The sequence below is a fragment of the Peromyscus californicus genome, unplaced genomic scaffold (assembly GCF_007827085.1).
Source record: "Peromyscus californicus insignis strain IS unplaced genomic scaffold, ASM782708v3 Scaffold_5__1_contigs__length_169319896, whole genome shotgun sequence".
NCBI classification, from domain to species: domain Eukaryota; kingdom Metazoa; phylum Chordata; class Mammalia; order Rodentia; family Cricetidae; genus Peromyscus; species Peromyscus californicus.
Window position 1 is genome coordinate 81,079,655 of NW_026294573.1, and position 72,089 is coordinate 81,151,743.

A 72,089-nucleotide genomic window follows, 5' to 3' on the forward strand; every position below is an offset into this window, starting at 1 on the left:
GCCTGTGGTACCACCAAAGGTCACATGGATTCCTGGGGGCTAGGCCTCATCCTGTGGCTATGCTGTTCTCCAAAGACCATGCTGTCATTGGGGCCATGGTGTCATCTGGGCCAGGGATGCTGCCAAGGGCCATATCTGGGTCCATGGCCCAAATACAATCAACTATCAAAAGCAATGCCAATGCCAGGTGTGGGCTAGCATCTGGGGCCATGTTGATGTCTGAAAGCTTCATTGCCATGGGGTCCACACCAATCTGAGTGACCTGCACTGCCACTTGGGGCTGCTACCAAGGAGGATCATGTGTGGTCCATGGTACCACCAAAGGTCACATGGATACCCGGGTCTAGACTGCAACCTCTGGACAAATTGGTGTCTGAGGGCCATGCTGCCATCAGGGCCATGTTGATATGGGTAGCCTGCACAGCCACACAGGGGCATGGTGTTGTCTGGGCCTGGGTGTTTGCCATGGGTCATGCCTGGGTCTGTGGTCCAATAGCAGCCAGGGTCTGGGCTGATGTCCATGGATTATGTTACCACAGGGGGTCATAGGAACCATTCCTATTTAAATCTGAGGGCCGTGCTGAGCCATCCCTGCCCCTCATTGGTCCAGTGATAGCTGGTCCTGCCCCTCACTGGACACTGTAGTAGGAGAGCTGACTCCGCCCAGCAAAGCTGACCATCGCACTCAAGAGAAATGGTCCCACATCTCACCACAGGTGTGAGAGAGCTGGTCCCAATGGCATGGTCCTAGGGGAGTTGGCTTTACCCCTCGCCTGAGAGGGCAATCCCAGTGTCCTGGACCAACCAACTCAGTTATCGCCCAGACCCACATCCTGGGCCTTGGGTTGGTCCACTCTAACATCTGCTCCATCTATGACTTGCTGGAGTGCACAAAGGGACTGGTCCTGCAGTATTATAGCTCTGGGATCTCCATGACTTGGGGATGTGATATCTGAGAGGAGTTTCAATGAGAGTCCAGTGATTAGAGTGTGCTAGAGGCTTTGAATCAGACCAATGAAATATTTCAGGGGTGGGCTGATTTAACAAAAGTGTATACTAAGTGACACACTACAGCTCCCGATACCACTAGGATGAGTGAAGAGGTGTTGGAAATATGGAGGAGCTAGGTGGTTTTTTCGGTTGTTTTTTTTGTTTTTTTTTTTTGTTTGTTTTTTGTTTTTTGCTGTTTTGTTTTTTAATAAACTTTGGGAGGCATGCTGCAAGGGTGTGAAGTGGATACAGAGTGACTGGGAGGTGAGCAGGATTGGGGCACATAATGTGAAATTTCCAGAGTCAATAAAGAATTGTATAAGAAAAATTAAAATTAGAAGTAGTATATAATTTGTAGGATATCCTCATATGCATACAAATAAATACAATATAATAACAATATATTTTAAGGAATAGAAGAGTCAGTTTGTTCTGCACAGGTGCCTGGGCTTGCCTGAAAGTCAATTTGATTTGTGATCAAGAATAACATGATCTGTATTTCACTAAGTGAAGTATATGGTGATTTATAAAATTCTTTTCTAAGATGAAACATGACCATTCACTACTAAGAACTTCTAATACCACTTGTTGCTTATAAGACAAAGTCTAAACTTGAGGAATGGGTTTTGAGTTGTTTTGAAATTTATTAATAAACTTTGTTTTTAAAACTTTCGTATAAGTATAGAGTGCATTTTGCTCACTTTCTTTGAACTCGCTTCCCTCCCACAACTATGTGTCCCCCTGCTTCATCACAAATCTCTTCCCCATGTTCATTACAGGTATTTGTTTATTTGTTTTGTGTCCCATAGAGTGTAACCAGGACAAATTGTTGACCCTGAGTTTGGAACTATCCATTAGAGCTTGTGGGTTCACTAGCAGTTACACAACTGTATACTATGTCTCTCCCACTCCTGGAATCTGTTAGTTGTCAGTAGTTCAACAGTAAATGGTAGGGCTCCATGAGCCTCTTCCCCATCAATAGCTGACTGTTAGGGGAGCCTGCATTGTTTGAGTCCAATGCTTTTCAGAGTCTATTGGTGCCAAGGCTGGTCAATGCTTAGACAATGCCTTAAAAATGGAGTTACATAAACATAATACCTTAAAGAAGAGTAGAAATATATATACAGAATAAGAAAATTAATATTAAATTTGTATCCATAAACTAAAATCTATAGTAATTTAAAACATTTTAAATAACTTGCTCTTTAAAAGTAGATTAAGCTCTTCTAGTCTCTTTGGCCTCTGTGGCAGAAGCAAGATGACAAAAGGACTATTATCCTTTAGAAAGCATCGCAATAAGATGCACATGTTGTGCCACTACTGTGGCCCTAAGGCCTACTACCTTCAGAAGTTGACATGTGGTAAATGTGGCTACCCAGTCAAGTACAAGAGAAGGTATAACTGGAATGCCAAGGCTAAGAGACAAAACACTACCAGGATCGGGCAGATGAGGCACCTAAAAATTGTCTATCGAAGATTCAGACATGGATTCCATGAAGGGCCAACACCTAAACCCAAGAGGGCAGCTGTTGCAGCATCCAGTTCATCTTCAGGAATTTCAGTCAGTCATAAAATAAATATTCTGGTTTCAAAAGCAAGAAAAGAATTAGATTCAATAATGTGTCTTTTATCCTATCATATCTATACTATCCCCTTTTCTTCTTTAGATTGCCTTTATAATCAACCCCCTTTAAATAAAAATAAACATTTATAACAATTTGGAAATTTGAGTGTAGCTTCTCATACTACTTCCTGCTGGTTGTAGGTGCTGGTAATCTTATGGGTATCCTGAGAACATTAAAAAGGTCAAGTCTTGACTGGAGTAGTCTGTGATGCTGCACTGTCTGAGCCAGTTGCCTTGAAGCTCATTTTGGATGTTGGATCATCTGGAGACGTCTCAGGGGGTCTTCCTTGATCAAACCATATTAGCCTTAGAAGCAATCCATAGGTTCTCATCTTCCGTGAAAACAAAAGCAGAACCTCTTTTCCAAAGCAATGTATCCTTAGACATAAATTTTGAAATTAAGGTATCTTTAAAATATACATATTGATTTAATTCAGCAGCTTTTACAATCAAATGTCTCTCTGCAGATAAAAATCCCAAAGACGGCCGGGCGGTGGTGGTGCACGCCTTTAATCCCAGCACTCGGGAGGCAGAGCCAGGCGGATCTCTGTGAGTTCGAGGCCAGCCTGGGCTACCAAGTGAGTTCCAGGAAAAGGCGCAAAGCTACACAGAGAAACCCTGTCTCAAAAAACCAAAAAAAAAAAAAAAAAAAAAAAAAAAAATCCCAAAGACAATATAACCCAGACTCTCTGTGTAATTTCCATCTTTTCATGGCTTATTTTTTATATTACTTTTACTTTCTCTTTAAAGACTTTATTTTTTAAAACTTTCTATTTCTTTATATAACTGTCTATATTCATTTTCCTGTCTCTTCTAAGCCTACTTTTATTTTTACACACACAGTAAACCATTTAAAGAATATTTCATCTGAATCTGACTTCTTGTGAATCTATTGCTTTAAAATGCAGCATTATTAGGACTGAAATGGCAGCTTTGGCTGCTGGCTCCACCCATCTCAGCTTTCCAACAAGGCATTGGAAGTAACATTTACTGCCAGCTCTGGTGAAACCATGGTCTCCGCCAGCTCTTGGAGGCAGTGGTTCTATGCTTCCATCCAGCAGCATATAACCCCAAAACCTTTTCTTTCTTTTTTCTTTTTGTACTAGCAAAGCTAAATCCACCACACAATGTTCTGCATGGCTCTTAGACACTATTGTGTACACTGGCAGAAATCTGCCATACTGCACTCAAGCCCATACCCTGTGAGCTCACAATACTGTAGCTCAAGCTCATAGGCTGCAGCATCTCTACATCACAGCTTTCCTGAGAGACACAACTAGGAAGCTGCTCTTCGCTCCATTTTAGAACCCCTTTTTAAAAAGCTTTCTTAGGTTTTGGGTGGAAATTCTTGCCCCATGTCTGGGCGCCATTTGTAGTCAGATTTCCTGTGTCCTGGCCTGCTGGTCAAGACAAGCCTCTCCCAATCATGTCACCCAAGTAAACACACAGAGGCTTATATTAATTGTAACTGCATGGCCATGGCTCAAGCTTCATGCTAGGTGGCTCTTATATCTTAAATTAGCCCATAACCATTAATCTATGTATTGCCATGTGTTCTGTGACTTTACCTGTGTCCCATTACATGTTGCTCCTTGGGCGACTAGCTGGCATCTCTCCCCACCTTCTTCCTCTCTTTCTCTTTGAATTCCCCACCTGCCTGTAAGCTGCCTTGCCATAAGTCAAACGGCTTTATTTATCAACCATTCATAGCAACATATTTTCACAGCATACAGAAAGATATTCTCCCATCAGATCACCTTGTCAAACCACCCTGCTGTCAGGTAAGAAAACCAAGCTGGAGAAAAGGAAAGAGCATATCTGAGACTATAGCAGTGCAAGCATATAAAGCAAATGAACCTACTCCTTGTGATTCTTAGCTCAGGAAGAGGTTTGCATCACCTTTTGCTTTCAGGCCTATTCTGAAAGTGACTATCGTATTACATCTTAAGCCACACTGGTTAGTTATTACTTTTACAGCCTTAGCTAATGTTATGGAGAAATAATGTTCTTTTCTCCTACCTTTATTTTCACATCATATGACTGCAGCTAAGTCATGGTGTATGTTTTCCTTCATTTCTAAGATGGGTATTAAAAGAATAGCTTCCTAATATCTAAAGAGTTCATATATTATAAATGCAGAGAAAGTCCATTTTCGCCCACCTTTTTTCCTGCAGTAGCAATTTTGGAGCCATTTTGTGATGATTTGTAAATCTTTGTAACTCTAACAGGAGAATGGATAATTCTAAGAATGCATGTTTTGGAACAATGAGCCATTCTGTAATTGAATAAACCTGAAATAGAATGAATAAGAACATGTCTATAAAATGGTCTGAGCCCCCACAGGAACCAGTCATTCCATAAAGACAAGGTATGAGCACTATTCTCTATGAGAAGAAAATGGTCCATGTAGGACTTCATAAATAAAAGTAGGGCTTGTTTATTCTTTCCCTCTCTGCTCCCAGCTCCGTTTTGCCCTCATAGTATTTCACCTTGCATTCCATCTTGTTAGTAAAGGTAGGTAGGGAAATTCTGAAAAGAAATGAACAAAATGCACCATTTGTTCAGTAATTCAAGTATTTATCAAGTGCATGCTATATTTCTGTTATGTTAAGCCCTTTTCAGTCTTTGTTCTCAGGGTTCCATCTAAAACTTCTCTCTGGCTCTGAGAAGCTCTAGCCTCAAGTGGATATTTTTAGAACATCAAAGCTTTTCCTCTTTGTTATGATATCTCTGAGCCTACATAGGTACAGACATTTATCAGGTTATTTTGCAAACTCCTCAAGGATAAGAGCTGTTTTGTGATTTTATACCATTCTCGCAACCCCTCTAAAAACTTAGTTGATGAAAAATTATTATGATTTAGGGATAAAGGAAGGCTAGACATTGCATCTTTAATTGAACAAATTATTTACAAAGGTGCTTATAATTGATGGGTAGGTACCAAGGACACAGATGTGTTTGAAGCAAAGTTTTCTATCTTCAAAGAGGCATATAATTATGATATAAATAAATAAGGATATGTCATAATGATAGCTAGTGTAAGTTTTGTGTTTAAAAATAAATCAAGAAGAACAGATTTAAAATGACGATAGGTCATTTTATATAAATTGGTGACTGCTGTGGGGTGGTCTGTATGTAAAATGCTCTGATTGGTCAATAAATAAAACACTGATTGTCCAGTGACCAGGCAGGAAGTATAGGCGGGACTAACAGAGAGGAGAATTGAGAGAACAGGAAGGCAGAGGGAGACACTGCCAGCTGCCGCCATGAAAAGCAGCATGTGAAGACGCCGGTAAGCCACGAGCCACATGGCAAGGTATAGATTTATAGAAATGGATTAATTTAAGCTATAAGAACAGTTAGCAAGAAGCCTGGCATGGCCATACAGTTTGTAAGCAATATAAGTCTCTGTGTTTACTTGGTTGGGTCTGAGCGGCTGTGAGACTGGCGGTAGACAGAGATTTGTCCTGACTGTGGACAAGGCAGGAAAACTAGCTACAGGTGACGTCTGCAAAAGAACTGAGTGAAATAAGAAATAGTTGTTTGGATGACTTAGCTGTAATATGGATGGATGCCAAATGTGGGTGGTTCAGCTTACAAATTTTGGACTTTACTATTATAGTGCAAATGTAATATGCATTCACTATATATTTTGACTGATTCCCAGGCTTGTGATATGATGTGGTATGGTGTGATATATGACAGGTAATCTCATGCTACTGGACGTGACAGTGTCAACCTACAACAGCCACAGCTTTCTCAACTTCTAGTCATCCACACAGCCACACAAAGATAAGCAACTGATATTCCTTAATGTATTGCATTGCTTGCTTATAATGTTTGTAGTTAAACATATACAGTAAATGTATTTTCAATTTGGGATGGGCATTTTACAGGCAGAGAAAAACAAGCACAAAGATCTTGACACTTAGACACAGTTTAGAAGATCAAGGATGAAGATGAAGGCCAGTATATCTCAAGGACATGAGTAATGGCTAGAACAATGAAAAAAAAAACCAAGATAGATAAGGCAGGAGCTACCTTACATGGAGCATGCTGGTCAAGATAAGGAACAGAACTGTTCTTTAGGGTGAATTTGGTGGTACTTATTGTCTAAGATTGTCCCATATTCCCACCACTCTTCCTACAGCCAGTGTCCCTTCTTTCCAATCACTCCTGTCCTTTTGACTTTGACATCTCCATCCATTCTCATCTCATCTCATACAGAGCTGTTCTCAAGGCTTTACAAAGGCTGCCCAGCCTGCATGGTCTGTGGGTCTCTGTCATGTATTCCATATCATAATGAAAGAATTTGAACTAGATTTGAGAAGATTTTATATTATATATAGGTGTGTGTGTGTGTGTGTGTGTGTGTGTGTGTGTGTGTGTGTGTGTGTAGATACAGAGAGAGATCCTTAATTCTAATCAGTACATGTTAAAAAATATAAAATATTGTACATAACAAATTGTTAGCAAGTGTTTGTGGATGATTGAGTGAGTTAATAAAATAAGAAGTATTTGCCAGGCGTTACTATGTTCTTGATAATATATATATTATCAAGATATATCAAGATAATATGTATATATATATATATATATAATTGAAACACACATATATGAAAGACAAACATGTCAGTTTAGAATGACTTGTGAAGGCTTCACTGAGGATGTGACATTTGCAAAAGTCTGTAAAGATATGCACCATGAGATCAGATATTTTATTTTCTGTTGTATCTAGATGAGTGTTGTCACATGTAGGAATTCTTTTTGGAGTATCCTACTGAAGGAATGAAGGAGCATAATTATAGTGGCTAGGAGTCCAACAGGATGGACTGGAGTGGAGCCAGACTTCCTGTTACATAGACACCTGTGAGAGTTCAAGGAGCCCCACATAGCTCCAGATGTCACTGTTTTTCTCTGGACCATAGTTTCATTATCAGCAAACCATTAAGACCGGTATGGATCATGTCCAGGGGCCTCCCATTGTCTGTTATGTGCTATATCCTGCATTGCTTTAAGTCAGAAGTAGTCATCACCATGACTAATGTGTTCTAGGGAAGGAACATTTCTGTTTAGCAAGGGGCTGCAGGATAGAGTGGGTGTCTCTCTGTGTTCTTCTCTGCTATTGGAGCAGAGTGCACCACAGTTCTCAGAGATGGGCTCTAGCACATTCACCTGCCCACATAAAGCATGCCTGCCCAGCCCCCAGACACAAGGACTCAGGAATTTCTTGGCAGGGCATAGAACCTGAATCCTGAGCCTGCTCCAGGTGCTAGGTGGGAGGATATTGTCACTCAGAAATCAGTTTACGCAGTCACTGGAAAATTCCACTTTACCAGAGAGCTGATACCCCAAGGATCCAGAACAAGGCTTTTGCTTTTAAAAACTTTAACCAGAGCTCACTAAAGAGGGTTTTCAAAAGTCCTGCAGATGATGCATGGTGGAAAAATGCTTCATTTCATGGGAAATTCCTTACCAACCCTGCTTCTTTGCCAAGATTTCTTGGGAATTACACAAGATTCAAGATGTTCCCACACACAGTGGACTTTGTAACCAGTCGATTCTGGACTGCACTTCAAACTCAATTATATCCTCCAAACTTTTATATGACAATAGTTGATCATTATTTTCTCTCTCGAGCTGTTTTCTGCTCTAAAATGGACACCATATTCGCAGCCTTCCTTGGCTATTTTAAGATGAGTACATGAATACTGAGATATTGACTGTGTATTCTTTACTTCTATATACCTGGGTTTTGACTTGTTCCCTTTCCAGTAAGATGTGTGTGACTTGCACAAGTAGCATTATCATACAGGTCAGCTTTCCATGATGAAAGATGAGAATATCTTGAAAGATTATTGCAGGGGTTATTGATATGCTCTATGAGAAATTGCTTATACAGTGACAGGTTCTCAGTAGCCATGCAGCTAAAGCCAGTGCCTGCCTACACGCTGCACAAACAGGAGGGCATGAATGCATCAACAAGATATACTGTGTAATATAAGGTAGTTTTGCCTCTATTAGTCTGAATGTGCTCAGACCTTACTATAGACTTTATGCTTATAAGAAAAGAAGAAATTATTCTAGTCCAAAGGTACTCCCAACTCTTTCTAGCATTAGGAGAAGAAAATATAGTGTCTTATACTTAGCCCTAAGAAGAAGACTCACTGTTTTATACATCTATAGCTTTTGTCTCTGTCCAGAAGCAATAATAGTCTCACTCCATTCATTCAAACATGTCCTTAGATCACAAGTCCACATAGAAACACGAAGCTTTTTATGTTTTCCTCCAGGGTTTCTACAAAAGACCTCTGGGGTTCAGGTGAATGTGATAATTTCTTAGTTTTACCCCCTGCCAACTAGCATTTTCATACAGAATAAAGTTCAGCTGAAATAATGCAGTCAGAGATAATCCAATACAGCCTGCACTTTAGTTAACAACTGGCCACCAGATACTAAGATAAAAAGAATATGAAATATATACAACCCAAGAAAGGACTCTATTCTGCTTGTGCTGGTGTTTACTCCTGGGTGACATTAGGGTACCTTTTTAGTCTTCTAAGAAGTACTATAAGCTCAGTCTTTTGAACCTGCCAACTTTGTCAATGGGACTTGGGCTGAAAGAGGCCCAGTTAGTTATCCAAGCTTAATACACTTGAAAAGTACCAACCTGAGATCTGAACCCAGGCTGCCTAGGTTTAATCTTTGCCCTTCATCTATATCCAATGCTCTGTTTCTGTCACACAAAATTCTGTCTTAAGGTACCCAGAGGGTTACACTAAGGTCCCTTAAGCTCATGTTTTGTAAAGGTTAATTTGCATGCCATCACTCTGAAGTTGAATGGCATGGTCACTCACAGTCTGACCAGCTCAGCTACATTAATAGAGACTCTGAATAAGCATTCATGGATAAAGTCATGGGGATCTGGAACATTCAAATCTGTCTTTAAGGAGGAAGGAGGCTATGCACTGGTATAGAAAAGCATTGTACCACTGATATTATATATAACATTCTCTAAAATTATGTAATTAGAAGCAGAAACTATATTTATGTCTTGTTTATTATGTATCTCAAAATTCTCTACAAACATGTACCCTGACCAGTTGCCTATATGCAAAGTGAGTTATCCCTGTTTCTCCATTGTAGATATCTTACTAGAACAGAGTCAAGTCCTTGAAAGTCCCTTGCTTTGTGCTTATTGGACCACAATAGCCAGGAACCTTTGATTACACATGGATTTTTTGCCAAGATTTAAACAGTGCTTTGCCTAGAAATTAGACTCACTTCTGAATAAGCAAACTGATACTGCTAGAATAGTGTTCCATCCATCTCTCTGACTATCTTTACATTTTATACAGCTGAAGCAGCTGTCCTTTGGGAAAAGTGCTACCATGACTTCAATTATATAAATGCACAAATCCTCATGAAAGCATTTAGGAATGAAATCTGGGAAGCAAATATTAGGCGGTAATTCTTCCTGATATGGGAACTTGGTGACTATACATTGTCTTCCAGGCACTTTGTTGGGATTGATATTTTAGGGAAGGAGTGAATAAAGATGATTCTTGTTCTTACAAGGCTTGGGATAATTTGGGTTTAGGATATAAGTGCAAAGTAAAATATAATTACAAACTTAGGTACATGCTGAGAGGGAAAAGATGATGTTGTCAGGAGAAAGAATATCAGAGGCAGTCACACTTGAGACTAAGAGGGGCAAGAAGAGCTGTTCTGACTACATAATCTCTAATAACATCTCTGAAGGAATACCAGTGGTAGCTGGTAAAGAAGGGAGGAAAAGAGTACAGATGAGAATGAGCTAAGTTTCTTGAGAAATGAAAGATCTACAGTGAATAGAGAAAAAGACTGTGAGAAGGCCATAGGATCAGCAAAGTCTACATCCACCTGAGTTCTGGGGCAACAGTAGGGATTGTGAAATATTTTAAAGAATAAAATACCATGACCCATTTTTTATTTTAGGAAGATTCCTTTGGCTGTGGCATAGAGAACTTGAGTCATTAAAACTCTGAATAATTCCAATGTATTTTTATCTTAAAAATAGTGTCCTTCTTGAATCTCAGTGAGAACATTGGAATACATTGGAATATAGTCTGGGCCTAGCCTGAGTCATCTCCAGGATTTTTGTGCATGGTGAGGCCCTGGGGGCCCTGGGCTCAGAACATCACAGACAGCTTTTGTGGAGTCCCGTGGCACTGACTTGGTATGCCCTCCTTCTTCTCTTCTGTTTCTTGATGAATCATAGCTTATGACCAAAGTGGGCAGATTCTCCTGTCAGCTCCCACCCTCCCTGTCCCCATCAGGGGAGAGAGCCTTGCCAAGTTCCCTACTAGAGTCAGGGACACCACCTGTCATGCTGTGTCCTCCTCCCACTCGGACAGCTGACAGCTTCTGTGACGCATGATCTGGGGGAGCACAGATCATTAAAGCCACAGGGTCCTCAGGAATAGTTCAGATCAGCCACTTAATTTATGAGAACAGGAAGCAAAAGGTATCTCTCTGGGCCCTTGTTAACTGGGAAACAGAATTAAAGTTAAGACAAACTGCGAGAGAGCTGAAGGGGATGGATAGCTCTGTCACTGGTTAGATATGAAATTTGCTTTGTGACAGTGTGCCAATGTAATGTTCTCTAAAATATGAATCCAACAAACTGAGTTCCAGCACTAAGTCTGGAGCTGGTCATCTGTCTGTAACTGTCTAACGTCCCTCCTTCTATGAACATGACTTTCTTTGAGATTATTAGAGAATTGTTCTTGCATGTTATTGAAATCAGTGTGAGCCCACAGGTTTCCAAACTTGAGGACTTTGGTGGTAACAGAATGGGTCTACTGAGGTAATAGATGACATTTGATGATATATTCTTTCGTTTAACTTATAAAGACTAAAGTAATTATCACTACTGCTGCATGGTCTATGACCCCACAGCCATGCACAGGTGAGGCTGCTTGCTCCCATCACCTTTGATTCAGGACTCTGCTCAGGTCTACTTTTTTTGATGAAGATTCTTTAACCTTTGGAAGTTTTCTATCATTTCTTTTCCATGAATTAATACATTCACTGTGTTGCTCATCTTTCTTGATCTTCAGTTAGAAAACTGATGAATCCCTGACACAAAATACATAGGCTACTGATGACTGACCAGTTATGTTGTGCTGATGACAGTGATGATGCTGATAGAATCAATTGAGCATTTGCTTTACTTGAATATCATTTAATCCTCTTCACCATACAATGGTCCATATATTACATAGTGTATGTATGAACACTGTGTGTGTGACAATCTGACATATGTGCAAAATAAGAGCACAAAATTCCAAACAAGCTAAAAACAACAGAAGCTTTTTATAAGGAGAATTAGGAAGCCAAAAGAGAGAGGCAAATACATTTGCAGACTGACTAGCATGATCTCAGGTACAAACAAAATGAAACTCCATCTCTAGGCAGAAGATGTAACTGATTTACTATCTGTATAAAGAGTTAATACATAAACATTTCTCCTCCTACCTCTTTCTAAACATAAGCACTTTGCTTCAACCCAAAGAGTGACATGTGGGAGAAGATCCAGGATGCTGAAGAATTGCCTAGGGGAGTGGGGAGAAGGATTCCAATATGCCTTGCAGGCAGTCACCCAATCTGATGTTGGCCTTGATGCTGTTGCTTGTGGTAAAAGACATCCTGGACCTTAATCAGGAGGATTTGCTTCCTGGCTGTCTTCCTCCCTCCCTCTTCATCCTTTTTTCTATGCTACTCAATAATGTTAATTTGGGCTTCTAAGAAGTCCATTACTTTCATGTAAAGATCTAAGACACTCAGACAGCCCCACAGCATTCCTGTCCCTGAATCGATGCTCTCACAAAAATGTGTACCTACAAACATGCACACATATACACACATGCACATGTGTGTGTATGCACAGGAATAAATGTTGGAGGCACTGTGCATAAGTCTGAGTTCATACGATCTATACTTATTTATATCTCTGAAGGGACTAACTCATTTTTGTAGGTTCAGGAGTAGTATCTTTGGAAATGGTTATAGGATTTGCAAATGTCCCCTTTTCTGCTGCTTCCTTCCTGTGCCTTGAGGGTGGAGTAAGCTTTAGGAAATTGGGGGAGGAACCATTCCTTAGTCCACTGCAATATACACAGAGTCTCTGTCTTAGTTTTTTACTTTAGTAGTTTACTTAGTATATTTTACTGCTGTGAAGAGACACCATGACCATGGTAACTTTTACAATGAAAACATTTAATTGAGGTGGTAGCTTACATTTTCAGAGGTTCAGTCCATTATCATCATGACAGGGAACATGATGACATCTAGGCAGATTTGGTTCTGGCTACATCTTGACCAGAAGGCAGCAGGAAGTCGACGTCACACTAAGTGAAACTTGAGAAAAGAAACCTCAAAGCCTACCCGCACAGTGACACACTTCTTCCATCAAGACCACACCTACTTTAACAAGACCACACCTCCTAATAATGCCACTCCCTTTGGGGACCCATGTTCTTTCAAACCACCTCAGTCTTCCTGTATGGTTGGTACTTGGTTTCCTGTGTTGACACTGGCTACCGATTTTTATGACATGAAAGTTTCACAGGGCTCGGATTCCCTTGTGTAATAGTTTTTCAGACTGAATAGAGGAGGGAAGCTCCTTCTTGTTCCCCTACTCAGGGTTCCTAATGATCAGGGTCTAGCACCTAGCTTGAGCTAACGTGTATGCACTCCTGTGCAACTCTTTTCACCCCTCTTCAGAAAACAAACAACCAAACAAAACGTGATGCTTTCCTTCTTGTGGTTTTCCAGGATGAATGATGTATAATAATTCTCCTCAAAGGGCAAGTCAGGAATGCTGGCTCCTTTCCTGGGATCACAGTGAGGGGAAAATATGTCAATGCAAAATAGTATCTTTTCTAAGTAACTTGCCCTTTTGCATAGACTTGTTAAAAGTCAGCAAAGAGTCTGGAGAAAGCAAGTGAAGTATAAAGTGGAAGAGACTCTGTCTTGATACAACAAAAGAAGCCATTGTAGGAATATATGGAAAGAGAGACACTGAAGGCAAATACTGCATGGCAGAGCTGGCTATTAATTAGTATTTGAATGTGGGCTTGTGTGTTGCATGTGTGTGTGTGTGTGTGTGTGTGTGTGTGTGTGTGTGTGTGTGTGTGCATGTGTGTGTGTGTGTGTGTGTGTGTGCTCATGCAGCCCCAGCAGTCCCTCTTGCTTCCTGAGATGGAAGAGAAGGTGATAGCCTTCTTTGCTTCTTTGAGATAAGTGATTTTTTAAATTAATTAATTAATTAATTATACATCCCAACTAGAGCCTCCACTCTCTCCTTTCCCCCTGCTCCCTCCCCCCTCCTCCCCTCTGTTGCCCCCCCATATTTACCTCTCCTCCACAATCACTCAGAAAGCGGCTTGTCTCCCATGGTTTTCAGCAAAGCATGGTATGTCAAACTGCCATAAGACCAAGTAACTTCCCCACTGTGTTCAGACTGGGCAAGACAATACAGCATGAGAAATAGGTTCCCAAGAACCAATCCGAGCACTGGGGAAAGCCCCTGCCCCCACTACTGGGAGTCCCAGACATAGACATAGCTATATAGCTGTCACATAAATGCAGAGGGATAGGTCTGTTCCATGCAGGCTTCCTGGTTGTCAGCTCAGACTTTGCAACTTCCCATGAGCCTGGCTAGTGGTTTCTGTGTGTCTTCCTGTGATGTACTTGAGCCAAGGTTCGGCTTTGGGTCTCTGAATCTGCCTCCATCAGTCACTGGATGAAGGCTTTCCAATGACAACTGAGGTACTCACCAATCCCATCACAAGGGAGGTTGGCCAGTTCAGGCTATGCATCCACTGCTGAGATAAGTGGTTTTTGGGAGAAGCACTTCTCACCAGTCTTAGGCCTGAGCTGAGATTGTAATTAATAGCTCTTCCTTACTCAGTCCAGATTTCTTTCTCTCATCCTCCAAAGTGCTGGCATCCTGTGCACTTCATTTTTACTGTTGCCTGAGGGGCCATTTCTATCAACTGAAGTGCTAAGTGCCCCTCTGCCACAGTAGAGCTCATTAAATGCAGCCTTGTCTTGAACAGGTGCTTATAAAGGCCCAGGAGCACAGTTCTTCCATACCAGTCTGTCTCTAGCCTGGACTGTGGTGTAGGTGAGGGTGGCTAATGTCTGGCAGCCTCCTTTGCACTTATTTGCCATGTTTTGCAGGCAAACTTCAGTATTGTTCAATCAAGAGGGGTCACATGTTTTCAGAGAGTTTACTAAAAATCCAACATAATTATTTGCATTTCAAAGTTGTATCTACTCTGGAGAACACTCTTGAAAAGAACTTGAACAAGATTTCTCACCTAAAATTTTGGGACTCTGAGTTTTCTCCTTGTTTTTCCAAACACTATAGGTTTATTCACATCATAGAACATGCTCAACTGAACTGTAGCCTGGGCTTAATAATTTGCATTTTTAATAGACCACAAATACTTCCAGAGTATGGATCACATCTTATTCACCAACATAATCCTGATATCTAATAACATACCTTCATTATAGATGCTCAGAAAATGTTTAGTGAGTGAATAAATAAACAAATGGCTGAATTGTGGGTGCTTATAGATGGATGCATGAAGTCATGAATGGATCTATAGCTGGATGAAGAGATGGGTACATTTTTCTAAAGGAAATATTTTTTAATCTCTTATAGGTCAGACATACCTCAATTCCATAGAAATGTAAAGTTTAAATGAAATGAGAATTGCTAAACTTTTTTCACGGTCCTTGATACATAGAAGATTCTAACCAAAAGCATCCTCTTTTCCTGTAGTCACCTGTACTTGCTAACAAGGTAACTAGTTCACATCTACAGAACATAAAAGGCTCTGAAAGTTTATCCACTTGTAAACTTAAAGCATTCTGTGTCTTTCCCTGTGGTAAAGACACACCACACATTCATTTTACTCTTTCTGGACACCCATCAATAGCATTCAACTATTTAAGGTTACACTGGTTTTCCTATCACCCACTGTCAAATTGCTCAGCGTAGCTCATGATATCTGGCCTAAATTCATTAAAATCTACTTCTCCAGTCTCAAAGGATGCCACGCTGTGCCTACCACATTGATCTCATTTCACGGATTGGCATTAGTACTGGCTTAGGACACACCCAGTTACTTTCTTCTCAGGACCCTCAAATATCTTATTTCTCTTGCCTACAATGGCTCTCATCCTCCAGGCTATCATGGGTCCTGTTCACAAATGTGACCATGGCACATATTTTATTACATTATTTTTGAGTGTTCAATATTCAAATGTATTATATTTCTACTCATTTGTTCTAGTCTCTAACCCAAATTCTGCATGATGTGTTATAGCCTTAAGGAACATATTATCAAACATATAAAAATTGTTGATATGCATTTATAAAGGAATGAAACTTCTAATATTAACCCATACTTTTTCCTCGTTATTATTATTATTATTTGAAGTTAATGCTAGGATCATCTGGAAAGAGGGAACCTCAACTGAAGAATTATCTCCATCAATTTGACCTGTAGGCAAGTCCGTGGGACATTTTCTTGATTAATGATTGATGTGAGATGGCCACAGCTCACTGTGGGTGGTGCCACTCATGGGCAGGTGGTTTATAGTCTCTGTTTTGGTTTTTGCCTTGGGGCTTCTGCCCTGACTTCCTCCCATAATATATTTGAAGCTGTGAAATGAAATAAAACCTTTCCTCATTGAGTAGGTTTTGGCCATGGTCTTTATCACAGCAATAAAAAGCAAACTAAGACACCTTGCCTCATGCTCTTCCCTCAGCCCTCATACCATATGCACAAACACCAGCCAATGTGTGGACATCTCACTTTCCATTCTACATTTTAGGATTATCCATTACAGTTTTGCTGCTCTGACTTGTACATTCTGAAAAGCTGGAATGGATGCATGATATGATGCTAACTACATTCACTAGTCTGGAGACCTCTGGATATGCCATCTTATTCAGATCCAGTCAGTCCATGGATTATGTGCTTCACCTTATCTATCTGTCATTTTGGCTATTACCTTCCGCTGGATACTGGCATTTATGTTCCAAGTCACTTTGCAGCTGAAAATGGCAGCCATAAGGGAATTATAGGAGCATTAATAATTTCCATGATGAATTCTAAAATATCATGATGTCTGATGCCTTCCAGGTGCTTCAGGTCAAAAGAAAATGCTTAGAAGAGAAGAATGACAAAGTCCCCTGAATCCATCTGTGAGCTATACTTAAACATAAAACTCCGAGGGATCCATCAACCAAGGGCCACAATATGCTTTTCCTTAGGATATAACTGAAGAAAAGTAAAGGAATGTGTATGCACTCTGCAAGGAGAGATGTGCACATTTTTATTCCAGCCCTTGGAACAAAGCTCTTCCTTACAGCTTGTTCTTTGAATCAAGTCACACTAGAGAAAGGAGTTTTATTCTTCTTAGGACTCTCTTCATATCTTTTCTAGTTTTTCATTTTACTTATGAAGTGTGGTGTAAACGAATATCTAACCAGTCTTATTAAATAAGAAACACAGAGCCAAATACAGGGGCAAAAGCCTTAGAGACCACCAAACTAACCTTAGCTCACCACGCCACCACAGTAGCTTCCCAAGAGAACCTCTTCCTGTCTAACCTGCTCCTTTATTGCCTTCCTGTTCTGCCTTCTTATTGGCTCTAAGCCCAGCCACATCACTTTCTCCTCACTGCCTGTCTATACAGACCTCCAGGTCTCTATGGTTGGTACTGGGATTAAAGGCATGTGTCACCACGCTTGGCTGTGTCCTTGAACATGCAGAGAATCTGCCTGCCATGTGATTGGATTAAGGTACCACCACCTGACTTCTGTTTATGGCTGACTATGGCCTCTGATCTCCAGGCAAACTTCATTTATTAACATACAAATAATACATCACATTTCAGCACAAATAAACTATCACCACAGTGTGGGACCTGAGCACTTGGAAAGGAGATATTGACAGTATATCACTTTGAAAAAATATCAAACAAATAGCAGCAACAAAACATACTCTGGATTTGGAAGCACAACACCTATACTGTGTAGATGAAAAACTACATGCTCAGAAATGGTTAGCATGGAAGCTTGTGAGTCCAGAGCCTGGCTTTTGGCATCTCTCCTTTTTTCATTGCTTCTTTGCCATCAAAGGAGAAGAGTTGTGTGTCACTTCAGTAGGGTTGCCAGCTGACTTATCATAGGGAAAACAATGGACTCATTCTAGAAAACTCAACCCTTTTCCAGGTTTTCTCTTCATATTACTCAGATTTGGTGACATTCATGGGAAATACTTGGTGACAGAATCTGTTGAATTAGGCAAGAACCATCATGAGCAACTTTCAAAATAGGTTTTATTGTATTTCTGACTTTGGAAAGAACGAAACTTGCATTGGGAAATCAGCTCTCAACCCTTGTTGACAAAATCCTAGTGAAAATAAAATAGAATCCTGAAATAGAATTTTATATCATTTTTCCCTAGAGGACACATATAAGAATTTGTTTAAGGTACACATTTGTATCTGGAAAGACCTTTATTATTTGATTTTTTAGTTATTCACTCTCATCCAACTTTTTATAAATTCATGATATTTATTTGAATCATCTGTCATGTTGACATTTGATCTCAGTTTCAGTAGCCATTTGCTTTCAAGATATTTTGGACATCTAACAATGTGTGCTATCTTAAATATGCCTACTGAGATTTTAATAATAATCTATTGTTCAGCCCCCAATGTCACTTCCTCTACTATGAGGAATAAAAAATCATCATTATTCCATGTTCTCACTCCCTCTTCTCTGCTGCTATCAATGACTCTGATTAAGGCTTCTAAGTCCACATATATCTCTGTCTGATTTGAAAGCCTTTTGAAGTCATCTTCTCCTTCACCTATTCAAATATATTCCAGTATTTCCTGCTGATCAGACAAGTCAGGATTATCTTTCTCATTTCCAAAGAAGCCATGTAGTGCACCCCTGTCTATGCCTTCACTTGTTTTTACCTTTCTTAGGATGCAGTTTCTTGACATTTGTCCTTTACTAAAACATACATGTGCAATCATGTGCTGTTATCTTCTCCTTCCATAAGGTTATTTATTCACTTAGAATGATACTTCACATTCCTACATCTCATGCTTTCTATGTTCCTGCTTTCTTTCAGTCCATTATCTTGTACAAAAAGAAACTGGGATCTATGTCAAGGACACATGGACAGGAAAGGATTATCAACACCACTCATCATCTATTAAGAAAAGTTCAAATCCAACATTGTCCACTTCATTTGACCTTTCTTCTATGAATTTCACATATATTTATAATTAGTCAAAAGAAGACTACTAATTAATTATCCTCAACCTTGTTTTGATTTCTTACTATTATTATTTTTTATTACTTAATTTCAAAACGAAACCCTAATGTACCATGTTCTTAGTTACTGGTTAGATCTCTTTGAATTTGTGAAGAATATTTAAAACTGACTGCTACAGAGATACCTTCCTATGCCTCTGCACATCTGTTCATTCCTTTTCTAGGTCTTTTTAGAACACGAATTACAACAATTTTCAGTAGTAGGCAAGGTTAGGATAAAAAATTCAGACCTCCAGCATGGTGCTACCTTTTGCTCTATACTCAATCATGTACTTATTTTTTCATGATTTCCAAATAAAACAGAGCTGATTTCTGAATTGATCTAGCTTTAACTCATTCCATTTCTTCTTCCTGCCTACTGCTAGGTAAATGATCAAGCTGGCACATATTTTGCAGTTCCTGTGTTCTTGAGTAAAGAAGAAGACCTGCTTAGGTCTCCAATATTTCTAACAGAAATAACAAAATTCCCAACTGACACAGAGAGGGTGACTTGAAACATCTTCCTAGTATCTGTTTCTAACCTCTTGTTCTATCGTAAGACTTGCTTGGATAGAATTACCCTTTTTATAGACACAGAAGAAGTTGATGTCACAGTACCACATAGAGATCTTCTTCTCCAACCCTCCCACCTGACATATGATAACATGATGACTCAGAAGTAATGAGGTTCTTTGTTAAATGCAGACGAAAGCAGAGGCAGAATCAGAATAGAGACCCCCTCTTCTCTTTGCATAGCTATTTTCCTGGATGCCAGGTACATAATAGGACATTTAATTTTTTTTGATTCCAACACCTGGATCTCATCAGACAGCGTCTGGTGCAAAAAAAAAGTAACAAATTACTTTTCTAAATATTCCTTCATTTCAAAGGTATTTTGTGTGGCTTGGGAGAAGAAATCATATTTCATGGAAGGCAACTGACACATGTTGGTGACAATCCATGTATTGTAATCCAGTGAGAATCTTTTCCTGTCCATGTGTCCTGGACATGGATCCCAGTTTCTTGTTGTACAAGATAATGAGTTGAAAGAAAGCAGGAACATACAAAGAATGGGATATAGGAATGTGAAGTATTATTCTAAAGGAATTAAGGGAAGAATTTGGAGAAAATGCTTACTATTAGCATCCCCAACTCTAAGAATACTATGTTATAATAAACAAATTACAAAATAAAATACAGAGTTTGCAAGAAAAAGGAAGAGGAAAGCAGAGACACACAGACAAGTCCAAAAACAATTTACAGTTTATCCTTCATTGGTGCTCACAGATGATTTCATTCTCTTTAAAGCCCAGCTCAAATTTGGTTACCCCTGCAAGGCTTTTATCAATCCACATTGTCAAAATATATTTTTCTCCAAAATATTATCATAGAATCTTGTTAATATTTCACTCATGGCTTGTGTTTCTTGTGCCTTAGTTGTTTATGTAACTGTCTGTTTTTCCCACTAGATTGAGAGATTCTTTGGGACATGAACTCCCTTAATATACATGTATATTTCCTCCAGCTAGGGCGGCAGGTATGCACAGCGCTGGCTGCCTCTCCCTCATTCCTTGCTTCAGGCAGATGCTGATAATCAATCACAACATCCCTTACCATAATGCTTGGGAAAGGCTTCAAAATCCTTCAAAACAAAACCCCCCAGGCTGCCACTTTTTTTTTCTTTTTAATGCAGGAGTTTGTTTGCTGTCTCTTCTTTTCTTTGAATATCACCATTGTTTGCACAGTATTGGCATTCAGTTAATGTCATTTTGGTTTGAACTAACTCCTAACAAGAGTATCTTCAAAAAAATCTTTTGGGGTTGGCATGAGCAGTTAGGGAGGATGGTGAGTGAGAAATAAGGCAGGGTAGGAAGGACCACAATTATAGGAAAGTGATATGGCATGCAAATGTATTGATCATTTGGGAACTTAGGTTACCATTCTGTGACTAAAACAAAACACCCAGAATAATTAATGTGTATAAAAAAGATTATTTTGAAACATAGTTTAGTGGTTGGCACTGTTGCATTGGTACATGGTGAGGTTGAGCAAAACTCTTAATTCATTGCCAGGAAACAAGAAAGGAAGAAGTGGTCAGAGTCCCCAAATCTCCTAATATACTCTTAATGGCTTAAGAGACTTTCCACAAGACCCCACTTCTCAAAACCCATTACTTCATATTAATACCACAGTGAAGACAAAGCCACCAACATGTAAGCTTCTGGAGATGTTCCAAATCCAAACTACAGGAGGATATCGAACAATAGGTTCATTGCAATTGGCTGTGTGTGGAAGAAGTGACAGAAACAGATCATGGAGGCGATTAGATTTGTGGTGGCAAACACAAGAGTGAATCTAGAAACATTTGTTAGAGGCTTGTACATGCAATACAGTGCAGGTTTGTACACACTTTGTCTAGCATAGATTGATGTAGCCAGAGAGTCATTCCACCCAAGGTACCTATGGCTCCTCATTGTATCTTTTCATCCCAAAATTAATGCTTCCTTCCCCTTTCTGTTTCAGATTAGCCAATATCTTCAGTTTCCCCTGCTTTTGCTTTGGTGAGCTAATGGAAAGTATTCCACCAAGGCTGTACAAGGTGTCCCATCATAGGTAGTAGGCCCGAGAAAGCCAACTCATGCATCAGGGATGGATTTTGATGCAGGGAGAGGGGCTTGAATCTGCCTCAATTGAATGTACCAGGCTGTGTTGACTCCCCATGGGAGGCTTTACCTTGCTGGAGGAAGGAATGGGGAGTGGGTTGTTGGGAGGAGGCTGAGAGGTAGGAGGAAGGGAAGAGAGGTGGATCTGTGGTTGATATGTAAAATGAATAAAACATTTCTTAATAAAATAAATAATTAATTAAAAATAAGGTACTACAATTGGACAGAAATATCACTTCATAATGAATTAGAAACCCTTGGTCATATTTGAATATATTTCTTTAGGTTGTGTCTTAGGATTCCTTTTGCTGTGAAGAGACACCATGACCAAGGGAACTCTTATAAAGGAAAACATTTGATTGGGTGGCTTATGGTTTTAGAGGTTTAGTCCTTTATTATGGCAGGACATGGAGGTATGCAGGTAGAAATGGTGTTGGAGAAGGAGCTGAGAGTGAAAAAGGAGCTACATATTGATCCTGCAGGCAACAGGAAGTAATTTGAGTGTCACACCGAGTGAAGTTTGAGCACAGGAGACCTCAAAACCTACCCCCACAGTGACACACCTCCTCCAACAAGGCCACACTTACTCCAACAAAGCCACACCTTCTAATAGTGCCACTCCCTTTGAGCCTATGTGGGTCAAATACATTCAAACCACTATAGATTATATTCAGAATATGTGATATTTTCATTCAAAAATAACTAGCTACCACTTCCCTGTTGGCTTATGTGAGGAAAGTTTACTTTAAGGAAGACAGTAATAGAGGCATGGGTAGTTCTTTTCCTGGATTTCTTCATCATAGGGAAGTCTCCTGAGGGAGAATAAGAGCTACTGGCATCAGGATGCCAGCCAGGGCTGTCAAAAGAAGGAGTAGAGATTCTGATTTAAGAGAAAACCAGGAGATTCAGTGATCAACTCTGGTACCTGGACACTGACTAGGATTATTGTTAGCCTTGTAATGTTGCAAAGATGTTTTTGAATCTATGCTTTGTTCTCTTTGATCAGTTTTAGAAAATCCATGGCCATTTTCTCTTCTGCTATTTCTTATATCTTATTGCTGCCTTCTGAATCTCCAATTTCCTAATTTGATCTTGCTCTACATATATATATTTCATTTTTTTCTTTGTGTACTTCAGGTTGGATAATTTCCATTAAATAGTCATTAAACTCACTGTTCCTTTATTCAACTGTGTGTGCTCTGCTGTTAAACCCATACAATTAATTCTTGGTTTGAGATGTTGTACTTTAAATTTAAGCCTATGTATTTAAGCCTGTTTTAGAGTATATATTTTCTCACTAAATTCTGGCACATTTTAAATCTTTTTCTTTTTTTCACATTATTTCCCTACTCATAATAGTTTCCAAATGATATTATCTATTATTTCCAATATCTTCATCATGTGTGGGTTTTTGTTTTCAACTATTTTTGCTTCATGTTTGTGGATAACTGTTTTCTTCCCCTTTCACAGACTGATGCTTTATTACATTCTAGATATCATAATTTAGATAAATTTAGAGACTGGAATAAGTGTCATTTTACCTCAGGGCCAAATCTTTTACTAATTCAGTTGTTTAGAGAAATAAGATGATAATTTCAATTTCATTTAATCATGAATTGAGTCAAATCACATCTGGATTGCAGCTTTATTTGATGTTAGTTCACCTGTGATTTCAAATAACCAAGGTCAAGACATGTCCTACATATTTTACTGGTTTTCTTTTTAGCAGTACTTTGATTTTTATAGAATACACAAAGGAGAGAAAGCTTGTTCTTGCAACATCAAATCACCCTCAGTTTGACAAGGTAGTCATCAAAGGTCTTGTAGAAGATGACTTCTGGACATGACATACACATTGTATTCATGAACTCACTGAATCTGTGGTGATTTATATAAGACCTGCACAAGATAGGGCTGGTTAACATTTCAGTATGTAGGGGAGAGGGGCCATGAGATCCTTGCTATTTTCTTTAGTAGTGTATCCACTGACAAGTTTCACTTGCTCCAATAACAAATTGCCACTAAAGCTTTGCAAGAAATTCTCATAAGCTTAGTGGTCCACACAAAAGGAAAGTATGAAAGTAGTAGGAGAACATGCTGGGAAGAAGAGTTTCAGAATGAGAGGAAGGTGAACAAGAAAGAAGGAAAGGGGATTTAAAACCACTAAAATTCATTGCAATAAAAGTCATTTTTAAATGAAAGTTAAAAGTTCTGTAGACAGTTGAGGATGAGAATATTAGTACTATGCTGATGGTCTTTATCTTATAAAATCAATCTAGTCCAACATACCCAGTCACATGACAATGATAATTTTTCTGTTTTATCTTGTCCTATTAAATCTTAATTTCTTATGAATCAATACTTTAGAAGGTCCTAGGAAGAAGCAGCCACTGTTATGTGCTCATGCAGAAAGTTTTCAAATATTCCACAGTTTGATTCACTAGACTTATGTGTATCTATTGCTTCTAATGTCTTTTAAAAATGTTAGATGATTTGACATTTTTTTTAGTGTCAATGGTGAGAGCAATGGTCTTTTCATGTTTTATTTCTTAAGTATCCAAAACACCTCTGGTTATCATTATGAGCACATTTTAGGATGTCTTTATGGAGGTCCAGGCAGATTTATGTGTGGTATGTTGTGTCAAGATTAGCTGCAGATGGTTTTGAGTTAATCTAGGTGTATTCTACCACACCAAACTCTCAATAATTTACCACACGTATCTATTTTCTCATGTTCATGAGTACATAAGTTAGTTGTGGTTAGATGTGGATGGATTATCTGGGTTTGGCTTTAGGCCACAGGGCGAGTTTAGATGCAATCCAGAGTCTATATCCTATCTTAGACTATCTAGTGCAAACAGTTCTTATGATTAGAACTAGCTCAATAGGATTATGGTATATAATCTGGACTGCACAGAATTCTATATCATCCTAAACTCATGTGAAGAAACTTTATTTCAAATGTATTAGTAGTATTTGGGTACAGAGCTTTGGGGAACATATTAGGTTGTGGGAGTAGAACCTTCCCAACAAGAGTAGTGCCCTCTTAAGAAGAGGCACTGGGAAGAATTCTCTTCTCTTCTCTTCTCTTCTCTTCTCTTCTCTTCTCTTCTCTTCTCTTCTCTTCTCTTCTCTTCTCTTCTCTTCTCTTCTCTTCTCTCCCTCCCCTCCCCTCCCCTCCCCTCCCCTCCCCTCCCCTCCCCTCCCCTCCTTTCCCTTCCCTTCCTTTCCCTTCTCTTCTCTTCTCTTTTTTCCTGTCCTGCCCTGTCCTGTCCTGCCCTGTCCTCTCCTCTCCTCTCTCTTTCCCTCCCCTCCCCTATTCTTCCCTTCCCTTTCCTTCTCTTCCCTTCCCTTCCCTTTCCCCTGCCTTTCTTCCCCCTTCCCTTCCCTCCCCTCCCATCTCCACTTCTCTCTTGTCTTCTTTTCTTCCATCACTCTTATCCACTCTCTTCTTGTCCCACTCTCCTCTCTCATCATCTTCCATTTAATCTTCTTCTCTCTCCCTTTCCTGCTCCCTTTCTGTGACATGTAGATATGAGAAATATCCATCTTCAAAGCAAGAAGAATGTCTTACTAATTACTGCATTTTTCTTTATTAAATTTTTAATTCATTTTACAAACCAACCACAGATTCCCCTCTCATCCTTCTTCCCACTCACCTCCTCCCACCTTACCCCCACCACAGCCCACCTCCCTTCCTCTCTTTCAAAAGGGTAAGTCCTCCCATAGGGTTATAGAAAAGCCTGGTACATTCAGTTGAAGCAGGACCAAGTCCTCCCCGACTGCATTGAGGTTGAGCATGGTGTTCCACCATTGGTAATGGGATCCAGAAAGCCAGGTCATGCACCACAGAGAGATCCCGATCACACTGACAGAGGCCCCTCAAACAGAGGGTCTAGTCCAGCTACACAATTGTCTCCCATATGCAGAGGGTCTAGCTCAGTCCCACTCAGGTTCCACAGGTGTTGGTCTGAAGTTTGTGAGTTCCTAAGAGCTTGGTTCAGTTGTCTCTGTAGATTTCCTCATCATGATCTTGACCCCCCTTCTCATATAATCACTCTTCCCAGTCTTCAACTGGACTCCCAGAGCTCAGCATGGTGCTTGGATGTGGATCTCTGCATCTGCTTCCAGCAGTTACTGGATGAAGGGTCTATGATGAGAGTTAGGGTATTCATCAATCTGATTACCAGTTCAGGCACCCTCACCATTATTGCTAGTAGTCTAATCTGGGGTTATCTTTGTGGATTCCTGGGAATTTCCCTAGCACCAGGTTTCTCCCTTACCCCATAATGTCTCCCTCTATCAGGATATCTCTTTCATTGCTCTCCCACTCCATCCCTCGCCAAGCTTGACCATCCCATTCCTTCATGTTCTCATTTCCCCATCCACTCCCCTCTATTGCTCCCCCCCATCCCCGGTTTACTTATGGAGATCTCCTTTGCTTCTCCTTCCCAAGGTGATCCCTATGTCCCACTTAGGGTCCTCCTTGTTTCTTAGCTTCTCTGGAGCTGTGGTTGTTGATTATCTTTTGCTTTACATCTAGTATCCATTTATGAGTGAGTACATACCATGTTTGTCTTTCTGAGTCTGGGTTACCTCACTCAGGATTTTTCTAGTTCCTTCCATTTGCCTGCAAATTTCATGATGTCACTTTTTTTTATAGCTGAGTAATACTCCATTGTGTACATGTACCACATTTTCCTTTCTTTTCTTTTCTTTTTTTGTTTTTTTTTTTTGGCTTTTTGAGACAGGGTTTCTCTGTGTAGTTTTAGTGTCTGTCCTGGGTCTCACTCTGTATACCAGGCTGGACTCAAACTCACAGAAATCCTCCTGGATCTGCCTCCTGAGTTCTGGGATTAAAGGCGTGCCCCACTACCACCCAACTGTACCACATTTCTTTATCTATTCTTTGGTTGAGGGGCATCTAGATTGTTTCCAGGTTCTGCTCATTATGAATAATGCTCCTAGGAACATAGTTGAGCAAGTGTCCTTGTAATATGATTGAGCATCTCTTGGGTATATGCCCAACAGTGGTATTCTTGTGTTTTGAGGAAGATTGATTCCCAATTTTCTGAGAAGCCGCCATACTGATTTCCAAAGTGGATGTATAAGTTTGCACTCCCATCAAAGTGGAGGAGTGTTCCCCTTCTCTACATCCTCTCCAACATAAGTGTCATTAGTGCTTTTGATCATAGATCATAGATCATAAAAACCAACATGTGGACCAATGGAATAGAATTGAAGATCCTGATATTAATCTACACACCTATGAACACCTGATTTTTGACAAAGAAGCCAAAACTGTACAATGGAATAAAAGAAAGCATCTTCAACAAATCATGCTGACATAACTGGATGTCAACATGTAGAAGACTGCAAATAGATCCATATCTATCACCATGCACAAAACTCAAATCCAAGTGAATGAAAGACCTCATCATAAACCCCGCTACACTGAACCTGATAGAGGAAAAAGTAGGGAGTAACCTAGAATGCATTGGCACAGGAGATGACTTCTTATATCTAACACAAGTAGCACAGACACTGAGAGCAACAATAAATGGGACCTCCTAAAACTGAGACGCTTCTGTAAGGCAAAGAACATAGTAAATAGGACAAAATGACAGCCTATAGAATGGAAAAAAATCTTCATTAACCCCGTATCTGAAAGAATCTGATGGAGAGCTGATCTCCAAAATATATAAAGAATCCAAGATACTAGACAGCAAAATGCCAAACAATCCAATTAAAAAATGGGTTACAGATTTAAACAGAAAATTCTCAACAGAAGAATACCAAATGGCCAAAAGACATTTAAGGAATTGTTCAGCATTCTTAGTCATAGGGGAAATGCAAATCAAAATGACTCTGAGATACAATTACTACATTTTTCATTACCTTGATCTTGATCTTGATCTTTCCAACTGCAAAAGCTATGAGAAATATTATTACTTAAGCCATCAATTCAATGATATTTTTCTTCTTTCATTGTAAACAAATGCAGGTTTAATACACAAGAAAATTTACAGTCCCATGTCTAATATTTGATTAGCCAATCCAAGGTATCATGGTATCACCTACATTTTAAGGGGCAAGGAGGTAGACTCTAGCAACAAAAAGAATTTAAAGAGAGTAGATACAAACCTATCACAGGAAAACAAGTGATTTGAAAACATTAATCACACACTGTATTAGGGTAAAAACATGAAATCAATAAAAAGAGACAAGAGAATATGCTAAATCTCCGATACCCATAAAATCTTTTATATTTTCTGGACTAACCATTTTTATACTGAGAATCCATATGGCAATCCCCACCCTAGATGAAAGAGAATAGATCAGAAGTAGCCCAAGCCTAGCTGCTGTCCCTGCTCCAGCTGGAAATGTTCCTCTCACCTGTTTCTCCCAATTCAGATTCTAATAGAAACTAAGTCTATTAAGGAAAAGAGAAACCAGGTGCCTAATGGAACAAACAATGCAACTGAAGCAGCCCAGACTGCTGGCAGGATTGTTGCCATTGGTAACACATCTTTCTCTGTCTTTGAAACTGCCATGCTATAGTCCTTCTCATCTCTAGTAAATAGCATAATTACCCAGAAGTCTCATTAATCAGAACTCTGGATTTATTAATTTAGTTCGTCTAGGATGGGACCCAATACTTTATATTTCAAATAAGTTTCTAGGATATGGTGACAGTGCTGGCCTTGGGATAACTTAGAGTAAACCATTGCATAGGTCTTAAATCTTCTGAAGCAAAGACATTTCATGCACTTTCTGAGGTATACTGGAAAGTTTTTGTTCTTTTCTGTGATTTTCTGCTGGTGTTTCTGATGGGATAAAAACATTCATGAGGCAAAAATGTTTGTAGCTGAGCCTGGCATGTTGGAGAGAACCCTATGCTGGGAAGGTGGATGCTAAGGCATCTTTATTACTGACTTACTTCATTACTTTGGGCAAATTTTGTTCATCCCTCTGGATCTTGGGTTCATTGGACGTAAAAAAAAAAATCTAAGCATTTGATGTCTGATTGAATGTTTTATTCTTTAAGACATGATCTCTTTCATTCTCTATGGTCATCACTGGGTCTTCACTTGTCTTGCATGACCTTGAAAATGTAAAGAATTTATTTCAGGTATCCTGGTATTTATTGGTTATTATATTGGAATTAAGTATTTTGAAAAAAAATCAGAGGTGCTTATGTAACATCTAAGGTGCGTGCAAGGCTGGGTACATAACTTTGGAGGACCAGTGCAAGATGAAGTTGTACAATCTCCTGTCTGAAACATCAGGAAAATAGTGAAGTTTCTAAACTGTAAGTATTCCCTTTCTTTCAACAAGTTCTCTCTCAGCTTGCCATAGTGTTTATTTATTATTCACTGCCATTCTAAATAGAAAAAATAATTATTTCAGTGAATTTTATCATTTATCATTGACAGTTTTAAATATAAATACAAGAACATTTAACTTATATTTAGAAGGACAAATTTGTGGAATTCGTATTTAGATATTTACACTTGTATGTGTTTTGTTCTTAACCAAAAGAAATGCTGCACCAAGCTAATTCAACTGTTTTTAGTTCACTTTTTGATATGCACACATTTGAACAACAATAGACTTTTGCCATACTGATGAAATCAAAACCACATTAATTTTCAGGTATTTCATTTTTTGTTACTCTTAGTATATGCAGATGATTGAAATTAAGGAAGCAACTGTACTCAGAAAGGATAGAAGAGGATTTTATATTGTTAATGTACACCACTGCGTTGTTTCGCTCCAAAGCACACTCAAAAGATAGAATCACTTCTAATGGTTATTGGTAGTCCTCTTACCCAGTTAACACATTCATCTTGTTCATGATTTTGATCTCATGGAACAGTAATATACCACAGGTCCATTGGAAGGCAGTGCTCATGGGAGCAGCCTGAATATATATATATATATATATATATATATATATATATATATATATATATATATATATATATATAGAGACAAGGAATTCTACACATGCATGTTGCATATATCTCCTCTTCTAAAAAAGATGTGGTCTACTTTCTTATTGCAATTTATTTACAGAACACAAAATCAAAGATAAAATTGTTGCAAATCTTAAGTTATCAGTTCTGGAGAAGTAGTTCAACACTTAAAAGCCTTGGTTACTCTTCTAGAAGACCCAGGTTCAATTCCCAGGACCCACATGGCAGCTCACAAGTCTCTATAATTCCAGTTAGAGGTTAGACTCTTCTTAAACCAGGCAAGGAGCAGGAACAAAGACAAACATACAAAACACCCATACACACAAAATAAAAAAAATTAAAATACAAAAAAGAATTTTAAGACATCAAAAGTTGCATTTTTTAGAGTGTACACTTAAAGAGGGGAAATGGAGATATGGCTGAGTGGCTAAGAGCAGTTCTTGTGTAAGTATAAAAACCTGAGTTCAAATCCCTGACATCCATATAAAAATTTAAGCATGGCTGTTGTATATATAATAACCCCAGCATTGTAAGTCTGGGACAGGTTAATCCTAGGAACTTGCTGGGCAGCCAGCCTAATAGCAAGTGTGAGAATCTCTTTCAGTGAGAGAGCTTGTCTCAAGGCTATGAGATTGAAAGTCATAGAGGAAGACACCAACATCCTTTTATGGCTTTTTTGTGCACACATGGTAGTAGACACGCATTCACGTGTGTAACACATATACAAATAACATAACACACACACACACACACACACACACACACACACACACACACATGCACACACAAGCAAACATTTCAAATTAAAACAAACACATAGGGCTCGTTTGAGTCAGGTGCTGTATGGATGCACAGGTTGCAATCTATGAGGCCACTACTAGGTAGTCATTATCCTCATTGCCGTTCTGTTGACTCAATTGCTTGGTGAAGGCAGTGTCTGCCACTGTTTTTCCATTGAAATGTTATTGTGTTGTCCTTTCCACAATCTCTCTGTTAGAAAAAAAAATGGTAAGTGCTGTCTAAACTTAAGGAGAGGGCACTCAAACTCCATTTCATGGAGGCAGAAGTTTTAAATGCACAAAATTTGTGCATATATGTTAAAAAACTACTACAGTTAATATGCATTTTGGGGTAGTGAAAGCTTTCTGTATCTATAAGGGCCAGTCTGGGAGTCTAAAAACCTATACTTTGCCATTAGTTCTGCTATATTGTAACTCACAAAAGCATTGTAAAAGCTATAAAACTGATGTAAGTATAAAGCTAAGATCAAGAGAGCACAAAAACACTTCCGAGACTGAGAATGTACAACTCTTGCCAGTAAAAATCTTCAGATCTCAGGATCTATCCAGTCCCTGAGGAGAATGACCCTCTCTGTCAGATACTGTATGGTCCTGCTTTCCTTAGAAAGATCTGTCCCCTCAGGGGTTATGGGAAGCATGTAGTGAAATGGAGTTCTATTCATAGCATCCCCTGCACATGGATGGCTGGGAATAAGCAATTATCTGGCCATGGTGCAGGATCTCCAGGCCCCCTCATCGCAATGGCACACACTGCATCTCTGCCTGCCCACAATTCTCCCCACTTGGCAGATGCTATAGGCAGAAGACGCTGAGTGCAGGCGAATTATTTCCACTACTTCCTGGTAATTTCAGTACTGCATTCATCCAAGGCCCTCAAAATTCTTAATCGACAGGAATATGCTAACCTGAGACTGGGTCATGGAGGGACAGCCTGGAGATCCAGAGAGATTGGTGACAGCTGCTGCCCTCTCTCTGGAGAGGATAAGTGTAGCTATCATCATCCTTGGTGACAGGAGGAGGGATGAGCAGGTCTTTTAAGGTCTTTTCCAATCTGGAAAGTCTATGAATATCACTACCAGCTGAGAGCGATTCTCCATGCTTTATTCATCATGAAAATGACGCAAATCTAGAGAAGCAGCTTTCTCAGAGGTAGGTGGCCACTAAACCAGGCATCCAGACACTTAGCACTCTGAAAACACTTGCTGAGGAAAGTCCTTGAATTTTAAAAAAGAACATTTCAGGTAAAGATAGAAGAAACACCGTGTATTTAGTAATGCATGGAAATAGAGGCTGACGTGTTTTAAGTTCAATAGCAGTGAGCTATAGTTGCCTAGAAAAGCTATTGTAATTCTGTCTTGTATTAATGGAAGTAAAATGCCTTAGATGGAGAATGAGATCATTCCTATCTACTTTGTGTTAATCAAACCTTACCTGGGCAATACTATTGAAATCATAGAATACTTGCACATTCTGGAAAAAGTGAAAAATTTCAAAGACAAGTCACCAATATAGTGAAAGTCTTGGATTATTCTGTATGTGAAAAAAAGTTTGAAAAGTTGAGACAAGTAAAGCTTGAAAAACTAGGGGAGAATCCTTCATATGGGGGGTAAGATGAAGTACAAAAAAGAGTTCCCAGAAGTTACATACAAGTTCTAGTGAGCTAGAGGGACATGCAGTTTGTTTCAGAAGTATGCAAGAAATACTTTTTTCAGTGTCCAGAGTGAAACAAGGATGCTACACCATTACCATGCACTAATGTCTGGAGGCCTTAGATTACACATATCAGGGATGCCAGAATGGATGTTGCTGCAACAGCAGGTGGTCTTTTCTAACTAGAAGTCTCTGTGGCACTGATAACAGTTTTTTTGTATGATATCTTTAAACACAAGATAATTACAATCAAGATCTTACACAGATTGCCTTGTTTTAAAAAGTTTTCAAGTATACAGCAAAATATAACTATAGACTAAGATGTTATAATTGACAGTTTCCATATGAAAGGACTTGTTCAAATTGAGTTCACACAGTGCACAACTCACCTCTCTAATGTGTACAATTCAATGATCTTTTTTTCTGTTATAAATCTCTGAAACTGTCGTAGAAATTAGTTCTATGATACTTTACACATTACAGCTACAAAACCATGCCAATTTTCAATTATTTCTTGCTGAATGATAAATCATTATGTGAATCTGCAGAAGTATAAATAGCCATATACAACTATTGGAAACATTGCTTCTACTTTCGAGCCATTATAAATAATACTAATATATACATTTACATATAATATTTTGGTCATATTTTCTTCTACATTTTGATTATGTTCAAGAGAGGGATTTCTGGATCCCATGATAATGCTGTGAGTTTTCCCTTGTTTGTTTTGCTTTTGTTTCAGGCTTTTATTTCTGGATTTTACTGGTAGGGTTCAAGCCCAGGACCTTATTTATTCTTGCTAGGTGAGTTGTGCTACTGAGTTATACCCTCCAGGTCAGGTGTATTTAATCTTTGAGGAAGTACTGCTGACATTTTGCTAATACTTACTTTATAGCATGTATACCAGTCTATTCAACAATACCTTTTTTTATTAAGAATTTTTTTTTATTCATTTTATATACCAATCACAGATCCCCTTCTTCCTTCCTCTGGCCCCTCCAGCCTCCCCCCCCCAGCTAACTCACCCCCCCATTTCCCTCCTACAGGGAGGTAAGTCCTCTCATGGGGAGTTAGCAGAGCCTGGGTACTTTTAGTAGAGGCAAGTTCAATACCCTCCCCCTGCCTCAAGGATGTGTGAGGTGTCCCACCATAGGTAGTGGGCTCCAAAAAGCCTGCTCATGCACCAGGGATGGATCAAGCTACACAACTGTCTCAATAACACCTTTTAAAGTTAGAATTTGTAGTTCAAAAAACTGAAGGAGTTTACACTCTAAACACTTTAAAATCTGTTGTCCTGCTAGGATTTGATGCTCACCCCTTTATGTTTTTTTGGAAAAATCTCATGCAGTGGAATGTGAAAGTCTTGAGGTACGTGCTGAGAACCGACAAGTGCGTTGAGCTACACAACCCACACACTTCTAAAGATAAAGAACATCCATATTGTACCAGATTGTCTCCTCATACCTTCACTTAATTGCTTGTTTCACACAGTTGCCAGATACACCTAATTGTTCTAAAGCTTTTACATTGATGATGAGATTTACCCATACTATATAATCACCTGAAGTTATCAATAAGATGTCCTAACAAAACTAATTTTTTCTACTAAACTTAGAGTTGTAAATTACCCTTGCTTCATTAAAAAAAATTACATAGTATTCCATTGTATGGATTATATTGATTTACATGTTACCCATCTGATGGACACCGGGATCAGTTCAGTTTTATAGTAATTTCTCCATGATAATTCATGTGCTTGCCTTTTTGAGTGAATTTGTGTGTGTGAACATGTGCTTGTGTGTGTGTGTGTGTGTGTGTGTGTGTGTGTGTGTGTGTGTGTGTGTGTGTGTATGTACATTCAGAGGTCAGAGGTGGGCATTAGGTGTTTTCACCTATTCATTGCTTCTCCTCCCTCCTTCCCTCTCTCTCTGTGTCTCTGTCTCCCCCCCACCCCCGCTCTCTCTCTCTCTGGCTGACCAGCAAGCCCCAGAAATCTTTCTAATATTTCTGTGCCCAATCCAATCCTTAACGCTGGGATTATGGGTACACAAGGCCACACCAAGTTTCACATGGATGCTGGAGATCCAGACTCAGGTCCTCATGGATGGGTAGCAAGCATTCTTACACATAAAGCTATCTCCTCATCTCTTCTAATTAATTTCATTACTGGATGTTTTTTGGATTCCAGTTATACATACATACATATATTCTAAGTTATTGTTGGAATCTGTCATAATTTTTCTCATGGCAGTTGTATCATCTTATGCTCCATCAGATGTAATTTTTTTCATCTTTGCAAGTATCTAATTTTATTGATCTTTTTCTTCATGATGATCAATGGTTTGTGTGTGCGGGGTGAATGTATGTGGAGACACAAGGTTGATGGAAGGGTTCTTCCTCAGTCACTCTTCACCTGAGGTTTTTTGTTTTTGTTTGTTGTTTGAGACAATGTCCCTCATTGAACCTGAAGCTCACAGATTCAGTTAGGTTGGCTGGCCAGTTGAGTTACAAAGTCACTCCATCACACAGTTCTGATATTAAAGGAACTTGATGCATTCTCATTGCTTTTTATATGGGTACTGGGCATCTAAACTCAGGCCTCCATGTTTGCATGGAAGTCACTTCAAAGACTGGCCTATCTCTCTATCCCTGATACTTGTCTTATCTTTTATTGAGCTGTTTGTTTTTGACTTTGAGTGATAGGAACCATTTACAGAAGGGATCTTTACTGAGCCTTAAGTGCCAGAGCATATTGTAGATGTACCCATTGGGACTGAGCTCTACAACTTCTGTATTTTGATTGGTTGTGATTGTCTGTAAAGATCTCTGTTTCAAAAGAAGTTTCCTTGATGAGGGGTGAAGACAATACTTATCTGTGAGTATAAGAACAAATGTTTATAGATTGTTGCAGAAGGTGGATAGAAAAAATTGTAAGAGTCAGAGGATGATGGAGTTTGCTGTGAGATTGTGTCTCCTAGTAATATCAGAATCTATACATAAAAATTTTCACCAACATAACTGCCCAAATGTGAGATGAACAAGGATGACACAGTGAACTTGCCAAACAAGACATAGAACATTCCATGAGGCTTCAATCTTACACAAAGAACAGTAAGTAACCAATGTATGCTGGGCATGGGAGAAGTGACCTTCCCCAGGAAAGAGCACATGAATTGGTTGTCCAGTGTCAAAAGGTCAGCGCATAAAACATATATACATGTAGCATTACCGAGTGAACAAGCTATATTCAGGAACATAAATGTATATAATTAGTCAAACAAAGAGGTCATGAATCTGAAGGAGAGCATGGAGGGGTATATGGGAGGGTATGAAGGGAGGAAAGGGGAGGGATAAATGTTGTAATTATCATTTCAAAAATAAAAAGAGTCATTTACTGAATAATTATGAATATTTTCTCATAGTCTATGCCATTATTGACACCATCATTTGACAAAAAAAATAATTTGGAAGAAGTCTTTTTTTATTTTATTTTTGTTATTATTATTTTTTTAATTTTATAATTTAATTTAATTTTACGTATCAGCTATGGATTCCCCTGTCCTCCCTCCTCCTGCCTCCCCCGCTGCCCTCCCCCCAATCCACCCCCCATTCCCATCTCCTCCAGGGCAAGGACTCCCCTGTGGATTCAGCTCAGCCTGGTAGATTCAGTCAAGGCAGGTCCAGTCCCCTCCTCCCTTCACCCAGGCTGAGCAAAGTGTCCCAGCATAGGCCCCAGGCTCCAAAAAGCCAGCTCATGCACTAAGAACAGGTACTGGTCCCACTGCCTGGGGGCCTCCCAAACAGTTCATGCTAATCGACTGTCTCACTTATCCAGAAGGCCTGATCCAGTTGGGGCTCCTCAGCTATTGGTTCATAGTTCATGTGTTTCCACTAGTTTGGCTGTTTTTGCCTCAGCTTTTTCCAATCATGGTCTCAACCTCTCTCGCTCATACAATCCCTCCTCTTTCTCACTGATTGGACTCCTGGAGCTCCACCTGGGGCCTGGCCATGGATCTCTGCATTGCTTCCTCAGTCATTGGATGAGATTTCTAGCACGACAATTAGGGTGTTTGGCCATCTGATCACCAGAGTAGGTCAGTTTGGGCTTTCTCTGGACTATTGCCAGTAGTCTGTTGTGGGGGTATCTTTGTGGATTTCTATGGGCCTCTCTAGCACTTTGCTTCTTCCTATTCACAGAATGGCTAAGATCAAAAACACTGAAGACAGCTTATGCTGGAGAGGATGTGGAGCAAGAAGAACACTCCTCTACTGTTGGTGGGAATGCAAGCTTGTATAGCCACTTTGGAAATCAATATGGCTCTTTCTTAGAAAATTGGGAATCAATCTCCCCTAAGACCCAGCTATACCACTCTTGGGCATATACCCAAGGAATGCTCAATCATACCACAAGGGCACATAGTCAGCTATGTTCATAGCAGCATTGTTTGTAATAGCCAGAACCTGGAAACAACCTAGATGCCCTTCAACTGAAGAATGGATAAATAAAATGTGGTACATACACACAATGGAATACTACTCAGCAGAGAAAAACAATGACATCATGAGGTTTGCAGGCAAATGGATGGATCTAGAAAAAATTATCCTGAGTGAGGTAACCCATACTCAGAAAGACAAACATGGTATGTACTCACTCATAGGTAGATACTAGATGTAAAACAAAGGATGACTAGACTGCTACTCACAACTCCAGGAAGGCTACCTAGTAAAGAGGACCCTAAGAAAGACACAGGGATCGCCCAACACTGAGAAATGGATGAGATCTACATGAGCAAACTGGACGTGAGGTGGGGGTAATGAAGGGCAAGAATGGGGGAAAGAGAGCTTAGGGGAGCGGGAGATCCCAACTGGATCAAGAACAGAGAGGGAGAACAAGGAAAGAGAGACCATGATAAATGAAGACCCCATGGGAATAGGAAGAAGCAAAGTGCTGGAAGAAGTCTTATAATAGTTATACTCTGATGACTGTTAAAGAAACCTGTTTATAGTCAGTCACAAAAATAATCTCATTTAGTTATTAATAAGAAGTTTTACAATTTTCTCTTGCATGTTTTAACTCCATGACCCATGTCAAATGTATTTCCTTAAAATACTGGATTTGTCTGATACTTTTGCAAAAATTTAAGCAAATGACCTTATAGCTATTGTGCTATTTCTGGACCCGTATTGTATAAATCTATTGGTCAGTTCCATTGCGAGTGTACAGGGGTCTTGATAATTGAATCCTATTTGTTTTTTCTGAGCAATTTTTTTTTTTGTTTTTCAGGGCAGAGTTCATGCACATATATTGGTAAATGGTTTTGTATTTTACAAGTTGATGCACTTACAAGACCAATTTATTTTGATTTTATTTTCTGTCCTATGCACTGTTGTCTGCATAATACATTTGATTTTTTAACTAATGGGCTACATGTATAAAAACTGCTAGAAGCATAAGCATACATCTCCATGAGTTTTCACAACATATAAACTACATTTTAGTCATTGTTGTTCTTTTAGACTATTTTTAGATTCACAGAAACATATGAGAAGTTAGCAAGATTTCTCATATGCTCCTTACCTCCCACTACACACACACACACACACACACACACACACACACACACACACACACACACGTGTGCGCGCGCATGCACACACGAATTGAGAGAGAGACAGAGACAGAGAGACAAAGAGAGAAAGAGAAAGTCTCTTGCATCGTCAGCATCCAGGACCAGAACAGAAGACACTTGTGACAATTGATGGGATTTTATTGAGAAATTAGAATAAGCCACAAAGTGGAGTCTGTGTTAATACTCACACTTGCTATTGTACATATTTCTATTTATGAGATTTGATAAATGTATGTAAGGAGACAACTCACGAGGCAATACTGTACAAAACATTTTCATTTCCCTAAACTTTCATATGTTCTGCCCATCATCCACCCCACCCTTCAATGTTGCATTCACTGATCTTTTCACTTCAAAGTTTTGCAATTTGCAGACTATCTACTAGAGTGAAATAGTATGTAGCCATCTCAAATTGCCTTCTTTCACTTAGTACTATGTATTTATGTTTCTTTCATGCCCTTTCATGGCTCAAAAGCTTATTTTGTTTCAACTCTGTGCAAGCTCCATTGGCAGTATGTATCAGAGTTTATGTACCTATTCACCAGCTAAAAATGACTTGATTGCTCTGATGTTTTGAAACTATGAAAGAAACTACTATAAACATCTGTGTACTAATTTAGTCTTGAAACAATTTTGAGACATTTTAGGGAAATACCAAATTTTGGTTGTTAAAATGTTTGTCAAGTTTGGAAAGAAATCATCAAACTTCTAAGGTGACTATCATTTTGCAGTCCCACCATCAATATATGAGAATGCAGTCTTCTTCACATCCTTACTAGGATTTAATTCTAGTAATGTGGATTTTTTCTTATTCTTATACATGTGTGCTGGTTATAGCCATCATTTTAAATAAAATATTGTATTTGGCAACTTTGTCAAATTTGCTTATTATTTGTTAATAACTTCATAGTTTCTTTGTGATTTTCTTTGCATAGAACATGAAGTCATCTTCTCAGACATGAATTAACGTCTTCCTTTCTTATATCACTTCTGTCTCCTAGTTATTTTTGCAGATGATTAGGGTTTCCAGAGCAGTGTTGAAGAGAAGTAAGTTGTGAGAATGCAAACCCTCACATTGTATTTGTTGGCAGAGAAATGTTCAAAACGGCACAATAAAGATGATGCAATATATACATTTCTCAGACGCCCTTATTCATTTATAGTTGTCATGTTTGATTTAATGTCTTTGGTTAATGGTGTTAATGTCTATGAACACACAGGAAACTTGTCAATACTTTTTTTCTTTTTTGGAGTTGCTCACAGCTCTGTTCCTCTGTTTGACAATGCACTGACTATATGTATGTCAGGGTCAAGGGAACTTGAATCTCTCCCGAGCACAGTTGGTGGTTCTTATGCAGGCTCCTGTCCGACCTTCCTGTGGCAGCAGTTACCCCCACAACAATCTATGGATTTTGTGTGTGTGTGTGTGTGTGTGTGTGTGTGTGTGTGTGTGTGTGTGTGTGAAAGATGTTGGGAGTGACTTATTTTAACTTTTCTGACGGGCACAATAATTATAAATTATCTTCCCAATTAAAGACAAAGGAGGGAAAATGCCTTTTGCATTCTGACTCCCATCTGAAATTTCCCCATTTTATTCACTTTCCAGGATTCTTTTCTCTTTTTGAATACTGAAATAGTACAACTTTTGTCTAGGACTTATCTGGGAGATGTTTTTTTAAAAAGTTTGAGTATCATAAGTATAATCCAAAACAGAAGGAAAATAAGGACAGATCTGTCATAGTATGTGTTAAGTCATAATTCTATGCTAAATAAAACTTCAGTATTTATTCAATGAAATAGTAGATGAGGATAATATCAGAAGAGTTTTGAAATCATATTGAAAATACAGTACTATAGAGAAGTGGCATTCTTAGTTGACGTAGAAATGATGAATTATTCTGTAAATAGTATTTGCAAAAGCTTTCCATGTTTGAAAATTTTTAAAATTCTGGGACTGAAAAGATGAATTCATAGTCAAGTACTCTTTCTGGTCTTGTAGAGGTTCTAGGTTCAGTTTCCAGCATCCACGTGGCAGCTAATGATGAATCATCTCAAAATACAGGTACCTGACATCCTCTTGGGTCTTCCTCTTACACCAATTATGCATGTAATGTCCAGACATACGTTCAGGCGAAAACTCATACACATTAAAAAATTTAAAACCTTATTCTATTTATGTTCAAAATTAAGTTTTACATCTATAAGGAGAAAAATACAAGCACAAACTTAATAATTATATAAGGAAATGTTAGAGTCACAAAAGTAAATATAAATTTAGTTTCTCCTAGAAATGTAGGAGATCCAAAAATCACATCTGACTTACTGTTCCTCTGTTTCTTACAATCTTTCAACACATCCTCTTCAATGTTCTCTGAGCCTTAATTTTAGGAGTTGTTTTATGAATGTTATCTATTAGAACTGGGCTCCACAGCTCTGCATTTTGGTCAATTTGGTTGTGTGTAATGAAAAACAATATCTTAATTGTGTTTCAATGTTTATTATTTAATTGTGAAGGACGGTGATCACCAACATGGCTACCTAAAAATGACCTGAATAAGGGCAATGCAAATGACATTATAACATGGAAGAGTGAAAGTTCAGGAGGCCTCAACCCTAGACAGAGAAATATAGGAACCAAGGAATGCCAGGAGTAAGAGGAATGAATAAACTTTCCCAGGGGAGGGTATGCAGTTGGTTATCCAATACCAAATGATCAGTCCTGAAAACATATACATACAAGAAACATTATATGGGCTAAACAAGTTGTACTTATGTATAAAGGAATATAAACCAATGTATATAAACACATATGTGTATGTGTATATATAACAACAATCAGGGGATAAGAAGACATGAATTAGAATGAAAGTGAGGTTGAGGGTACCTGGGAGGCTTTAGAGGGAGGAAAGGGAAGGGGAAGTTGATGTAATTATATCACAATCTCAAAAATATAAAGAAAATGTGGCTGTATCACTGGAAAGACAGTCTAGAAGATAAAGTGCTTGCTATGCGAGCATGAGGATCTGAGTTCAAATCTACGTAAATCTGAGCATGGCAATGTACATTTGCAACCCCAATGTTCCTATGGTGATTTGAGAGGCAGACAAGGGAGTCTGTAGGTTCATGGACAAGCCATCCTGGTGTAGATAGAAATGAAAACAAATATAGCTTAGAAAGTTGTTGATCTGGAAGTCACAAGATTGGTTGATACAGATAGGAAAAAGCTGACTCTGACACACACACACGTGTGTGTGTGTGTGTGTGTGTGTGTGTGTGTGTGTGTGTGTGTGTGTGTGTGTAAAGTAAATATACACATTGATTAAGAAAAAGTTACCTTTTCACACATATATGTGTGTTTCTTCAAGTGTATATGTACACTTAACATCAAAAACCAGAAACATTTGGAAAAGATATAACAGATAAAAGATTAAGAAGATGTACAGAGTGTTTACAAATTATTGCTACACTGCAAACAGCTCATTTGATTAATTAGTCAAAGCTGTAAGCTAGAAAATTTGAAGATGCTAATTAATATATGAAAAATTATTCACCCTCCTTCACAATTAAGTAATGAAGATTGTAACACAATTAAGATACTATTTTTCAATAAGTTAAATAGGCTCTAATATTACACCTGGACACATAAGAAGATAATACCTGTTTAAAGTGCATAAATTGATGTTACGCTAATACAGTCAGTGTTCTTTGGTTTGGTCAGCTCCTTCTTCTTGATCAGCATACAGAAGAATAGCTCATATCTCATCATGAAGAAGTAAAGAAGAGAGACACATTGTCTTGTAATCAACACACAGGCAATGAGGTTAGTCTGAATTTTCTGTTCCTAGGAAACAATTGATCCTAAACTTACTGGCCTCAACAACAGACATCTGTTGTGGTTCTTCAGTTTCAAAATATGACTGTAGATGCTGCCAGAGCCGTATCTCATTCTTGAAGCTCTAGGATAGTATCCTTGCCCTTCTCAGGAGCCACTTCCCCATCTTCAGAACCAATAACATTCAATTTCCTGGCTATTTCTCTATAAACATTTCTCTCTCTAATCACTTCTCACAATGGTTTGCTACTCTTAAGAACACATTATTCTTGGATTAGGCTGTATTTACGGAGACAAGGCAGGATTATGTTATCTCAAGATTATTAACTATCATTGCAATGCCTTCTTTTTGTCAGGTAAGATGATATATTTATAGGAATCTCAGAATTAAGATGTGGACCATCATTTTGCCTATCAAAACCTAGTTTCAGACTTGATAGTGTTTTTATCACGGATGAAATTGTCTGCAAACATGTTTCTTGATTCAGGCTTTAAGAAAAACAAAATATGCCCCTTCAGTAGAGCTAATACTGTGAGTCTTCGTTAGGCCTAACAATTAAGTTTTGTATTCTTTGCTAATATTAAAAACACTTGTATCTTCTTTCTGTGTCTATTTGTCTTCTTTAATCATAATAACTTTTACAACACAACCCATAATCGGTAAATTTAGAAAAATAAAATCTTAAAAATGATGATATTGTGTCTTGATACAAATTTGGAAAAAAATAAATTGCAAACTGTATAAGACATATTTTGAAAGGCAGTATGGAAGTTGTTTTTAATTTTTCAAAATAATATTAACAACTTATCAACACTGATGTTTCTTTGGTGTCAATTCTGCAGGAAATATTTTCATCAGGCGAAATTAGGCACAGAGACGTTCTGTTCAACACCAGGTTTGCTAAGCACATCTGGAAGAATTCCAGTGATCATTAAAGTAGATGTTAAATACAATCTGGCAGATTCACACTTGGGAATATTAGATGTTTAAATAGATGAATACATTTTCTAAAAGTGAAGTAAAAAGGTGACCAATATACAGCAAAGTAAAACAGCAAGCTACAGTTTGAGAGAATATAATCATCAACAACTGGTTGTCCAATACCAAATGGTAAGTCCTGAAAACATTGATGTGAATAACAGGCTAAGCAGTATACATATACATATATATTTGTCATATACATATAAATGTGCGTGTATGTGTTTATGTGTGTGCATGTGTTCATGGTTCATATAACAACCATTAATGAATAAAAGAGGCTATGGATTTTAAAGAGAACATGTAGTGGTACATTAGAGGGTTCTGGAGGAGGAAACAGAAGAGATAAATGATGCAATTATATTATTGTGTGTGTGTGTGTGTGTGTGTGTGTGTGTGTGTGTGTGTGTGTGTATGTAGCTGAGGTTTTCCTGTATCCCAGCCCACTGGCAGTCAGGACAAATCTCTTCCACTCGAGTTCCCCAAGCAAACACACAGAGACTTACATTACTTATAAACTGTATGGCCGTGGCAGGTTTCTTGCTAACTGTCTTATATCTTAAATTAACCCATTTTTATAAATCTATACCTTGCCTCATGATTAGTGGCTTACAGGTATCTTTTTTAAAATTTATTTAATATTTTTATTTTATAATTAACTTAATTTCATATATCAGCCACAGATTCCCCCGTCCTCCCTCCTCCCACCCACAGCCCTCCCCCTCAATTCATACCCCATTCCCACCTCCTCCAAGGTAAGGTCTCCCCTGGGGAGTCAGGCCAGCCTGGTAGACTCAGCCTAGGCAGGTCCAGTCTCCTCCCTATACCAAGGCTGAGCCAAATGTCCCAGCATAGGCCCCAGGCTCCAAAGTCATTGGTTCACACTTCATGCGTTTCCACTAGTTTGGCTATTCTTACAGGTATCTTACATCATGCTTCTCCTCTTGGTGGTTGGCAGCATCTACCTGCCTCAGCCTTTCACCTCCCAGAATCCTCCTCCTCCTTGTCCTGCCTACACTATTCTTCCTGCCTGGCTACTGGCCAATCAGCGTTTATTTATCAGTCAATCTTAGCAACATATATTTACAGCATACAGGACATCCCACAGCACTTCCCCTTTTCTGTTTTTCCAAAAAAGAAGATTTTAACTTTAACATAGTAAAATTACATATAACAAAACAATTATCAAGCAAGAATTACAGTTACAATAGCTAGTCTATTATTTGGCAAAATTAAAGAAGGCATCCTATCTATCCTATATTTGTGAGTCTAAGGTTTCATATGTAACTTATCTTTTGTCATAACTAAGGAAATTATAACTACCTAGTCTTCAACTACATCCAAGACCTTAGAAGGATATAATATCACCTGAGAAACTGGAGAAGGATGTAAGCAACTTTCAGGAGTCTTGCGAGAGTAGACAGAGACAGCTGGCAGCCTGGATAGTCATCCAAATTTCCTCTGTAAAGTTGGGGCATCTGTCTTCAGCCCACAGGTCTAGAGGCTCTCAGTCACTTTTCTCTGTGTCCTGTAGAATGTCTGGCAGTTTCTTCTGCAAAGCAGGAACCTGAAGGACCATTTTGCCAAGCAAAGTTCATTGGTCACCTTCTTATGGGTCCTGCATGTCTAGTCAATCAAGCAGTCCAGGCAAGAACAGTTTCTTGCCCAAATGGTTATTTTCGTCAAGAAGAAGATAAACTCCATATAGAGTGTCTTTGATGCCCATCTTCCTCTCTGAAGTAAATTGGTGCTGCCAGGAGCAGACATATCTCATTGTCCAGAAAGTCTAAACTTTTTAAAATATTTTAAATGCCATATTCTGTAGGTCTTTGAAGTGTTTGAAGATTACCTACATAACTGAATTATATCTATGCATGCCTAAAAAACTTAACATGACTATAAGTTTAACTATCAAAAAAGACTGATTATTAATCTGTATTTCTTAATTATCCATTACAATCTAAATGAGTTGCATAAGCATATAAGCATAATACCTTAAACAAGAATAGAATATATATTAGAACAAAATCAACTCTAAATTTGTGTCAATAAACTAAAATCTATACCAATGTAAAACATTTTAAACAAGTTGTTCTTTAAAAGTAGGTTCAATAATCTACCCCTTCATCCTATCATATTTAAATTATTCCCTTTTCTTCTTTAGAAAGAGATTGCATTTATAATCAACCTGCTTTTAAGTAAAAATAGTGGTTTTTCTCTGTCCCACACCAGAGGGCTCTTCTGATATGGGACAGAAAAACCTCTCAAACTTTTGCTTTAGCAATATGCTTGGGGTTTAGAGAAGGAGTGAGCCAATTCTATCTCCAAAGCCAGCCAGCTTGGTATAACTGGGAATTTGGGTGTAGCTTCTCATACTACTTACTGCTGGATGAGGGCATTGTATCTTACGGGGACACAAAAGAAATTTTAGGATTGTGGAGTAGTCAGTGAGGGTGTATCGTCTGAGCCATTTGCCTTGAAACTGTTTTGGATGTTGGATCATCTGGGCTATGGTGTCATCAGAAACCTTTCTGGGGGTCTTAGCTGGTCAAACCTGATGTATCTTAATCTGGAATAAATCCATAGCCTCTTACTCCCTGTGGAAACAAAAGCAGAGCCTCCTTTCCAAAGCATCATATCCTTAGATCTTTAAAATACACACATTGGCTTAACTCAACAGCTTTTACAATCAAATGTCTTTCTGCAATTAAAAATCCCAAAGACAACACAATCCAGATTCTCTGTGTAACATCTATCTTTATGTGACTTATTTTTTATACTACCTTTACTGTCTCTTTAAAGACTTTATTTTTAAAAACTATTTCTTTATATAACTGCATACAGACTTTTTCTCTCTTTGAAGCCTACATACATTTTTACATCCATTGTAAACTGTTAAGGGGTTTATCCCATCTGAATCTGTTTTATTTGAATCTATTGCTTTAAACCGAAGCATTTCTAAGACTGCAATGGCAACTATGGCTTCTGGCTCCGCCCACCTCAGCTTTTCAACATGGTGGTGTTACATTTACTGGCATCTCTTGGAACCATGCTCCCACAGACTCTGGGAAGCAGTGGGTCTATGATTCCATCCAATAGCATGTAGCCCAGAAACCTCTTTTTTTTTTTTTTTAACTAGCAAAAACTATATCCAACACACAGCATTGTGCCCAGCTTGGAGACACCTCTATGTAACATAGCATAGGTCAAGCTCTCACTATACAAACTATCATAGAGTAGTTCCAACCTGCAGGCAACTAGGAAGCTGGTTTTAGCTCCATTTTAGAATCTTTTTTCTCAGGTTTTAGGTGGAAACACTCGCCAACCCACTGGGTGCCATTTGTAGCTGAGGTTTTTCTGTGTCCTGGCCTGCCAGCAGTCGGGACAAATCTCTCCCACTCGCATCCCCCAAGCAAACACACAGAGACTTATATTACTTATTAACTGTATTGCCATGGCAGGCTTCTTGCTATCTGTTTTTATATCTTAAATTAACCCATTTCTATAAATCTATACCTTACCACTTCACTCATGGCTTACAGGTATCTTACATCATGCTTCTCCTCTTGGTGGCTGGCAGCATCTCCCAGCCTCAGCCTTCTACCTCCCAGAATTCTCCTCCTCCTTATCCTGCCTACACTATTCTTCCCGCCTGGCTACTAACCAATCAGCATTTTATTTATCAATCAATCACAACAACATATATTTACATCATACAGGACATCCCACAGCATGCGTGTGTGTGTGTGTGTGTGTGTGTGTGTGTGTGTGTGTGTGTGTGTGTGTGTGTGTGTGTGTGTGAGAGAGAGAGAGAGAGAGAGAGAGAGAGAGAGAGAGAGAGAGAGAGAGAGAGAGAGATCTATTCATATATAATCATAGATGGATCTGGAGAGATAAAGTAAAGCTAACAATTCTTTTCTTTCAATATAGTGTTGTTCATGGAATTGAACACAAGAATTTTGAAGAGAATTGTTCATTTTACCTAAAATTTTACTATTACAATATAAGATTAATTTTCAAGGAGATATATATATATATATATATATATATATATATTAAATTTAATAAAAGATAAAAGACAGATGTGTTCTCATTTTCAGGATTTGAAAAACCCATGATTCTATATTTTTTATAAAGTCAATAAATCATCAAAAAATCTAACCCAGGTTTTCTTGCTCCAGAGATAAGCGTTCTTATCCCCATGTTCAGACAAACTGTTATAAATTGCCCTTTTTCTAGTCACCAATAACTATTTACACACAGAATCTACACTGGAAGATCTACCTTCAAACAGTTCATCCACAGCCACATCTTGTCAGGGCATGGTTTGTAAGAGGCAGAAGCCAGTTAGAAGCATGGTCTGAACTACTGTGCTACTGTGTTATCAGTGAGATTGCAATTCATCATTCTATCTCCACACATGTTCCCACATGGATTTGCAAAAAATTCCTATCACATAACTCAAGTATACTTCTCAGCCCCTTAACCACATGGATTTTGGCTAAGGAGGTGCTTGTGAATATGATACAGTCAGGCGGGAAATGGGCATACTCAGAAGGGCATTTCCTCTTGAATGTTTGTCTTCTCCAGAGTAATCTTCAAGGAGCTACTTATCTTAGATTCCATAACAAACCCAAGTCAGAACAGAGTCATGACAGACAACCCTGCAAGAAGAATTTCCTCACATGGGTTGAAGATCCATGAATTAAATAAATGGTTATTTCTTCATGCTAATAGCAAGATATGCTTTACTGTCTTGGTAGCATTTAGGGAAGCAAAAATACTAAATATACACATGTATGCACACAAATATGCACTCATTTCACATACTGAAAACATATATGAAAATATCCATTGTGGATCTTTGACATTTTGTGTGTGTGTGTGTGTGTGAGAGCTGGTTATATATCCCTGTAAGGCTGTTGCCTCTGCCTGCTGAAACCTAAAGGGCTGAATATCAGAAAGACAAGAAAGATGTGAAGGTGGTGATCTCAACTCACAAGTTTAACCTGGGAATTCATAAAATGAGCTGACTCATCCTTAGGTTTTGTTGCTCCTGACATTGATAATACTGATAACCTTCAAAAGCAGTAGGTATTTTTTTTTTTGTCACAGAGATGAATGAATACTGGATCCAGAAATGGAGGATTCAGATGGAGCATAGACTCAGCTACTGCATCAAGCCAGTGAGGTTAGTCAACTTGTTTGAGCTATTCAGTGGGTGCTCATTCACTTTCTAGTTACCAAGAATCTCCCTGGTGGTGTAAACTAAATGGAAACGTAGTAAAGGAAATTATTGATGTAGTTCAGTCTAGCTGAGCAGACCCATAGTGAAGTCACCATAATCGCTGATGCTCCTGTTTCATATAGAAAGTCTCCATAAATTATGTTGTATGATAATTGATGGAACTGGAATCTAAATTTCAGAACTTAGGTCTCATGTATATATTCTCATTCATATATGTGTGTATATATAGTTGAATATACATCTTATTCATATATATGTACATATATCTATATCTATATCTATATCTATATATATATATCATATTTACCTGTGATGGCTTTTGTTAGCTTGGATAGACCTAGAGACATTGCCAGGGAATGCAGAAGGAAATGGACATATATTGTAGTGCAGACACATTGGACTACCTATTGTTTCTGTGAATTCTTTTACAAGGACCCATGAACAAGGCTGAGGGAGTTTATATCAATTTACTAAGAGCCAGAAAGATACACATGGAAAAATTAATGATCTGGATAAAAGATGAGGTTCTGGTTTAGAAATTCTATTGATTAGTTTGAGACACAGGAGAAAAAACTTATACCAACTGTGGGAGCCCATTTTCAGGTTCCTCGTGGCTTTATCCAGCAGGCCCGCATAGAGGATGATTAGGACCACGGGCCTGAGTGCAGGTGTCTGAGATGGTCTGCACTTGGCTGTGCTGGGAGAGGAGGTCATTTGCTCCACCCCTTGGCGTCTCTATAAAAACCCTGGGGCAGAGACAGCGGGGCCTGTTGGAAAAGGTTCCAGGCCCTCTCGAGGCTATCCTTTATTTTCTATCTGTTTATCTCCACAATAAATCCTTCTATCTAATATTTCCTGCTGCTCACACTCAAGAAAACTCTGGGGACCTGTGGGGTTGGTGGGTAAACGCCCCACAACCAACCTCTGTGATTTTCTGAGGCTAGATATTTCAAGGATATCAAGGGATTAGGGGTTCTTAACTGTTCTAGTCACCAATTGATAGTAGACTGATGCACTTGATAACAAGTAATAGCCCCTTGAAACACACCTTTGAAGGAATGAATATATACCATAGCCTCGAAACAAGATAATTTGCAATATAAAGATTTCAATATAATTCCCCAGGTCTATCACTAAATTATAAAATATTTAAATTCTTGGCAAAGATTGTGGATATAATCCCCTTTATCATTAATATCAGAATAATAATAGTTTCCAATGTATCAGTAAAATATAGAGGCATAAATGGTAAAAATACAATACCATATCTGGTTCATAAACATGTAAGGGTAACAGAAGTGTATTTTTCTGCTTTACTGATTAGAACTTCAAGTCAGGTACATGACCATAATCAAGAGTTAGTCATCAAAATAGGAGCATCAAGCAAAATGTAGATTTACAAAAGCACCAGGGCAGAAGAGGAAGGAAAACCTCAGAGGTGAGTTGCTCTTGGAGCTCCTTAGGGTTAATCAAGGACTTGTGTAAATTCCCAGTTGTCAATTAACCCTCAGGACAAGCTGGCCTCAGAGACAGGGGTGGGTTGCTGAGCCTACAAGTCTGCACAGGTTCCACACACTCAGGAATTGTCTGTCTCTGAGAGCAAGGGCCTGAGGGAAGGTGGTGACAGTCTGAGTGCAAGTTGGTGCAGCAGGGCTAGGAGCAGAAAGCAGTTTATTCTGCCAGACGATTTATAGCTATTAAAAAAGGCTCCCCACTTCTGAAAAATTCCTAATTTAAAGACACACATCCTGTGGTAAGAGCTCATTAGTAACAGAACTGACGAGATAAATATTGGAAGATTAGAGACTCTGAAGAAGGGAATGCATGACTCTGGTATGAATATAGGAAAAAATTCTCTCCATGCCTTCCATGATGAAAAACCATTGACCAGTTAGGACATAAGATTCTGCATGTTTCAGGAAGACAGATGTATAGTCATCATGATTTAAGGGGATCCTCATGACTATATTGCTCATCAACTCTTCATCAGAATACTATGCAGTGAGAGACTGAATTACAAGAAGGTGAAATATCCCACCAAGGTGGGTCGTTAACTAAGTAAGATTTCAGTGTGTAGGCTATTCAACTAGTCACTAATCTTTGTCGAATAGTTGACAAAAAAACTCCTGGATATGTGGTGCACAATCAGTAGCCAGTGAAATGCAAAGCATTTAGTACATCTTTGAAAAATGCTGAGAGAAGTGTCTGGATAGCCTTGGGACCATCCTCCTGGAAACCTACCACTTTTCCTTTCAGTACAGTGTCTGGAGTTTGAGTCCTACTTTCTGGTGTTTGATTCCCAGTCTGAATATTCCCATCTCCTCCCAAGCCTTGGCTTGCCTCAGCAATCCCCATTCATTCCCAGTACAATTTCTATAAGTTGTATATCAGACTTAAGCCTTAACATCTCAGGAGGAAAGCCAAGAGAAAGTGAGGTGATTCAGGTAAGGTAGTGAGGTATGAGGTTAGAAGCAGATCGTATAAGTGAACTAAAAGTAGGAGGGATGTGCCGTGAGAGGTGATCCAGGGCCATGGATTTGACGAACTTCATGTTAACTTTTCCATTAAAAACATCAGCAAATATATACAAAATAAATATAACATTAGAATTGCTAGGCATGACAGAGGAAACAAAGTTAGGAGACTGAAAGCATTAAACATGGAAACCCAGAACAGGCTCCTTGAAAACAAATGAGGACTCTAGACAAAACTCAACAGAGCTTTTTTTATTGGCCTTTATGGGATGATACTTTGAGTTCTGATCTGACAGAGCTTTCTTCTTGTTGCTAGTTGTGGATGAACTGTGTGTTAGATTGTTGGAAGAGACCTCTCAATGTATGCAGAGCCATGTGCAAATTGATAGCAATGATATGCCAAATTCCAATTTCTGTCTTCCCATTTCACTGAGTATATAATTTAGAATGATTAGTCTGACCTGTATAAATTTCAGTTGTATCTTTTATACTGAGCATATGATCATAGCTCAATGATTTGGGGAAACTCTCTGCTCTCTCTCTCTCTCTCTCTCTCTCTCTCTCTCTCTCTCTCTCTCTCTCTCTCTCTCTGTGTGTGTGTGTGTGTGTGTGTGTGTGTGTGTGTGTGTGTAACAAATACTTTCCTTTTGCCTACTGTTTGTCAACACAGGATCAGAAAGCCCTCAAGACTGATCAACAGCAGCAGCTGTCTTCATGAGGAAGAACTTTAAAATGCACCATATTCGAGAGCATTTAATCTCTGTTGGATCTAGTTCTACCTTCTAAATTAAAGGTTCACTTAGTTCTTAAACATTTTTATCCCATCTAATCAGCCATCAGATGCACACTTGTCTTTTTCTTCTTTGTATATTTTCTTTGAGTTAAAAAAATCATTTTTACCAAACATATACACTGGTTTATTTTGCATGAAAGTTATTTGTTGAGCATTCATCATGTTCTAGATGTGGTGGGTCTTCTATATATTTTTTGTTTTGTTTTGTTTTTGTGACACGGTTTTTCTGTGTAGTTTCAGTGCCTATCCTGGATCTTGCTCTGTAGACCAGGCTGGCCTCGAACTCACAGAGATCTGCCTGGCTCTGCCTCCTGAGTACTGGGATTAAGGGCATGCACCCCTACTGCCTGGCCGACCTTCTATATTTTAAAGCATTTTAACTTTATACCTGATTGTAAATTCTGAAATTTTTAAAAGGAAGAAAAACAGGGTTTAATTATGTTATATATAAACTTCATTTTAAAGTACAATCTGCAATATGTTATGTAACAGTATGAGTATGTGGAAGATTTCTTGATTACAGCATTCCACATGGAGGGAGGAAATTACAGAGGAAAAACCAAGACTCAGAATAATAACCATATCTAACAACTTCTTGGCTGTTTAGAACACTGAGTCAAATCTAGAAAGAGGAAATAGAATGTGGACCAATAATAAGTGCTCTGCTAGGTCCCAACCCCAGCCCTCTAAATAGAGGATGAAAGAAACATGGCTTGTGAGGAAAATACACATCTGAGGCTACACTGCCAATGAAGAGTAGCAGTGACATAACTCAGCAATGAGCTCTGACTGGAACAAAAATTGCTAATGCATCGCAAGTTGACCTACATAAGGCTTCATGCTTGGTAGAAGAAACACAATGACCCTGCTATAGTCAGTGATGGTCCAACCACCTCTGCAACTTTGAGTCCAGCGTAGTCCTGATGCCAGGCAGGAAAGAGGTTGTGAATCAGATGCAGTGAGCGATTGGCAGGTTGATTCTGGTTCTAAGTATGGAGAAGGAAAGTGGGGAGGAAAGTAGCTTTGTAGCTGTCTGGCAACATCTGAATGTCCATGGGGAAAACCAGTGACCATTAGAATAATAGAAACTATATGAGGACTGCAGGAAGACACAGATGAGTACAAGATGAAAGAAAACTTTCTAAAAGTCAAGCTCCTGCTCCAAAGCAGCTGTAGGGTCAGCTGCCTCTTTGATCTATCACACAGGGAAAACACCAGAACATGCATGTGAAAACTCTTACAGAGAGTGTTGGAAGTGAATTGTGTAAAAGTCAAGGATCTCAGCCTAGACATGCTCTAAGCACAATTAGTATTTGTTTAGTGAAGAAATAATAGCTTTCTAAAATAGTAATCTTGAGTCATAAATATGATTTATTTTTTAAAGTACAAAAATGTTCACTAGATAGTGAGGTATATTTCAAGAAGCTTCATTACAATTTTAAAATTGAAAAAAAATAGTGAACAAAAGAAATTGCTCCTAAAGTTGAGGCTATGAAGTGTACCATAAAGTATAAATCATAATACCAAGAATATATTCACACCAGGTATCTTAAGCATTTAGGAGACAGGAATGTAACTCAGTTGGTCTCATGCTTGCTAAGCATGCAGCAACCAATTAGTTGAATCTTCAGTATTTTATTGACCAGGTGTGGGAATACAGCATACAATACTACAACTCAGAGGTAGAAACAGGATGGTCAGAGGGCCAGGGTCATCTTCATCTACTTATGAGTTGGAAGCTAGTCTGGAATACATGAGGCCCTGTGGTGATACTATGTTCCCCAATGTACTGTGCACCCTAATAAACTTATCTGGAGTCAGAGAACAGAACAGACACTAGATATAGAGGCCAGAAAATGATGGCACACACACCTTTATTCCTAGCATTCTGAAGGCAGAGATCCAGCTGGATCTCTGTGAGTTCAAAGCTACACTGGAAACAGCCAGGCATGGTGACACATGCATTTAATCCCAGGAAGTGATGACAGGAAGCAGAAAGGTATATAAGGCATGAGGATCAGGAACTAGAGCCTGGTTAAGCTTTTAGGCTTCTAGCAGCAGTTCAGCTGAGATCTATTTGCATGAGGACATAGAGGCTTCCAGTTTGAGGAAACAAGATCGGCTGAGGAATTGGCGAGGTGAGGTTAGATGTGACCTGTTCTGCTTCTCTAATCTTTCACTTTCACCCCAATACCTGTCTCCAAGTTTTTTTTTTTTTTTTTTTTTTTTTTTTTTTTTTTTTTGGTTTTTCGAGACAGGGTTTCTCTGTGTAGCTTTGCGCCTTTCCTGGAACTCACTTGGTAGCCCAGGCTGGCCTCGAACTCACAAAGATCCGCCTGGCTCTGCCTCCCGAGTGCTGGGATTAAAGGCGTGCGCCACCACCGCCCGGCCCAAGTTTGTTTTTATTAATAAGACCTTTTAAGATTCATGTTACAAGGCCCTAACTCAAATAGGAGAGGGACAAGGAAAGATAAAGAATATCTGAGTTTGCATAAATATTTTGACTCATTATTTCTGCTCTAAGTCTCTGTTAGAGTAACAACTGTTACTGTAACCATTCATTTACAATATTTGAATCCATTACTGTTGAAACAGACTAAGCCATTGGCCTGGATGTAAAACTTGGTTTCAAAGACCACCTTCTTAATTCCAAACCTTCAGTTTTGTTTTCCAATGTATTTTTAATTATGCCATTAATTCAGGTCAGATGAAGGGAGTGGTGTAGAGGGGTGGGGAGCAATTTCTTCAAATGTGATATGTGGATATGTGATTATTTCAAGTTCTGTCTTTAGTAATTGAAAGAAAAAATGATTCTGAGCAATAAAATCTAAGACACCATAAAATGAGAAAAAAGAAGGAACTCTATGAAGATATTCAAACAGCAGTTATTTGGGGCACACAGTAAAACTCCATGGCAGCCTGAGTCCAAGTGTATTTGTTCTTTCTGACACAATGCAACTGGAGGGAATGGAAGGGGATAGGGAATGATGGCTCCTTTGGGAACTGGGCATTACTGCTTTGCTATGGTGAACAGGTAATTTCAAAAATTATATGCTGTGGTGGCAGGTAATTTATTTTTTGCAAAATTGTAAGAGCTGAGCTGAAATTAGGAGGGAGGAGATGCCTAAAATGTTTAGGAAGGACTTACGACATTGCAGGTATATGAGCAGTTTGATTAATGCCAAGTGCTACCAGCAGGGAGCAGTGTCCATCATTTTCTTATGAGCCAAAAAGACCTTAGGCAAGAGTTTTTTTTTTTTTTTTTTTAACATTAATGCTTGAGCACCACAGTGGGATTTGTTCCCTTAGACCTTTACAATTCTGTGATTACAATTTATTATAACTATCCCCATAGTATTGTTTAGAAATGATTCATATATCATTGTTTATTACAATTATATTTCTACATGGTTTTATACGGCTTGGGTGTCTCCCAAAGAACCATGTGTTAGAGGCTTGGTTCCAAAGCAGTGGTACTGAGAAATACTGTGAACACATGAGAGAAGACATCATGAATGGCATTACTTTCAAAAGGAATTAAGATTAAAGCACATTTAGGTATTTTCTTGTGAAATCCTGGTCAGTACTCATGATAGGGTTTGTTCTAAAAAGAGAAGGGCTTATCCCTCCCTCTTTCCTTCTGTCTTCTTGCATCAAGATTTAATTGGTTGCTCCTGTAAACACTTCTGCAATTATAATCCATCATGAGGCACCATAGCAAAAGGAAAGTCATTGTTCAAGCCTACACCACACCATTTGGTACATGTCCCACACTCACACCTTAACTGTAGACTGGAGAAACTTTGTTTTTGGTAAAGAAGAAAGGATTTATTTTGGACTCTTGTTTCAGGGGTTTCAGCTCAGGGTTGTTTGGCACCATGCAAATAGGAAAACCATCACAGAAGTGGGAATGTTAGACAAACTTCCTTAAAAATTGGCTTGTCTCAAGTATTTTGTTGTAACGGATACTCAGTGCAACAGTTCATCTTTGCCTGAGTGAAAGACTCTGAGCTCAGTAGGTTCACTGAATACATATTGGTAAGAAGACCATAATTACAGCAGAAGACTGATTTGAAAAATCAAGTATGAAAAACAAAGACATAACTTAGGTATAAGGAGACATTAAAGTTGAGAGAAGAGACTTAATGGCCTGAGGTAAGTCAAGAAAAGTACTTCCTGTGTGCAGTACCAGTGTACAGTGATGAGCAGCACAGACTCTGTCATCTTCTAACGTCCCAGGAGAGTAGCTGCATATTAGTATAGTAATGTCCACCCTCATTCTAAGTGTGCAAAAGGCTGCAGGGAGACCTTGAGGTGATGTAAGGAAGCATCATATGGCCCTGGATAATTACACTATCCCCTCTTATGCCACATGGTTTGTTAGAGCTAAATCACCAGGGAGGTAGATTAAAAGGAAGACAGAAGTAAAGTAGGAAAGTGAGGCATCTTAGAAATGGAATGCTTTTTGAGAGAAACAAGGCCTCCAAGAAGATGCAGACAGATAGGTGGGAAGACATGGAGGCAAAGGGAAAGTTGGTGGTGGGGCAAAATCTTGAAGAGGAGAATAGCAACTTTCCTTTCTCTCCACCATAGACCATTCCCTCTGGTCTCACCATCCATTTTGTGGTTTAGACACTAAAAGTCACAGGGTAGCTTTAAATAGACCTACAGTCTGCTCAGAATAACTGTCTCTTCATGAACTCAACCTTTTTAGAATACAACCTTTAAAGAAAGTTTAAACATTAGATAATCAAAAATAAGGAATTTTTTTCTAATGCTGTTTGCAAATGTCATTTGAGGAGTGAGGAGTATAGCTGGGGAACTGTGAATTCAGTTTTATGTTCAGGGAACTATTCCAAAGTTTGAGAAAGCAACCTTCTGGAACTTTCCTTCAGTCTTCACTATGACCAAAAGAATCGTGATTTCTAGACATATTTTTTTCTGATTCTAAGTCTTTTCCTTTAAGCAAAGAAGTTCTGGACATTATGAGCCACATGGTTCCTTTCCACTCTGAAAAAAATATTGAGACTTAAGAAAACCATTCTCAGTTTCTCATGAAGTGATACCATTAGCTGTGATTCATACCTCAGTGGGTAGAAAAAAGACAGAAGTTCAAAGAAAAAACAGTAAAAAATAAACAATGACATCATGAAAATTTCAGGCAAATGGATGGAACTAGAAAATATCATCCTGAGTGAGGTAACCCAGGCTCAGAAGGACAAACATGGTATGTATTCACTGTTAAGTGGATACTAGATGTAAAGCAAAGGATAACCAGGCTACAACCCACAGCTCCAGATAGGATAGCTAACAAGGAGAACCTTAAGAGGGACACATGGATCTCCCTGGGAAGGAAAAATAGAGATTTCCATGAGTAAACTGAGGATGAGGGGGTACAATAGAGATTGGGGGATGAGTGATGAGAACATGAGGGAATGGGATGGTCCAGCTGGAGCAGGTACAGAGTGGGGGAGCAGTGAGGGAAATACCATGATAGAGAGAGACATCATGGGAATGAGGAGAGGCCAGATGTTGCATGAATTTCTAAACGTCTTATAATAACAAAAAAAAGGATCAGATATTGGGGTAAATGCTGAAGATCAAAGAGACAAAGGAACATGCCACTGCCACATCTTACCTCTAGGAATTCTCATCCTGAAAAGCCTTTAGTTCCTGTTTCCTCATGCCTTATATACTTTTCTCCACCCAGCCATTAAATGTGTGTGTGCTTCCCAAATCCTGGGATTAAAAGTGTGTGCCACCACTCCCTGGCTGTATTTCTCTCCTAGACTGAATCAACCTCATGCAGTCTAGGGTGGCTTTGAACTTACAGAGATCCAAATGGATCTCTGTTTCCTGAGTGCTAGGATTAAAAGTGTGTGCCACCACTCCCTGGCATCTATGTTTAATCTAGTGGCTTGTTCTGTCTCTGATCTTCAGGCAAATTTTATTAGGTTACGTAATATATCACCACATTTCCCATTTTTTGTTCAAAATAATAAAAAAGTTTATAACTAATAGAAGAAAAACTATATACAATAAGTATAATAAGTATATTCAATATGTACAGTCAAGAATTACATTAACAATGTCCAGTCCATAAACATTTGACAAATTCAGAGAAAATACTCCATTATTCATCCTATTTTGGTGAGCCTAAAGTGTTGTACCTAATTCAATTTCTATCCTAACTTGTATTACCAGTCAAAAACTATCTTTTGATGTTTTTTGAAACTTTACCACTCTTTAGTGAGTTTCTTTTCTGAATTTGTTAACTCTCTAGTCTTCAACCCCCTCAGAGACCAGAGAAGGAAATAATATTTACTGAGAAAGCAGGAAGTGCAAACAAGTGACTTCCAAAAATTGTGAGAATGACAGAAACAGCTGACTGCCTGAATGGTCACCCAAGATTCCTCTGCAACATTTGGGTATCCTTCTTTGACCTACAGGCCTAGCATATCAGACAGACTTTTCTGTGAGGCAGGATTTTCTGAAGGGCTGTCCTATTTTGTCTTGGCAAGGTTAGGCAGTCCTTTCTTTTACGTCCTGCTTGTCCATTTTGGACAGCATACTGTCAGCAGTCAAGGCAAGGGTACTTTCTTGCCCAGTGGCTAACTTCTGCCACAAAGAGAGTAAACTGCATATGGAGTTTCTTCAATGCCTATCATCTTCTCTGAAGTAGTTTGGTGCCGCCAGGAGCACACATGTCTCATAGTCATAAAAAAAGAAAGAATGAATGTTATTAAAGCATTTTAAATTCCATATTCTGTACACCTCTGAAGTGTTTGTAGATGACTTGTCTATCTAAAATATATTACTATTTGATCTTGAAAACATACCTAATATGACTATAAGGTCAATTGTAATAGATGACTAACTACTGACTTATATTTCTTTATAACCTAATTAGTTGGTAATAACTTTCAAGGACTAGAAAATTGTATTATATTAAGTGAGTTGTATAGGTACAATACCTTGAACAAGATTAGAAATATATGTACAGTATGTTCCAGCAAAAATCATCTCAATTTTGTATCAGGATACAAAATGTGTATACAATATACACAAATCCAATCCATTGTAAAATATTTAAAACTAGTAGTTGCTTTTTAAAAGTAGATTCAGTAATCTACTTTTTTTGTTTTATCATATCCATATTATCCCTTTTTTCTTTTCAGAGTAGATTCAATAATCTACACTTTGATTCTATCATTTCTTTATCTTTTATTTCAGAGTAGATTAAACAATCTACCTCTTATCTATATCCTCTTTCTGTTTTTTTTCCAAACAAGAACCCTAAATCTAATCTCTTTTGTTTAACTTTTTTTCTGACCCTTACTATATTAACAACTTGTAATCAACCACCAAAACAATGAAAAATATCCATAACTCATTGAATGACCAAAAACCTCCCACCCCACCTCTTGGGAATGTGGGTATCATGTTCTTAAAATTACTTCCTGCTGTCTGGGAGCAAAAGCATCTTTAGGAGATCATTAAAAGTAATTTTTTTTGTTAATTGTCAAGTCCTGGGAGAGGTAGCTGTATCATTTGCTGTCTAGTCTCTGCATAATGGGAAAGTGCAGTGCTTGTCTTAAGTCCTGGATAGAGTAATCTGTGAGGCTGGATCATCTCAGCTAGCCACCTCTAAATTGTCCTGAACAGTTTATAGTCTGCCTTTGGGTGATGTTTATCAGTTTAATGGCATTATTGTAGTCTATGTGGAATCATCATTGTGGGGTCCCATCATCTTTTTGGAGACTTCAAAGTTTGCTGATCTTCCCTTTAACAGCCTAATTACTCTTTTGCATTGTGCATTAGCATTTTCAAAAGCCAGAGATTCAATTATTATCTGCTTAGCTTCTGAATTTGGTATCATTCTATTTACTGCTAAAGACAGCCTTTGTAAGAAATCCATGAAGGTTTCTTTTGGAACCCGTATAACTCTTGTAAATGATCAGTTTTCTTTCTGCTTCTTCAATTTTGTCCCAACCATTCCAGGCTGCCATGCAGCATAAAGCTAGGGTGTGTTCACCATATAAAGATTGTCTTTGTATATCAGCATAATTGCCTTCTCCAAGAAGTTGATCTTGGGAAATTTCTATACCTCTAACTCTACTTCCTTGTTCAATGTTCTTGCCTCATCCTTCCACCAGGTCCTTCATTGCAATTTGGGACAAGCCTCTAAGACAGCTGTAACCACATCTTTCTAGTTTTGAGGGATAATTCTATTACAAGTTGACCACGAGTTTAGTATCTGCTTCATGAAAGATGAGTGGATACCATATGAGATGATTGCTTCTTTGAATCTCCTCAAATCTAACTTTTATGCAGGAGTCCAATCAGCTCATACACAGCCTTGAGGACATCTATCATTTGGCAGTTCCTGTAAGGTTAGTGGCTAAGGCTGAATGTTTGAAAACCTTAGGTTGTTTGTAACCTTATAATGCAATGTTGAGATTGGTTCTTTAAATTTCTCTGTCTGGGTCCGATTATCTCTATGATCTATTTTAGCAGGTTTTTCTAAAACTTTTGTCTTGGAACTCATATTAACCAAATTTTTTAAATGATAAAATAGAAATGATCAAACAAATAATATTAATAATTAACATTACATAAATCTGATCAATATTAATTTTCCTCTCATTTAATTTTTCCATTTTTATACTGTTTAATGTATAGTCAAACAGAGACCAAACACCTTCCAATGTAACAATATTTTCCATTTTTTTGGTTGTGAGCCTAGCCTTTAACGGCTGAGCCATCTCTCCAGCCCTCCATTTTTTTAATGTGGGAAAAAATTTTCTTTTAATTAATTCCTCCTTTTAAGAATCTTAACTGACTCACCAAATCTGCTGATAATGATGATTCAGATAGTGGTGTGGCAGCAGCCTGAGGATGGGGCCCAGTGAAAACCAAAACCCTCCAGGAGAGGAAAAAGAATCAAATGATCCAGCTGTCTGCACAGAGGAATTGTGTGAAAGTGGCTAACTTCTGCAGTTTGTGGAGCCCAAAACCTATGGAGTTTGCTGCAGAGAGGATGCAACAAAAACTTAGCCAGTGGGTTAGGGAGTCTGGCATAGGTGGAGTGGAGATTCTGGCCACTTGTAGCTTGGGCTTGAGCCGGGAATACAAGGCCACAGAAAAGCAGCTTTTTTGTGTGTGAATTCATTCCTCACAAGTTGGATGCCAGATGTTGTTCATATTTCTAAAGGTCTTATAATTAAAAAGCCCAGAGCCAGATATTGGGGTAAATGCTGAGAGATCAGAGAGATAAAGTCTTACCTCACCAACTCCACAAATCCTCTGACTGAAATCTGAGTCCTCCCCCTAAAGGTTCTAGCTGAAAGAGCCTTTAGTTCCTGTCTTCTCATGCCTTAGCCAGATCCTGGGGAGGTTCCCAGGAATCCCCAAGGATGATCCCAGCTTAGACTACTAGCAATAGTTGAGATGGTGACTGAATTGGCTTACCCCAGTAATCAGATCAGTGAGTACCCTAACTGTCATCATAGAGCCTTCATCTAGTTACTGATGGAAGCAAATGCAGAGATCCACAACTAAGCGCCAGGCCAAACTCCAGGAGTCCAGTTGAAGAGAGAGAAGAGGGTTTCTATGAGCAAGGGGCATTAAGATCATGATGGGGAAACGTGCAGAGACAACCAAACCAAACTAGTGGGAACTCATGAACTTTAGACAAATAGCTGTGAAGCCTCCATGGAACTGGACTAAGCTCTCTGCACAAGCTTGATCTGCTTAAGGGCCCCCCTGACAGTAGGATCAGGAACAATCCCTGGAGCATGGGGGTGCTTTTTGGAGTCCACTACCAATGGTAGGACACCTTGCACAGCCTTCATGCAGGGGGAGGGCCTTGTACCTGCCTCTACTGAACATACCAGGTTCTGCACTCTCCCCATGGGAGACCTTGCCTTGTTGGAGGAGGGAATTGGGGGTAGATTGGAGGGAAGGCAGAGGGGTGGGAGGGTCAGAAGGAGGGAGGAGAGAAGGATCTGTGATTGGTATGTAAAATGAATTTAAAAAATCTTTAATAAAAAGAGAAAAAATTACATATTATGAAAAAAATGAAAATACAAAAGAGAGCAGTCGCTCTTTGTGTGTGTGGGGATGGAGATGGGCCTGTGTTGTGCATATGATTGTGCATGTGAAGCCTCATGAGTATGTGAACATATGTGCAGTGTTTTTCCTTATTGCCCTATTCCTAATTGCTTTGAGAGAGGGTCTCTCACAGAACTGGAAACTCATTGTTTTTACTTCACTGGTTGGCTAGAGAGTTCCAGAGATTTGCTTGTCTTTATCTCCCAGTGCTGGGGTTATGTGGGTTTTTGGACACTGGTCCCCATGCTTTGGTATCAAGCTAAAGAACAAAGATCCTTTGCTAGCCTAACCTCTGCCAGAACATTCAGCCTCCTTTCAAAGTCCTCATCACAGTGATTCCATAGCATATGTCCCTCACTCACAGGAAAAGGTCAGATCAAAGATTACAGCTCTTTCTTCAACTTGACTAAAAAAGAACTAGAGGTAAATTGGTACAAATAAAAGTCAGGTGTGGGAATTAGGGAAAAAATAGCTGAGATAGCACAGGGAATATTGTATTAAATTTTCATGTATACCATCACTCCAAGGGGGCTGTGGCAGATAACCTGTATTAGTCAGGCTTCCCTAGAGGAACAGAACTTATAATGCTTCTCTTTCTCTTTCTCTTCTCCCTCCCCTCCTCTCTATACATATTCCATATACATTTGACTTTATATAGGCTTACAGGCTACATTCCAGCAAACACAACAATGGCTGGTCATGAACATAAAGTACAAGAATCCCATAGTTGTTCAGTTCACAAGGTTGGACCTTGTCTGGACTTCAGTATATGCTGGCATCCAAAAGAAATAGGCTCTAATGCCAGTAAAGGAATAGATATGCTAGGAAGGCAAAGGAAAGCAGGCAACGAGCAAAAACTTCCTTCTTCTATGTCCTAACACAGACTTCCAGCAGAAAGCATGCCCCAGATTAAAGGTGTGTTTTCCCACCCTAAGTTCCAGATCAAAGATGTGTGTCTTCCAACCTTAAAGGTCCAGACTAGTAGTGGATTCAACCACTTCAAATCAAGCAAATCCCCATATTTCACTGCCCCTCACACTTCTCTGTCCTTAAGCTTACTAACATACAGCAGCAATGATGAAGAGACTAGAGAGCCTGGAAATTACTTGCCTCAGAATTTTCTAGAAATCTGTTGGGCCCTTTCTCGCTGCCCGGCCATCTTGGTGGCTGGTCTTGGTTGGGGGCTGTCCCACACCTAAGGCAGGAAGATGGTGGCCGCAAGGAAGACAAAAAAGTCTCCGGAGTCAATCAACTCTAGGCTCCAACTTGTTATGAAAAGTGGAAAGTACATGCTGGGGTACAAACAGACTCTGAAGATGATCAGACAGGGCAAAGCAAAATTGGTTATCCTCACCAACAACTGTCCAGCTTTGAGGAAATCTGAAATAGAATACTATGCCATGTTGGCTAAAACTGGTGTTCATCACTACAGTGGCAATAACATTAAATTGGGCACAGCATGTGGAAAATACTACAGAGTGTACACACTGGCTATCATTGACCCAGGTGATTCTGATTTTATTAGAAGCATGCCAGAACAGACTGGTAGACTGGTGAAAAGTAAACCAGGAAAGTTTTTCTTTAATAAAACTTTATCAGAGTTCCTCTAAAAAAAAAAAAAACAAAAAAACAAAAACAAAAAACAAAGAAAGAAATCTGTTTTGGAAAAACAATAGACTACATAGTCTTGGGCTATGTGTAGTGTCAAAATATTGTGCAATTAGAATTAGTAAAAAAGAAGCTCATACATTTGAGAGAGAGCCAGAAAGAATATTTGGGAAGGTTTGGAGGAATGAAAGGGAAGCGAGAAATATTGCAATTATATTGTAATTTCAAAAATACCTTTTTTTTTTTTTGTTTTCTCCTTACATCAAGTTTGAATCCTATGTATGTAACTTGCAGTGTAATCTGGAGGCCATTTAAAGCAGTTTGCTAACACTGTAGCCCAATGGACCTTAGTTTTAATACTTCCAGCTTTCTTTATCTCACTATGGTTATATCATATTGTCCTAGAATGTTCATTATTTCCCCTCTAAATTATAATTTTATTTCAATGTTGTGATCAAATTTGTTGAAGATTAGTAAGAATGTCTCCAAGTCCATCACCATGGCCTACCTTCCAGGATTTGGACACACACACCTTGTTCTCCCCCTTACTGCTATTAAATTATTTATGTTTTCTGCCTCTAGATTCTACCTCTAACTCTTTGCCTCCTTGTCCCTTCAAGGTCTCTGCTTTGGCAATGTGAAAATCATCCTGACTTCTCTGGATCACACTTGCTTCCTCTATAAATAATTCTAGTTATCATAGAAACAAAAGCATTGGCTAAGTAAAATTTCCCCAGACACCAAGTCCATGGAGAACTCCTCCCTTGCTCTAAAGAGTAGCTCTGTGCTTCCAGTTTCTAAAGCAGAAACTCAGTCAGCCATGCTTATGACTCTTGGCTTGTTCTCACACTCCACATTCAATGCTACACCAGTTCTCACTGACTACACTCCAGAATAGATCAAAGATGTGAATACTCTTCACAACTTCTGCTGTGTACACCAAGTCTCCAGGATAGCAGCCACAGCTTCCCCACTGCTTTCTCAAGCTTCCCCAGTCTTATCTTACCAGTACCCCAAAAGAAGCTTTCTAAAGTTTTTTTTAAGAATATGAACCATCATTGTTCTGCTACTCAAAAACCTTCCTCTGATCATTGTTTTCCTGCCTTGTTCAGCATAAGTGACAGACATGACTTTCCTAACCTGTGTCACCTAGATTCCCTTGTGCCTCCTCAGGGAAACATAGTTTCACTGTCCCATAACCCATTTGAGCTTAGTGTGTTTCTTTTCTGTTTCTAGGCCACACTGAGTTCTTGTTTTGTTATAACTCTTACAGGAGACATTCCCTCTGCTTTTTATAATCCTGCTCCCAATGTCTTCATGTGTACTGGTCTCTTGTTTCTGTGTCTTTGCTTAGCTGTTACATATAGATGTTTCAATCAAAAGACTCTCTCTCTCTCTCTCTCTCTCTCTCTCTCTCTCTCTCTCTCTCTCTCTCTCTCTCACACACACACACACACACACACACACACACACACACACACACACACCTTTTCCCTCACTCTCATTCTCTCCTTCTCCCATGCTCTTCCTCTTTCTCCCTCAATATCCTCACTCTCCATCTTGACCTTTAATTCAATCTTTTTCTCTCTTAATCTCCTTAAATTCCTACTCTATGGATGTTAATTATCACTTTAAATAGAATCACTTGTTTTATTGATTGATTTTGTTATCTATCTTTTTATATGAGAATGAGCATCATTATTCTGTCTCATTTTTTGGTCTCAGAATAATGCTTGCATGTAATCAAAACTCCAACATTATTAAGTGAATAAATAAGAAAGGGAAGATGGCCTATATTTCTAGCAATGGGCAGAGGAAGGATGATCATGAGTTCAAGGTTATCTCCAGTTGAGTTTGATAAGCCTAGGTTTTATGAGATTATATTTAAAAAAACCAGCCGAACCAAAAGCAGACAAAAAAATTGAACAAAAAAAGAAATGAAATAAGGAAGGAAAGAAGATAAGAAGGAAGGCAAGAAGAAAAAAAGGAGCAAGTTTTAGTTAATTTATCTAACTGTATTAAATATTGACTTGTTCAGTTCTAGGAATATGGATAACACCAATATTTTGTAAGATTAATAAGAGGAACAAAGGCAATTGTCTAGTTGGACATATTTTCATCAATACTTATTTAAACAGTGGGATAAAATATCTATTAGATCATGCATTACTATAGTGAGATGCCTGTGGTAAGGCGCTGTATAATAAAAAGAGATTTGTTTTTGCTCATGTTTCCGGAGGTGTTAATCAAAGATTTGACTGTGTCTGGTGATGGTCTCCTTGTTAACAGAGACCCATGTTGGTAGAGAGCAACACATGGTAAGATACAGAGAGCATACATGTGCTCAACTTCATGAATCCATGACAAATAGGAAGAATTCAATGAATAGCATGCACGCTGATTGATATATTATATATTATCCTGGTAATATATACAGAGGACCTGAATACTTGGTGTGTCACATGGTACTCTAGCAGTTGTAGGTGTGCTTAGAAAGAACATAATATCTCAATATTTAAACAGATTTATGGATGGGGGAAGACAAATGACAACAGCTCAGGGCTGAAAGTTGTGGGTCAAATTTTGCAAAAAATGGGTCTTCAGACAAGTTATTTCACCTCTGTGTAATTTTGAATTCTTCTCCTGTGAAACAGAAATACTCTTGACTGATTTGAATGGGTATTAAAATCTTCTTCATGTATTTCTGATGCATGCTAAAAGGAACTCATATATATATGTGTGTGTGTATATATATGTGTGTGTGTGTGTGTGTGTGTGTGTGTGTGTGTGTGTGTGTGTGTGTATTATTGTGAAATTCCAATGGGGTCTCTGTGTAAAAGAACTTGACATAGAGCAGGACTGCTAATGTTCGGAAAGATTATTCCATGATATGCAAGTGCTGATGTTGCTGGCTTTCATCACTATAACAGGAAGAAAAAAATGCATAATGAATTCTTGAAGGGGATTAGAAATTTCTATATAGTTTCCTAGGAATCTTTCGTGCTTTGACTTCTCTTCAGATATTTCTACACATGCTGTAGAAATCTTCTCTGGCTTGCAGTATTAAGTTCCAGCTTACTGTATAAATTAGCCTTTGGTACATCATAAATAACTCTAATCACAGTCACTTAAAAGAACAACAAATTTTTTTATGACTCTTAGGTGACAATCTGGGATGCTTTTAGATAGATTTTCTTTTTCTCTTCATGATTGGGATCAGCCATGTGTCTGTAATCTGAATTTAAACCAGGTTAATATGACTATAGCTGAGATTAATTATCTGTGTTTATGTGGTCTCCTATTCTACAGCAATACTGATGGTTCAGAAAATGACTGCAAGCATCCAGAAGAATGGATGGATGCCCCCAACATCTTTTAGGAGCAAGATTCAGAATAATATACAATAGAACATCAAAATCTTATTATAAAGGTATAATATTCCGTGTAAAAGATACCAAGAATTGTACACAGTCTTTACAGTCTACTATATTCACCTTTTATACATGTTTTTCATTTCTTCTGGCAGCAACTCAGTTGCAAATCCCTTATATACCTATCTTCATCAGTGCTGGCTTCTATAACAAACTACTGTAGACTGCATGTCTTACAAACAACAAAAACAGATACCTCATAACTCTATAGACTTTGAAGTCTGTAGTTACAGCAATTGTGTTGAGAACCCTCTACTGTGTTGCAGCTAGGTATCTTCTTGTGCTATTATATAGCAGAAAATATGCACAACAACCCTCCAAATCCCATTTGATACAGATATTGTATCAGTTATTTGTCTCATAGAGTAATTTTGGTTGTTACAAGCACATAACAAAAGGAAAAAATGGTTTATTTGTGCTCAAGAAGGCACAACAGAGGGAGCATGAGACACCTAGCTACATGGAGTCTGTATCAGGAAGCAGAGAGTGATGTGTGATCACATTCAGCTTACTTTCTCTTTTTCATCTATTCTAGGACTTTAGCTCAAGGAAACGTATAGCTTTCAGTGTTGTTCTTGCTAATTCAATTAACCTAACCTAGACAATGCCACTCAGACCTGGCCAGAAATGTGTTTCCATTGTGATACTAAATCCAGTCAAACTGACAACCAAGTTATGAAGGCATGCATCATGTTCATGAAAGGACAGCCCTAAAAAGCTAATCACTTCTTAAATCTTCCATACCTACCTTGAGGGAGTCTCATCATTTTGATTCTAGAAACCAAACATTTGGTCTATACTATTATCAAACACTGGGCCATTAACATTTATTCTTTCACTTAATTTTAGCAAAGTTTCACAAATACATCATTTTTGTGATGCTTATGCCTACTTTGAAGATGCAGAAGATAAAAACTAAAAATTTCTCAACTTCACTCAAAAATGCATGGCAGAACTGGAGAGTCAAGTGATGCCTCAGTGTCAAACAGTTTCTCAGCCCCAGTGCTAATGGTCTTTGTACCTCATGAATGCCTGCTGCAGGGAGCTGGATTGTTCACTGCAGAATGGTAAGCAACATCTTTGACTACAAGGTGTCAATGACCAAAACTCCAGTCACAACAACCAAAAATATCACCAAGATTATCAAATACCTCCTTAAGAGAAAAGACTCAAATGATCCCTCATTGGGAACTACTGCTCTAAGCTATGTTTCTAATCACATCTCAGTGTTTTCTGCAGACTGATGATGCTGACTTTGAGAACCAACACATAATATATTTGGAGACTAAAGAGACTACTTAATAGGACTGAGTCAAATCCAGAGCAAGGTACAGCCTGGTACCACCATCCCAGCAAGCTTCTGGAAAACGTCACTAATCAAAATTTATCCTTTCCTTTTTGCTGATGTTGTCAACTTATTATTTTGAACTCAGCATCAGCATCTTCTCACAGGGTTTCAGTCAAGGAGAAGCAATCAGCTCCCTTGCAAGACAGACCCAGTTCAGTCTAAAGAGAAAACCCCAAGTTGGAATGTCTTTGCCATAGGTGGTAAGGAGCTAAATATTTCATCTTAATAAAATAAACATAGATCATCTCATGATGAAATATACATAAAAATGTTTAAACATGTTAATTATTAAGCCAATATTGATTCATATTGGATGAGGCATTAAGGGGAAATTAGCTAATGTATTTAATATCTTCTCCACAGTTGACTAGTATCAGAATTTATCATATCTAACCACCAATAATCATAAAAGTGGCAGGAAATATTTATGATCAGGGGTGAGTGAGTACCAGGCAGGAAGCGACAAAGATATAGAAAATATGAGGATCTAAGGGAGAGACCTTTCAGTTGTCACAGCCCATCCTCAGATGTCAGATATAAATCATTGTACTAAGTCATATCATCAAAGTTTGATGAACCTTTCCTATTGGGACAGTTATTGAATATCATTTGGACCTAGCTTCCTTCTTAAAAATGAAATAGGATGATAAATGGATTATAGAGGTAGAAAGAAAGTAAAAATAAAAAGGGGGGGTTAAATCCTAGGTTTGAATTTCATCTCATTGTCATTTACAGTGGTTGGCTCTAGTTGCTTATATAGATTATGATATTCATATTTTATCCTCATTATATGATTTAGTTTTATTTCACTAAATATACTTCAAATTCCTTATACAGAAAAAGGTTTTCCATATCCCTCCTCTTAGGTACTTAAAGTAGACTGATTTAGTCATGTAAAACTCTACTCTGGGGACCAGAGAGATGGGTCCTCTGTGGTTAAGAGCACCGGATGCTCTTCCAGAGGACCTGAATTTGGATCCAAGCACTCCTGCCAAGCAGCTCAAAACCATTCCAGGGACTCAAACTTTCTTTTCCGTTTTTTTGGAATCCATGGGTATCTTTATATGTGGTATACATAAAATTGGACACACACACAATTAAAAATAACACTCTGGTTTACAAACTATTCTGGAATCAAAAAATGTCTAGGTCTGAGTTCTAGATTTAGATCAGGTTTCTTTTCTCTGTGCCACATTTCTCCATCTATAATACAATTTATTCACACAATAGATCATCTGGGACTATAAATTGATGTGGTCATATGAAGTATAAGAACACAGAATATAGGAGATATGTCTTAGTCAGTGTTTTATTATTGTAAAGAGACATGATCATGGCAACTCTTTTTTTTCTTTATTAAGAAATCTTCTAATCACTCTTCATACCACCCACAGATCCCACCTCCTCCCTGCTCCTATCTCCCAGGCTTCCCTCCCAAGCCACCCCACATCCCCACATCCCCACATCCCCCAAATCAAGATCTCCCATGAGGAGTCAGCAGAGCCTGGCACACTGAGCCTAGGCAGGTCCAAGCCCCTTCCCATTGTACCAAGGCTGTGCAAGGCGCCACACCGCAGGCACCAGATTTCCAAAAGTCTGCCCATGCACCAGGGATGGATCCCGATCCCCTTGTCTGAGTGTTCCCCAAACAGTTCAAGGCAAACAACTGTCTTCCATATCCAGAGGGCCTAGTCCAGTCCCCTGGGGGATTCACTACCACTATTCTACAGTTCATGGGCCTTCAATAGTGTAGCCGGTCATCTTTGCACTTCTTCCCATCATGATCTCGAAGTCCCTTGCCTGCAGAATCCCTCCTCTCTCTCATCGATTGGATTCCCAGAGCTCAGCCTGGCACCTGGTCATGGGTCTGTGTATCTGCCTCCATCAGTCACTGGACAAAGGCTCTATAAACCCACAAGGATGATACCATCTTGGCCTGCTGACAGTGGTCCAGAGGGTGCCTGGACTGGTCTACTCTGGCAACTCTTATAAAGGAAAGCATTTATTTCTTTATTTGTATTATTGTTACTTATTATTACTATTTTTTAAAAAAATTATTTTGCATACCAACCAAAGTTTTCCCTACCTCCTCTTCTCCCATTCCTTCCCCCCACTTCCTTTCTACCCATCTTACATCCTCTCCTCAGAAAGGGTAAGGCCTCCCATGAGAGTCAACAAAGCAAGGCATATTAAGTTGGGGCAGGACTAAGCTCTTCCCCTCTCCATCAAGGCTGAGGGAAGCATCCCATCACACGGAATAGGTTCCAAAAAGCCAGATCATATGCCAGGGATATATCCTGGTTCCACTGCTAGGGACCCCACAAACAGACCAAGCTACACTACTGTCACTCACAAGCAGAGGGTCTAGTTTGGTTCCAAGCAGGCTTGCAAGCTGTCATCTAGAGTCTGTGAGCTCCCACAAGCTCAGGTCAGCTGTCTCTGTGGGTTTCCCCATCATGATCTTGACTCCCCTGGCTCATACAATTTCTCCTCCCTCTCTTCAACAGGGCTCCTAGAGCTGGGCCCATAGTTTGGCTGTGGATTTCTACATCTGCTTCCATCAATTACTGGATGAGAGTTCTATTATGACAATCAGGGTAGTCATCAATTTGATTGCAGGAGAAGGACAGTTCAGGCACCCCCTCCACTATTGCTTAGGAGTCTTATCTGGGGTCATCCTTGAAGATTCCTGGGGTTTTCCCTTGCCCCATGTTTCTTCCTAACCCCATAATGGCTCCTTATATCAAGATGTCTCTTTCTTTGCTCTCCCTCTCCATCCCTCCCCCATCTTGACCATCCAGATCCCTCATGTACCCAGTCTCTATCCCCTTCACTCTACCTGCTCCCCCTGCCTCCAGTTTGCCCAGGATGTCTCATCTATTAAGGAAAGCATTTAATTGGGGATCACGGTTTCAGAGGTTTAGCCATCATAGTGGGAAGCATGGTGGCATGCTGTAAAACATAGTACTGGAGAAGTAGGTGAGAATTCTGCATCTGGATCCACAGGCAGCAGGAAGAGAGACATCACTGGGCTTGGCATGGGCTTCTGAAACCTCCAAGTCTGCTCCTAGTAACACACTTTCTCCACCAAGACCATGCCCCCTGATCTCTCTAAGTAGCACCAGTACTTAATAACTAAGCCTTCAAATATATGAGTCTAAGGAGGCTGTTTCTGTGAAAACCACCACTAGATGTTTGATGTCTAGTGGAGGATCCTGTCCTTTGTCTAAAAAGTTAAACAGTTGGCAAATATTCAATAGAACATAAATAATGTTTGTTTCTGTAGTTCATGAACTTGAAAGCAACTGATAATAACTTTCAATATAATTTCCCCTGGATAACTACAGATTGATTCTAGCCAGTTTCTAGTCCAGCCTTGGTCAATGATGATGACAAATCTCCTTGTACATTCAAGTCAATGTTGTTCCATTTGCCCAGAGCATTTAGAGCTGGGGAGGAAAGCTTATTCTTTTTAATATGAACACATGTTGGAGAAGAGTGATTTTTAAACCGACTTCTGCTTCTGCTATAAAGTTCATTAATGATTGAGACTGAGGCTAAGCTTCCATATCTACAAGAAAATATGTCAAAACATCATGGCCACTATTTTATTTTAAAATAAGTGAATAAGTAGAAATCCAAAAATACACAAATGCATGTTTCTAATTTACTTATAATAAATATCATATTTTCTCAACATTACTGATGATAGATTTTCTTACAGTGGCCATGTATGTGAACACAATTCTTCTCCTTTTCCAAGAAGCTCTTGTTATATCAGCCATGAATCTTATAATTGGAAATACCTTCCAAACAAGAAAGCATTGCATGATTATACATTCATCCTAAGTGAATAGACTCTCCAAAGAAACAGTGCTGAATACTTTGATTCAGTTATTCTGGGGTCAAGTTGTTACTAGTAAGTAAAAACAAAACAAACAACAACAAAACATCGAGTCTTGTATTTTTCCTTCTTCAGGAAATGCTTTGTGTCTAGTTTTCCTTCTGTTGCTATAATAAACACCATGATCATAAATAACATGGGAGGGAAGAATTTATTTGATTCACATGTCATGATTACAGACCCCCAATGAGGAAAATCATTAGTGGAGGCAGGAAGCATTAATGAAATATGTTTACTGGGTTTTTCCTCATGGCTCACTCATTACCTTCCTCTCCTGTACAACCTGGGACCACTTGGCGATACCACCTACAGTGGATTGAACATTTCCCTGTCAATTATCAATCAAGACAATATCTCAAAGACATATCAATAGGATAGTCTGAACAAGGCAATTGTTCAGTGAGGTTTCCTCTTCCAAGTTGTCTGAACTTGACATGAACTATCCAGCACAGTATGTGAGGATATTCCTCAGCTTAGAGATGAAGAAAAGTGGTAGTCACAGGCTATTTTTCAAATATATCCCCTTTGGATGCATTTTGACACTTGAGAAATGTTGATGAGAAATGATTTACCAGTTATGTACCAGGAACCATCAAACTCTAAGACTGAAAACCTCTCCAG

The 72,089-nt window shown here is 38.8% G+C and overlaps 2 protein-coding genes across 2 annotated transcripts; both read left to right on the plus strand.

Moving 5' to 3' along the window:
- The first annotated feature begins 2,248 nt into the window (after window positions 1-2,248).
- LOC128097014 (60S ribosomal protein L37-like) lies at window positions 2,249-28,237 on the plus strand. The gene is made up of 2 exons (XM_052717213.1): window positions 2,249-2,551; window positions 28,091-28,237. Exons 1-2 carry the CDS (start codon window positions 2,249-2,251, stop codon window positions 28,235-28,237), a joined length of 450 nt encoding a protein of 149 aa, XP_052573173.1.
- A 34,148-nt stretch (window positions 28,238-62,385) lies between these two features.
- On the plus strand, window positions 62,386-63,426 carry LOC128097015 (60S ribosomal protein L30-like). Its single transcript, XM_052717214.1, has 2 exons — window positions 62,386-62,737; window positions 63,368-63,426. Exons 1-2 carry the CDS (start codon window positions 62,386-62,388, stop codon window positions 63,424-63,426), a joined length of 411 nt encoding a protein of 136 aa, XP_052573174.1.
- Window positions 63,427-72,089: the final 8,663 nt, after the last annotated feature.

Coding starts and splice junctions, on each gene's coding strand:
- LOC128097014 (XM_052717213.1), top strand. CDS start 2,249: ATGACAAAAGGACTATTATCCTTTAGAAAGCATCGCAATAAGATGCAC. Junction 2,552..28,090: donor GTTCATCTTCAGGAATTTCA/GTCAGTCATAAA, acceptor CTCCCAATTCAG/ATTCTAATAGAAACTAAGTC.
- LOC128097015 (XM_052717214.1), top strand. CDS start 62,386: ATGGTGGCCGCAAGGAAGACAAAAAAGTCTCCGGAGTCAATCAACTCT. Junction 62,738..63,367: donor GACTGGTAGACTGGTGAAAA/GTAAACCAGGAA, acceptor TTCTGCCTCTAG/ATTCTACCTCTAACTCTTTG.